General features: G+C 39.3%; 2 protein-coding genes and 1 long non-coding RNA gene across 10 annotated transcripts in view; 1 reads left to right on the top strand and 2 right to left on the bottom strand.

The window, feature by feature from the left end:
* The first annotated feature begins 5,329 nt into the window (after positions 1–5,329).
* On the top strand, positions 5,330–12,195 carry LOC138924129 (uncharacterized). Its single transcript, XR_011438823.1, has 2 exons — positions 5,330–5,770; positions 11,070–12,195. It is a non-coding gene; the product is annotated as an uncharacterized lncRNA (long non-coding RNA).
* A 2,804-nt stretch (positions 12,196–14,999) lies between these two features.
* On the bottom strand, positions 15,000–43,068 carry LOC100061885 (guanylate-binding protein 7). 6 transcript variants are annotated; one of them, XM_070267324.1, is made up of 12 exons: positions 42,999–43,068; positions 39,082–39,423; positions 35,625–35,820; positions 32,448–32,575; positions 30,492–30,601; positions 30,091–30,287; positions 28,477–28,722; positions 27,256–27,536; positions 24,706–24,918; positions 23,495–23,597; positions 23,011–23,159; positions 15,000–15,242 (listed from the first exon to the last, which is right to left on the bottom strand). In XM_070267324.1, exons 3-12 carry the CDS (start codon positions 35,812–35,814, stop codon positions 15,189–15,191), a joined length of 1,671 nt encoding a protein of 556 aa, XP_070123425.1. In that variant the 5' UTR covers positions 35,815–35,820; positions 39,082–39,423; positions 42,999–43,068; the 3' UTR covers positions 15,000–15,188. The 6 variants fall into 6 exon arrangements, with proteins under 6 accessions (XP_070123425.1, XP_023497470.1, XP_023497471.1 ...); XM_023641702.2 differs by lacking the exon at positions 42,999–43,068 and adding an exon at positions 21,905–22,132 and having other exon boundaries at positions 39,082–39,414; XM_023641703.2 differs by lacking the exon at positions 42,999–43,068 and adding an exon at positions 21,905–22,132 and having other exon boundaries at positions 15,000–15,239; positions 39,082–39,385.
* Positions 43,069–64,885: 21,817 nt separating this feature from the next.
* The window catches only part of LOC105761007 (uncharacterized), an 18,541-nt gene continuing 17,555 nt past the window's right edge, over positions 64,886–65,871 (bottom strand). For 2 of the 3 annotated variants that reach the window (XM_070266410.1, XM_014740000.3), the window contains exon 12: positions 64,886–65,182. In XM_070266410.1, coding sequence (XP_070122511.1) covers positions 65,066–65,182 — 117 coding nt within the window. In that variant the 3' untranslated portion in view covers positions 64,886–65,065. 3 annotated transcript variants of the gene reach the window in all.

Here is a 65,871-nt window from a genome sequence, read left to right as displayed (position 1 = left end):
CATCTTCTCAGTCAATTGTTTCACGTGCTCCTGATAACTCTTTTCTTTCTGTTCCCTCATCTGCTCATTCTTCTTTTGCACTTCCTCCAACATTTTCTTTGCAGCTTCTGAAGATTCAGCACCAGGCTCTCCAGATCTACAAAAGAGAATTTAAAAAAACAATAGTGACTATCAGTTGGTGAGAGAGAGGAACAAACCATATTCTGTTTACTCCTGAAAATGTAAATTTAATTATTTTATTCTTTTGAATCAACTGGTAGAGTATTTTGTATGCTTTTCAAATTTCACAAACAAGTTTTAAGGTTTCTCTGAGGGAGAAAGTGATGGAACGCTTTGTTAACCTCTAGGTTCAGAAGTGTTTGAAGCTTCTCTTGCCTCTTCCTTCCCTTACGCAAAAGGAAGATGCTGGAATGACTAGTTCAGAAGAAGGATACTTTGGGGCCAAAATATTAGGTCTTGATCTTTTCTTAGCCTTCCAATCCCTCTCATGTTCTCTGTCTTCCTTTCCCCTCCCTCTTCACTTCTAATTTATGAAAAATGTCAAGGAGAAAACTTCGCTTGTGTTTGCGTGTAGGTATGTGTGTGTGGGTGACGCAGGCCTCTAGTCCCGTGTCTGGCCTAGATAAGTGGTTCTTCCTAGATATTCTCTCATCAGAGCTACATGCAGTGTGACCAACTCATCTAGGTTTTCCCTGAAAACTGAAAATCACACATCCCAGGAAATCGCAACCTCAGGAAAACTGAAGTGGTTGGTCACCCTGCAGGTAACAGTGCTTAGGGACTCAATCCTGGGCCTTCTCTTCTCTTTCTGTAGTTTTAAGTGCCATTTATATGGGTTTTCTTGGCTTTTGTTCATGCTTTGACTTGATTTTTAAGCCTTAGATTTGTGTATTTAACTGTCAACATGCTATCCATTCCTGTATACGTCAGAGGAAAATCAATATTATTTAATTTTGATTAATTTGATCAATTAACAAATAGGAACAACTTTATCTACTCTGAAAAGCTATTCTTCCTTGAGACATTCCTCTTATTCCTCTCAAATAACATCCATTCTAGCAGTTGCTTAAACTCAGAACCTAGAGTCAGTCTTGACACTTCCTTCTAATTTCCTCCACATTTCCATATTCTCTCCATCCTCAAGCGTTATGGATTTGACATTCAAAGTATGTGTCGATTCTGTCCATTTGGACCATCTCCATTGCAATAATCTTAGCCTAACAGAATCCTCATTTATTATTAAAATATTGCTAATATCATCCATCTTAATGCTGCCTCCTTTACATCCCTCCAACACATTATCTACAAAATACTCAGAAGGATAGTTTTAGTATATATGTTAAAAATATATAAATTAGATAACTTTATAAAGTTATCTTTACAAATCAGATAACTTTATCTCTCTGCCTAAAATTCTTCAAGATCCTCCCGTTGAGCTCCTTGAAGTCACCTACCAGTCCTTTCAAGTACTGCCCCCTACATGCTCTCCAATCATGACATTTCTCTTACTCACTTTACTCTTGTTTTAATCACACTGCATTTCTTTTACCTTCTTGAACTTGCAGAGTTCTCTCTCGTCTCAGGCCTTCTCACGTGATATTATCTCTGTCTGCAAAGCTTCTCTGTCTGTTCTTCTGGTTAACTCCTAGTCATTTAAGTTCTCATCCTACGTGTCACTTTCAGAGACAAATATTCTTTTCATTTGAATCTAAATTATCTCCCACCTGCTTACACTCTTTTCTCTCTCATAGCAGCCTGTGATTTTGATATATTGTGCTTATCACTATTAAGCATTATGATTTAAAAAACTAAATATCTTTTGCTCCTGTTGTGCTGGAATGAGGATAGGAGTAAAACATTTTGATCCACCATTATACCCCGTGTTTGGTGCATTGCAGGCATTCCTAATCAATGCAAATATTTCTGAACTGATGAACAAGAGAGTTGTGCTGGGGCTGGTGCCCATGCCTCACAGAGGTGGAATAGTTGCCATTTCATGACTTTCTCGATCTATATTGATCTCCTGGAAGGATGTTTCATAATTAGGGAGCTGAGAAGTTAGTGGAGAAGGTCACTACACTGGAATTGGATTCTGGTTCTTTTTCTTTATTCATCTTGCTTGTGTGAATATTAGGTGATGTAGATAATAGTTTTCGTTCCCACGTAAAGTTCACAACTTGATCCTTGTGGCGTGTTCTTTTTGGAATCATTATATTATGTATCATGAGAAGTAACCCTTATGCCTCCCTCTTTTACTCCCTACAGTGGGTGAAAGGAAATTCCAGGTAAGAAGTGGGGAGTGAGAGGGACTCACGAGGTCCATTGACTATGATGCCGCCTGAGAGAGTCTTGGCCGTGGAATGGCTGAGCATGTAGGAGCAGAAGTCTGCCACTTGTTCTCTGAGTTCAGGGGTCAGGTCTTCCTGCTGTAGCTGCTCCAGTTGGACAAGGTACTTCCTGGGAGCGGGACGGTCAAAGATGAAGCACTTCTTCTTTCGGAAGAACTTTCAGAGGCGTAACTGAGGTTCATTAAAGCTTTCACTTTTTTCTTGTCTTCTCCTTCTTTTTTTATTTTGTGAAGACGATTGGTCCCAACATCCTCTTACTTGAGGAAGATTGTTGCTAAGCTAACATCTGTGGCAATCTCTATCTATTTTGTATGTGGAATGCTACCACAGCATGCCTTGGTGAATGGTGCATAGATCCACGCCTGGGATCCGAACAGGCAAACCCTGTGCCGAGAAGTGGAGCACTCAGACTTAACCAGCAGGCCACCGGGCCAGCCCCGTAGCTTTTACTTTTTTCATCAGTACCTAAAGGAATGAAAACTAGAGGTGGTATAACTTCAGACCAACTACCTCAAGTTTATGACCCTTCAAGTTCGTAATTTGCACAAATCCTGTGTGAAGAAATAAAAATTACCTGATAATGGATCAGAAATTAAAAAATTAAAGGGGTAGAGAAATAAAATTTCTTGCTCCTGAAGAAAGAGAATAAAAGAGGTTAAAATTAGATCCAATTGTTTCAGCCAATGAATTCTTTCATTTCCTGTAACAGAACAGCCAGGATAACACATTATGAAATTATGATTTTCAGCACCTACACAGAAATGGCCATTCTGATATTGTTTCCTCCTTTTATGTCACCCAACCGTCAGTCCCAGGAACCTTGCTTTAGCTTCAGTGACAGCTCCAGCTACTCGTCAGCAGTGATGGGTTCTCCATTGGCTTCTAGCTCCAGGGAGAAATCTCTCAGAGTCCACACAAAGGTTGGAAAGAAGCTCACGAAGTCAGCTGAGTCTTCAAGCTCACTGTTACTGGGTGAGGATTTTGCCCTGATTCGCTCTGTCAGCTCCGTCACGTAGCTGAAATGTTAACATAGGAAAACTGCAGAAAAGGAGTAGCACTGTTTATGCTATATTTTCTCCTAATACTTATCTAAGATAATTTTCCCTCTTAAGTAGCTCATGCATTCATTCATTCATTCCATATTTATTGAACACTTAGTTGAACCAGACGTTGTCCTACAGACTAAGAATATTGCAATAAATGACACAATGCTACCATCATAGAGCTTGCATTCTAATGAGGGAGATAGATGATAAATGAGTAAACAAAAATGTAATAAAATCTGAGCTATTGATCATAATTGTCTGGAAGAAAAATGAACCAAGCTAAAGGTTAGAGTATAACTGTGTGTATCCTTATGTGGCGCTGCCTTCTGTGGTTGTTCAGGTAAATTCTCTCTGAGGTGATCATTGAGCAGAGATCTGAATGAATGTGGGAGGCAGCCATTCACATGTCCATTGGAGGAACATTCCAGGCAAAGGAAATAGCTCCTGCAAACCCTTGGATAGGAAATCACTGAATATGACTAACATATAGCAAGAAGGCCAGTGTGGCTAGGACAGAAGTCCTAGAATGGATGGGGTGCAGACCACGTAAGCTCTGAAAGCCACAGAAAGAGTTTGAATTGTAATCTAAACTTAATGGGAAGCCATTGGACAGCTTTGATCTGAGAGGTGACATGACCAGATGCTTGTTTGTAAAGGATCTTTCTAGCTGGTGTCACATCTGAGAGAGGCAAGAGTGTAAGCAGAGAGAAGGGTTAGGTAGTTAAGAAGATAGCCCAGATGAGAGAAGATGGAAGCTTAGACTAGAAGAAGTGGTGAGAATTGGTCAGCCTGGGCAAATACCCACGACAGAGGAGCTGACAGGACTTGCTGACTAATAGTCTCTAGGACATGAAGAAAGAAATTATTCAGGAAGCATCCTAAGTTTTCCATCCAAAAACCCGTGTGAATGTTTTGGAAATTTATTGTGATGGTGAAGGAGTACTTTTAGACAGGAAAATTAAGAGTTCTGTTATTTTTTTATGTTAAATTTGAGATGTCTCTTACACATCTAAATGGAGACATGTAAGTGGCTAGAAAAACAAGTCTGCACCTGAGAGCAGTGGTCCTGATCGCATATACAAATGTTATGGCAATTCACACATAGGTGCTACTGGAAGCCTTGAGGCTGCATGAGACTGGCTAGGGACTGAAAATAGAGGGAAAATAGAAGATGTCCAATATTAAAGAATTATAATATTTAGAAGGCAGGAAGAGAAAGAAGATGCAGGAAAGTAAACAGGAAAAGTACGGCCAATGAGAAACATATAATATTAGGAAACTGGTATTCTAGACACCAAAAGAACGCAGTGTTTTAGACAAGAGGTGGAGATGAACTTTATAAAAAGCTATGGGGGGGTCAAATAATGTGAGAACTAACCATCTGATTCAGGATCACGTAGGTAATGTTGATAAAAGCTAATTCAGGAGAGTGCTTGAAACTAAGTTTATAGAAATCTTGAAGTTGTTGAGTAATGACCCAAACTAGATCATATAGGAGAGTGGAGGATAAAGATAGGAGGACGTGATGGAACAGAGCGTTGAGAGTGTTAGATGAATGTCTATTGGTTCTTAAAGTCTCTAAGAATATAGTGAACTAAGAGCTAAAATTTTTAACAAATGAAGAGTATGTCTACAGGGAAGTTGGTAGATGACTGCAACAGATACTGTAGGCTCAGTGCATGTGCTTCAAAGAAGCTTCTCTCTCTCTCTCTCTCTTTATTTTTTGCAGGGAAAGATTCACACTGAGTGAATTTTGTTTTCTGTCCTTGCACTTTGTCTCCTGTATGTTTCAAAAAGTCCTGTGACCTCTTTATGGCTGTCCTATAGATTATTTCACTGGTTCTCTTTTAAAATGTCTTTATTTAGAAACAGTTACAGAAAAGTTGTGCAACGGATATGAAGAGTTTCCATATAGCCAGTTCCCCAGCTTCCCCTAATGTTAAGATCTTAAGTAACCATAGAACAATTACTGAAACAGGATTTTAACATTGATACCATACCATTAGCTAATCTGCATGCCTTTTTTGCATTTCACCAGTTTTCCCACTCATGTCCTTTTCTGATCCACGATCCGGTCCAGGGTCTCTCATTGCATTTCATTGATAGATCCTCATTTTTACTTTGTCTTTCAGGATCTGGACATTTTAGAAGAGTCCTGGACTGCCATTTTGTAGAATATCCCTCAATTTTGGTTTTTCTTACGGTTCCTCACGCGTAGAGTGAGGTTATGCATTCCTGCCAAGAACGCCGTAGGAGTGATGTTCTGCCGGTCTCAGCGCATCGGATCGAGGGCTTCAGGAGGCACCTACTCTGATGCTGTGACGTTCACTCTGATCAATGGGTTCCGGTGGTGTCTGCCAGATTTCTCCACGTAAGGTTAGTATTTAGCTCTTTGTAATTAAAAAGTACCATTTGGGGAGATTTTCTGAGACTGTGCAAACATTGTCTCATCATAGTTTCACATCACTTTTAACACTAATTTTGGCATCCACTGATGGTGATTCTTGCTTGTAACAGTGGTTACTGTGGTGTTTGCCTGTGGGTGATTCTGTATTTTGACCATTCCTTCCACATTTATTAATTGAAGTTCTACTGTAAGCAAGTGAGTAAGAGCTGTCCCTTCTCCATTTGTTTATTTACTCTTTTAATTATTCAGTTGTGTCAGTATGGACTCCTAAATATTTATTTGATTCTATGGGGTTGAATACTTTATTATCATTATTTGTTTTGCCGCTTAATTTGTCCCGGATTTGTTTATTAAGAGCTCCTTCAGGCCGGCTCTTGGGTCTTTTGGCATGCTCCCATCATATTCTGAGTGCTTCCTTGCTTTCTGGCACCACAAGGTATTCCAGGTCCATCTTGTGTTTTTCCTGATTCAGCTCTAGAATCAACCATTTCTCCAAGAAGCCATGATTCTCCTCTTTTTATAACAGTACTTAGATGCGAAGATATCACGCTAGGTGTGAGCATTCCTCCTAGGCCTTCTTAGGGGGCAAAATTAGGAAATTTAAGTGTGTATACTAGCACATACGTACACACATCTATATTTATTTCTCTATCTATCCACTGCTGTAGAAACCTTGATTGCCTTTTGGTATTTCCAGTTCTAATCTAACATAACAGGGTTTATTCAAGCTCCCCCTTTCTTTAACTCCTTACTCTGATTATGAGAGCCCTGGCTATCATTATCTATAACAAACTGACTTATTTGCTCAGTTCCAGTATGCTCATAAAGTAGTTCCACATTTCTAATTCATATTCTGTGATAAATAAATTTACTCACTAGAATGCAATGTTAGTGCACAGTTCTTCCTTATGTATTCAACCAGAACACTGCATTCAATGTTGCTTAGTTCTTTCCTTTCTTATCCTCTCCAGTGTGGTTAAATTATTCATTTGTGATACAGTTAGGTTCACTTGTCACTGTTTGTTTCATTTTGGTCTCTGCCACATCTTGGTTGATTTTAAGTGTGTATTTATTTTCCGAGTATATGAAACACTTCATGTCTCTAAGAGTCAGCCCTTTCCAAAAAACTGCTCAGAGAAATGTCGCTTCTCCATTTTACCGCTCCATTCCCATTCCACCTTTCTTTCTATTTTTACTACTCCATTATCACCTATTTTCTATAAGTACCCAGGCTCGCTAGTTTCTGATTTATGCTTCCTAGTTATCCTTTTCACAAATGAGCAGATATATGTATATCTTCTTATTCACATTTTCTAACATGAAAGATCACATGGTCTAGGTATATGGAAATCACTCCATATCAGTTCATAGCGGGCTTTCTCCTGCTTTTTGACAGATGCTTGCTCTGTTATGTGCATTTACCGTAGTTTATTCAACTATTTTCCTATGTGTAGGAGCATTTAGATTGCTTCCAATATTTCTTCAGTTGCAAAGTATGTGGCAATGAATAACCCTGCTAACACTGTGCATATTCATTTTCATATTGTTGCAGCTGTTTCTTCAGAATAGATTCCTAGAAGTGGAATTGCTGGGTCAAAAGATAAGAGCATATACTTTTGTTATATATTGCCAAATTCCTTTCCAGAAGGGTATGCCAGGTTGCATTCCCACCAGCTCATCTTGTATCTCATTTTCCAGAAAATGGAGATTTTTCCCTTGTGTCTTACATCTTCTGACTTCATTACCAAATTTCTTTTGGAAGCTTTTCACCTTCTCCTTTAGACTTTGGAATGAGCTCAGTTATGTAGCAATAGGCAACCTCCATCTGGATAATGTTGTGTCAAACATATCTGCGTACTTTGAAACATACACACCATTCTAGCCCAGCATTGAACCTGGTTTCTCCCGCATCTGTTCCTGGGCAGGGTCTGGGTTAGAGTGAGGAACTCAGGCTCCCCAGGGGTGCTTTCCCCTCTCACTGTGCAGGAAGTTCCCAGCTGCCACTGCCCATCCTGTTTACCCACTTGCTGGTTCCTAATCTTTGCTCTGTATCTTCATTCACTTGTTTCTCACCCAAGACTGATAGCTCAAGTCTGACTCTTACTTTGTTGATTTTTTACTCAATTATGTTACCAGATTTTGACCTCCCTGTGTTTTAAGATTGATTCTTTACTGTCTCCACATATATCAGCTTGCATATTGCTTTTACTTATTTCAGATAATGAAGTTACAGTTCTGAAACATTATCTTATAAATCAAAGCTTCTCTTTTCTTTGGACTCTGCTCTATGTAGAGTTTTTATTCACACAATTTTAGGCATGACCTCTTTAACCAGGACTTGGGTGGGTAATTTTATAAAGTTAAAAGGAGTGAAAAGTCTCCCTTTAGTAATGCCTTAACTTTATGTTTTTTACTTCAATGCCTCAATCCTTGTAACTTGAAGTGATAGCACTTGTGAGCTTTTTGAATTACAAACACATACAGACCACAGGCATGCCATTTTTCATTCTTATCCTATAAGAAAGAATGGTTTGCTTCCACTGTAGTCAATTACTTTGACTCACTCTTGCTGAGGGCTTATATCTAACGGGATGCCAGTCTTGCCTCCTATCTAGCTTCCCATTTCTTCAGGCGAAGATGGAAAAGAAACAAAGCCTTCTTGTTCATCCTATGATCAGGACCCATTTCCTCTTCCAAAAAAGGCCCACCGGGACTCCTGGCAAGCGAATAATTGTTCGATTTTTTATCACGAGGCATAACACGATGAAATGTGAAGCAACCAATGACTGACTCAGAAAAAGTGGCTGCATAAAGATTTTATAAGCTTCCAAATTACAATAACTTTTTGCCTCTTTTCGCAGACCCCAAGTCTCCTGACTTCTATTTATCTGGTACTCTAAAAGTTTGCAATAAAGACAGAAATGGAGTATGAGCTTTATCAAGCAGGTTTTATCAGAGATAAAGGTAACGTAAGAAAATGTCAAGAAAGAAATAAGAGTCTTAAAACGTTCCAGACTCTCAGTTTAGGCTCCCCCTCTACTGCAACCACATTCAATACACAGCTGGTTGGTGGGCACTGAAGGGACGCCCTGCCGCCTGATAACATGAGAATTTCATCTGACCACGTGCCGCAGATCAGGCACAGCTGCAGCCTATCTTGCCATGGTCATTTTAGAGAAAATTAACTGACCCATAGAAATCCCCTCCCAACCTAACTCAATCTTCCTGGAAGCAGAGATCCTTCAGAGGGGAACAGACAGCAGCTTCGTAGACCAAGTTAGAAGTGCTTATCCTCTTCCCTTTGCTTCTGAGTTCAGCTGCGCTGGTTTCTCTTGGTTTCTCTCTCACTGGCAATTTGGGCTTTTCCTTTACCCGTTCAATGTGCTGGAACTTTGCAGATTTTCTTCAAAGACCCAAAGATTAGAAATCAAATCTAACAGGCAACCTCTGCAAAGAAATAGACTAAAAATGAAACTGTAAAGCACTGAGTCCAAGGCAGTCACTCAGCAAAGGAAAAGCTGAGAGCTGTGCTAGTGAGACGGTTTGACACGGTTTCTCAACTAGACTCTTCCAATTCTATTATTAGAAGACATCTTAGAGACTGCTTTCAATAAAAATGAAAGGTTCATTGGATCAGTTAAAGTAATGTCATTTATTTCACGTGTGTGGGACAGTTCAAAAAGCATAAGGATGAGAAAATCTTATATAATATTTTTCTAGGATCAATTGCCTTGGATATTAGATTCATTCACAATGGACTTGGTTACTCAAATTTGGTTAGCGAGAACTCACTTTTCTGAGGGAATGACCATGTCTTACACATTTTTGAATTCTCAGCAGCTAACCCAGGTACAGGCACTTAGTAGCTGGGAAATAATAGTAAATAATAATGATGATAGCTTCCCTTTTTTGCACACTTGATTCAGATTCAGTGGCAACTTCTCTATGTAGATTATTTTATCATACCATAAATAATTTTACCACAATGTTACAGAGAGATTTTAATAACTTGTTAAAATCACAAGCTACTAAGATGTGAACCCTAAAAGTCTTGCTCTAGGACCCATGCAATCAACCACTTCACATAATACCTTTGCATTTGAGTGAACAATAATAATAATAATGTTTCCTATTTACTGACTCCTTTCTAGGCCAAACTCTTTACATATCTAATTTAAGACTGGTAATAATGCTTTACCATAAGGGGTACTTATTATCCCCATTGTCCAAGGAGGAAAAAGAGTCCGAGACAGGCTAAGAAATATGCCACCTAAATCAACAGAGCTACACAAAGCCAGCAAATCACTAAGTGAGATTCAAACGTTAAAATCCTTTTGATCAAAACTGCATATTTCTCCACTCCACACTGTCTGTAAAAGAAGAGAGGGAAAAAGAAAGAAGTCAGAGGAAGGGTATGTGTGTGTGTAAGAGAGAGAGAGACAAAAAGAGAGAGAGAGAAAGGGAGAGATGGTTGTTTATTATGTTAATTTCCTATCTTTTTTTCTAATAAATGCATTTATCACTCTACGTTTTTCTGTAAATGTTGCTTTAATTGCATCCTGTACCTTTCAAAATGTAGTATTTTCATTTTCATTCACTTCAAAAGATTTTCTATTTCTATTATGATTTCTTACTTGAACCATAGGTTATTTAGAAATATATTTCTTAATTTTCACATGCATGGTAGATTTTCTAATTACCTTGATTTCTAACATTATTTCATCTGATCAGAGAACATACTTTGTTTGACTTCCCCCTTTTGAATAAGACTTATTTTACTTATTTTATCGTATAGTCACTTGTTAAAAATATTCTTTGTGCACTTTAAAGGGTTATACACCCTGCAATTGTTGGGTGAAATGCTCTATGGATATTCTCTAGGTCAATTTAGTTGCTTCCAATTTTTTTTTAGTTTTATCATATTTTGTTTTCTTGTTCTAGCAATGACTGAGAAAATTACGGTAAAATCTCCAGCTATGATTGTAGATTTCCCCTCTATTTCTCAGCTTTTGCTTTATATAAATTTGAATTCATATTATTGGAGATATATATATATTTAAATATTTTGAATACTTTGGACAAATTGAAGGATCTATTATTATGAAATGACTATCTTTATCTCTAGAAATCCTTTTGGCCTTAAAGGCTGGTTTGTCTGATATTAATTATAGCAATTCCAGCTTTCATTTGTTTAGTATTGATATAATACAACTTTTTCTATTCTTTCATTTTTCTACAGCATAGACTTTGGTTTTACTTTTTTTTCAGTGAAGAAGATTGACCCTGAGCAAACATCTGTGCCAATCTGCCTCTAGTTTGTATATGGGATGCAGTCACAGCATGGCTTGAGGAGTGGTGTGTAGGTCCACAGCTGGGATCTGAACCTGCGAACCGCCAGCAGCTGAAGCAGAGTGTGCGAACTTAACTGCTATGCCACTGGGCTGGCCCCTGGTTTTACTTTTTTTTATCCAAACAATGTTGGTATTTTCTGGAGCGTTTAGACCAACACTGTACAGTAGAGATATAACAAAAGGCACACGTATAATTTTAAATTTTCAAGTAGCTACATTAAAAGAATAAAAAGAGTCAGGTGAAACAGACAAATAACATATTTTATTTAACTCAGTAAGTTCTAGAATATTATTACTTCAACATATAATGAACGTAAAAACCTACTAATGAGACATTTTATACTCTTTTTTGTTTTACTAAGTCTGCAAAATCTGAGGCATATTCCGCACCTAACAGCACTTAGTAATTTGACTAGTCACATTTCAAGTGTTCAATGGCCAGATATGGCTAGTCGCTGCCGTATTGGATATTGCAGATTTAGAACATTTATAGTGAATTTAATTTTGGGTTTAAATCTATTGTATTCTATGTGATTTGTATTTGTTCTCTCTATTCTGTTTCATCTTTTCCCCTTTGGCCCCTCCTTTTGGACTTACTATTTTTTAATCATTCTACCCACTTCCTTCATCCCTTGTCTGGAAGTTATTCACTCTAGTTCAATTCATTTAGTGGTTACTGTGAGAATTGTATTGTTTATGCTTCGGACTTACAAAATTGATCTTTACATTTATCCTCCTATGAGAGGATGCAGGGTTCTGAGATACTTTGCTTCATTTAACCCTCTCTCAACTTATATGTTCTTGTTATCCTGCTCATTAATTTATAATTCCCTAGACATTTTAAACTGTCAGCTATATTATTATTGTTTTAAATAGTGGATGTTCACTTAGTTTTTTAATTTATATTTCCATACATATTTCTTTCTTTCTTTGCACTTTATTCCATTCTCCATCCTTGAGTTTCCATCTGGGAATATAGATAGAAATAAATACAATGTATTATAAATATGAATAAAAATGATCTTTACCTTAAATGGAAACTACTCTTTAGTTGAAGAGAGAATTATGTATAAACTACTAAGTGAGTAGAGTAAAGTCAGTGGGAATAAGAAGGGTGACTATGGACTGAACAAATAATACTCAAGCTATGGTGGATGCCCATTTTAAATATTATTCCAGACTTATAGTTAAATTCAGCATTATTCCCAAATCTGGGAGCAGGAGGGCCAGCCAGGGATCATTTTAAGTTGTTGCAGTCAGAAATGATGATCTTTGAAATAAATGGTCTTGGGTCAATTGGATATCCATAAGGTAAAGCAATGAAATCACTCGTACCTCATACCATACATAAAAATCAATTCCGGGAGGATAATAGAATGAAATATGAAAGGCAAAACAATACAGCCTCTAGAAAATAATATGGAAGAATATTTTCAAATGCTTGAGGATAGGGAAAGATTTTTTAAGATACAGGCACTAAACATAATTGTAGTGATTGACAAATTTGATGATAAAAAAATTAAGATATTTTGTTTATCAAAAGACATTATGATTAGAGGAAAAAGGCAAGCCACATATGTGGGAAGACATATATAAGGATAAATGATCGATATACAGAATATATGAATAACTTCTTTAAAGACAGGTACTCAATAGAAAAATGGATAAGAGACTTAGGCACTTCAAAAAGAAGATATTCAAATCATCATAAAAATTAGAAAAGGGGTTAAGTTCATAAATTACAAGTTAATATCACTATGATGTTATAGTGCACACCTGCCAAAATGTCTTAAATTAACAATACCAATAATTCCAAATGTTGATCAAGATGTGGAGCAACTGGAACTCTCAGACATAGCTCCTGAGGAAATTAGTACATCTACTAGAGTAGACTTTAATATTGATATTGATGGCACCAGGAGAATTATGCCTCATAGTGTTTATGCCCTTGTGTAGTCCCTTCCACTTAACTATAGGTTTGGCCATGTGACTTGCCAATAATACATCAGCAAATGTGATACAACGTTGAGAAGTCCTCCTACATGGAGACTTGCCCTTTTGGAGTCCAGTCTCTCTATAAGAAGATTAGACTAGACCACTGAAAATGAAAGTCCCATGTAAAGAAAGAGGTCCTAGTCTTCCAGCCATCCCTACCAAGACCCCACATGTGGATGAGTCCATCTTATGTGCTCTATCTCCAGCTATTCACCAGTAGTACACAGCCACATGAGTGAAGCCAGGTGAGTCCAGCAAAACAATCCACCTAACTCATAGGATTCTGAGAAATAAAATAATTGTTGTTTTAAACCAATAGGATTGGAGTGCTTGTTATGCAGGAATAGAAAATGGAGTCAACAACTTTGGAAAACTGTTTGGCATTATGTACTAAAGTTTAACATAAGTACTCTGTGACTTGGTCATTTCACTCCGAAGTACATTACTATCAGAAATATATGCACATGCGTATCAGAGAGATATATAGAATGGTAAATAATACCTCCAAACTGAAAATAACCCAAACGTAAATCAAGAGTAAAACAGATAAGTAAATCGTGGTATGTTTGTATAATGGAATGCCTAATGCAATGAAAATGACCATACTATGCTCATACTCAATAAAGTAGATGAATGTCTCAACTGTAACGTTGAGTGAAAGGACCTGGGCACAATAGAATACATACTGCTTGATTCCATTTATGTGAAGTTCACAAACAAGCAAATCTAATCTCTGATGTTAAAAGCCAGACAGTGATCATCTTAGATCTAGAGGGAGGGGTTATTGATTAGAAGGAGGCACAAGAAAACTTCTGATGTATTGGTAGTGCAAAATGAACAGCATGGTTGTATCCATTTTGTGATATTTCACCTACTGTATACTTTTGAGTTGATCACTCTTCCTGTATTACATATATATATATATATATATATAAATTTTTAAGAAATCTTCTAGGAGAAGTCTTTACATGAATAGACAAGCCAGTTGGGGTGTATAGTTATAAATGTGTTCTCCCCAAAACAAAGAAAACCAAAATGAGCATGCTCTGCACTGGTTAACCTAGGTTCTATCCTGCTGTAACCATTTCTTCTCAGAGAGAGGAGAGAAGTTTGATTATTCTTTCAGATGAGGGCGATTAAGCAAACAACAGCTACCTCAATTTTCAAGTGAGCCTGGGGTGAACTATATGAAGGAAGGCATAAACATTTTCGAATGTAACAGCAAATTTTGCTGTCAAGTCCTCTTATGGGAAAACAGGATACCATTAAGCCAAGGAAGCATGTTATATACTGGCTAAAGACAGTGCAAAAACATCTTATCTGCTTGGATATATAAACAGTGAGAAATTTCATCCTGACTTTCTAGGCACTTTCCGTCTACCTAGATACCTGTCCCTGGTTCCGTTTACTCAATGATAAAATAGTTTCCTTCTTTTCTACATTGTATGGAGAGGATGCTCTTTGTTGGTAAAACTTTTAGTTCACCAACAATATGAAACAATTGAATTTACTGCTTACTCTCAAAACCCCTTTCCACATGAACTAAAGTTATTATCCATAGATAAATTTGGAAATGTTGGTGGAGAATAATATATGGTATGTATAAAACTATTCTATTTCTGAAAAACTTATGTCAGCACTTAGTATGGAAAAGCCTGGATGCCTATATACTCCAAAATTAACATTATTTCTCACTAATTGATGGGATTAGAGATTATTTTTTTATTTTTACACTTTTTTGAGTATTGTAAATTCTTTCAGTGCTATGAATTATTTTTTAATTGTAGAAAAACATATACACAACAAGAAAGTAATTTCCATTTGAAAAAGAAAATCACTTATTCAAAAAACATTTTCTTTTAGGTATTGAGTATTGCAATCCATTAGTCATTTATTTGTTAGAAAAGTGTTTAATAAGCAATGACAATATACAAAGTCTGTCATGCATTAGTGTTCCACTGTGCACAGCTGAGTTATTCTATGAAGGTAGCTCATATAAGAAAAGCAGCTTGGAATGAGGGATTGGACTAGTCTCCTTGCTTTAGAGAGAAACCAGGGCATTTGCCTTAGTTGCAGCATCCAACGTTGTACCCTGCTGGGGAAATAAGGAACAAATTACTGTTTTATCCTTGTGGTAATTTACTTTAAAGTATTTCAGACTAAGCATTGTGCTGTGTGTGTTTCTAAGCTGCCTCTTATTAAACCCATGGGGTCATTAATGAGCACGTGAATTGCCCTGATCTGAAATCATGACCTTAAGAGTTGGTGATTTGGCACAGGAAGTATTCTTTCCTGAATTAATAAGGAGTTTGCTTACTGACATAAGCGTTGGTAGAAACAATGAAGTTATTAGTATTTAAAGTATGTGATTAGTTAGGAGAAGTGAACAGGGTCACTTTTTTTTTCTCCCCAAATGCCCCCAGTCCGTAGTGGTATATTTTAGTCGTGGGTCCTTCTAGTTGTGGCACGTGGGACACCACCTCAGCGTGGCCTGACGAGCAGTGCCATGTCCTCGCCCAGGATCTGAACCGGCTAAACCCTGGTGCTGCCGAAGAGGAGCGCCCAAACTTAACCACTTGGCCATGGGGCCAGCCCCACACCTGACATTTCTTGTCAGCTCTTCTGAGCTTCCTTAAGCTATTTCCTGCATTCTTGGAGAGATATCTCCTCTATTTTCCTTCTCGTACCATTGTCTGCCCCTAACCCCTACTTCATCACTCAAGTGTTTCCTTAAGAAATACATTCTGTGAGGGCTATTTGAGACCAGGCTAACAGGTGAGAAGACAGCGTCGGCGGGGCAGGCTGTAGACTTAAGTCTGAGAAAGTAGGGAAAGAATTTTAGACATGGCCAAGCTGCTGACTTTCTAGTACACAACATGCAAGCATGGTTGTGAACCTGCCTTCTAAAATAATTGTTGAGGGGCCGGCCCGTGGCCTAGTGGTTAAGTGCGTGCACTCTGCTTCGGCGGCCCAGGATTTTGCCAGATAGAGTCCTGGGAGCGGACATGGCACCGCTCGTCAGGCCATGCTGAGGCGGCATCCTGCATGCCGCAACTGGAAGGAGCCGCAACTAAAAACACGCAACTAGGTACTGGGGGGATTTGGGAGAAAAAGGAAAAATAAAGTCTTTAAAAATCACAAAGTGGGCAATTCCTTTCACTCAGCTTTTACTGTTCTTTGTCACCCTCCTGATCCTTTCCTGATCTGTAAACAGGTATAATTTCACCTCAAATTTCTTGCGTTGACTGTTTCATATTCTGTTTGCTGGTTATGTGTACTGGGGAGACTTGAGGGGCACACAGGGCTTTTCCTTGCTCCCTCATCCCCTTTTCCACACCAACCAGGTGGGCAGTGTTCAGAGCATCTCTCTAGGTGATGCCAGTGGGCCTTGTGGACTGGCTTAGCTGTGAGACTTCTCATTCCGGTGTTGGTTGGGGAACCTGGAAGTTAACTAAGAATTGCCTCATAACCCTCAGGAAAGCAGAGCTGTGTCCTTTCGACTTTAGAGGGAAAGAAGAAATGAAGACAGAGCACAGTGTTGCTGTCTGATGGCTCTATGGGTGATGTGCAGATTCCACCACTCTGTCAGCCTGTGGGTATCGTTTTCAGTGAGACATGGATTCAGTGAGATATTTATATCAGTGAGATATTGATGTAAAAAGCATGACTTTATTTCAGCAGAAGTAGCCTGAACTGAGACAAGAACTACAGTGGAAGAAAAGGTTTGCAGTATTCTGGCATTTTTAAAAACTATTTAAATGTCATAATTGCTCTCTGAGCCAAAAGAGCTGACTTCATTCCTAGGTAATTGTCCCGGGAAGAAGTTTGAGGGACACAGAGCACGTGGAGTATTCAGTCCCTCCGCGAGAACAGGGCAGCAGGTTCAGATGAGCGTGCATGTCCTTTCTGCTCATGGAGTCCTTTCTGCACTAGTTCCTAAAACTGTGTCCTTTCTTTTGAGAACTATGGGGAGCAGCTAATATGGTGAGATCATGGCAAATTGGGGCCGCAAAGGATGGCAGCTCCCGTATTTATTCAACCAACATTTTTTGCACACCTGGTGTTTGCGTAGTGGGCTCCAGGCTAGCAGCTAAAGATATGATGATGAAGACTGAGATCGAGAGATGGCAAGGGAGACAGCTGTAATTGGGCCGTTTCAATTTTCACAATTATATAAAAAGTGCCACGGTAGGCGTGCCAATAAGGCACAGTGGCAGCACTGAGAAGGAACACCTCATCTAGTCTCAGGAAGTCAGGAATGGGAGAACCTAAGGAGGAACCGAGGCTAGCAATTACAGAGAATGTGGTAAGGAGCCGAGTTGCTTTAACAACTCAGTACACTGTGTACGCAAACCCCAAATCAAAAGATAACTTGCAGATTCACAAGTAGTTCCTTCTAGCCATAGTTTATTCTGAAGCACACAACAGCTAGAAAGGAATTCCAGAAAAATCGAGTTGATCCTGAAGAAAAATTTTCCTTCTGATTCACTCCCCTTGATAAAGGTGGGGCTGGACCTTAGAGGCCATTCCAGCAAATGTTCCAAGAGACTTTCTATCAAAAGAAGTTAAAACTAGAATATTAAAGCTTTATTGAAAGGTCGTAATTGAAAACAAGATTAGGATGCACATCTTGCACTTTCCAGTTCCCTGTTGTCATAAGCAGACTCTTCCACTGCATTCAGGTGTGCTATGTCACAGAGCACAAACACTTTCATCCTGTTATGAAATGTCCCTTTCCGTGTATGACTTCCTTGGCTTTAATTTTAGTAATTTTATTTCTTTTTTAATATGTAAAAACACATACCATGCAAAATGTACACGGCACAGAATAGAATGTACGATGTAATGTTAGTTACCTCTCATGCCTCACCTCAACCACCCAGGTCCATCCTCAATTTTGACCATACTTACTAGTTTATTCTGTATTTTTCCTGAGATAGATCAGAGACACGTGTAGATTTGCCATGCTGTAAATTTACTGGTAGCAACTATACGCATTGTTCATCTTTCTTTTTCACTTTATGATGAATCCGGAGATTTTCCCATGTTAGTACAAATAAAGCTTTCCCTTTCATTTTAGTGACTGAAGAGTATTCCTTTGTACAAATGGCTCATGATTTTATTACCAGTACCCAGCAGAGAGAGAATTGCTTTGAATTTTTTCCTGCATACCAATGCTACAACATATATCCAATATATATGACATTTGGTACATGGACAATTAAATCTTTAAGATAAATTCCTAAATTTGAACTTGCTGGATTAAAGGTATGTGCATTTAACACCTTGATATATAATTATTCCAATTTGCACTCACTAGAGAATATGAGAGCTTTCTTGTTTCTCCAAATCCTTGCCAACTCAGTATCCCATCAAATACGTTTTGCTTTGCTAATCCTAGAGGTGAAACTGGGGCCCCGTAGCTTTATTTTGCACATCTCTTATCATTAATGAGGCTGAATATATTTAATTTCTTCTAATGTATTTGCCATTCTTTTGGATAGAGTTGTTCTTTTTCTCACTGCTTTAAAGGGATTCTTATGGCTTAAAGAAATCATTTTCTGTGATATATATTAAAATGTAGTCCTTGTCACTGTATTTTTGCTTCACTTAGGTTTTTCTGTGAAGAATGTCTTTTGCTAGGTAGGTGAATTTATCAATCTTTTCTTTTATCTATTTCCATTATGTTATACTTTGAAAGGGGCTGCTTACTCCAATATTATTTTTTTTAAAACTCTCCCGTATTATTCAATTTTACAGTTTAATTTTTAGTGCTTATATCTTTGAACCATGTGAAATTTACTTGGTAACTTTTTCCAGATGGCTACCTTATAGTCCAAATACCGTTTGCTGGATATTTCATATTCCTTCACTAATGAAAATGCTAAAATTGCCATCTACTGCATTTCTGCATGACTTTGCACCAATTTCTAAACTTCCAAGTCTGTTTTGAACTTCAGGTGCCAGTACCACAGTGTTAACTGTTGGGACGTTTTAACATATGCTAAAAGATATTTCCCTCTCATCTGTTTTTTTTTTTTTTTCCCCCAGAATTGCATTGGATACTTTTGCTTGTGGCTTTTCCATATAAACTTTAAAATTAATTTGTCTATTTCCTAAAAGAATTACGTCTGACATATTTTTTGAATCACCTTAAATGTATACATTAACTTAATATTGAAATTTTAATTTCTGTCCATTTTTATCAATTTTTATGTCTTACACAGCATTTCAAAATTTTCTTCATGTAAATTTTATGTAGGGGCTGGCCCCGTGGCCAAGTGGTTGGGTTCGCATGCTCCACTTAGGCGGCCCAGGGTTTTGCTTGTTTAGATCCTGGGCACGAACATGGCACCACTCGTCAAGCTGTGCTGAGGTGGCGTCCCATATAGCACAACAAGAAGCACTTACAATTAGAACACACAGCTATGTACTGGAGGGCTTTGGGGAGAAGAAGAAGAAGAGAAAAAGAAGATTGGCAACAGATGCTGCCTCAGGTGCCAATCTTTAAAAAATTTTACATACTTCATGATAATTTTATTTTATTTTTCTTTCTTTCTTTTATTGAAGTAACATTGGTTTAACACATTATATAAATTTCAGGTGTGCATCATGATATTTCAGTTTCTGTGTAGATTGCATCCTGTTCACCAACCAAAGACTAATCACAATCCATTACCACACACATATGCCACCCACCCTTTCACCCTCCTCCCTCTACCCTTCGCCTCTGGTAAGCACCAATCCAATCTCTGTTTCTGTGTGTTTGTGTGTCATTGCTTTTATCTTCTACTTATGAGTGAGATCATGTGGTATTTGACTTTCTCCCTCTGACTTATTTCACTTAGCATATACCTTCAAGGTTCATTCACATTGTCACAAATGGCTGGATTTTGACTTTTCCTATGGCTGAGTAGTACTCCATTGTGTATATATACCACATCTTCTTTGTCCATTCGTGCCTTGATGGGCACTTAGGTTGCTTCCCAAGTCTTGGCTACGATGCTACAATGAACATAGGGGTGCGTGTATCTTTATGCATTCGTGTTTTCATGTTCTTCGGATAAATACCCAGCAGTGGAATAGCTAGATCATATGGTAGTTCTATTCTTAATTTTTTGAGGAATCTCCATACTGTTTTCCATAGTGACTGCACCAATGTGGACTCAAACCAGCAATGTATAAGAGTTCGCTTCTCTTCACAACCTCTCCAACACTTGTTTCCTGTCTTGTTATAGCCATTCTAACGGGAGTGAGGTGATATCTCATTGTAGGTTTAATTTGCATTTCCCTGATAGTTAATGATATCGGATATCTTCTCATTTGCCTGCTGGCTGTCTGTATATCTTCCTTGGAGAAATGTCTATTCAGATCTTTTGCCCATTTTTAAATTGAGTTGTTAGTTTTCTTGTTGGTGAGATGTCTGCTTCTTTATATATTTTGGATATTAACTCCTTATCAGATATATGTTTCTGAAAATAATTTAAGGACTAGGATTCCAAGACCTTCTTCAGAGACCCAAATGATAACAAAATGAAGATGCACATCCTGTAGTGTCTGTTTCTTGATGTAATAAGTAGACTATTCCTGTTGAACTGACCTATGCATTTTCTACCAGTGTTACGTAGAACTTCCCCATTCTTTGTATTATTAATTGTTTTAATTTTAATAATTGTATTTATTTATGTTTGACTAAGTAATAATTCATGCCAGATATGAAAGGCACAGAAGAATAGACTATGTAAAGTTAATCATCCTCTTGTGTCTTACCTCAACTGTCTAGGTGTGTTCCTACTGTGTCCATGGATACTAGTTTATTTTGTATTTTCCAGAGACAGATGACAATATATATACATTTTCATTATTTTCTAAATTCAGTGGTGCAACTATACACACTTTCTTCATCTTTTTTTTTCACTTATGATCAACTTTGGAGATTTCTTCCTGTTAGTAGAAAGAGAGTTTCCCCTTTCATTTAGTGACTGTAGAGTGTTCCATTGCAAATACGTCTCCAGATTTACCTCACAAGTCTCTGACAGAGGGACTTTAAAAGTTGTTTCCAGTCTTCAGGAATTTCAATAATCCAGCAACAGATATACTACTACATATGTCCTTTTGAACTTCGGTGAATCAATCTAGAAGATAAATTCCTAAATGTGGACTTGCTGGATCAACCGTATTTGCATTTAAACTTTTGATGTATATTTGCACCAACTTGCACTCTCACTAGCAAACATGAGAGATTGCCAGTTTCCTGAAACTGTTGCCAATCTGGTGTCCTATCACAACTGTCCTTTCTGGCCCACCTGACAGGTGACACAGGAACGTCCTAGTTTTGCTTTGCGTATCTTTTATAATCAGTAAAGTTAAATATTTTTATTCTCTTATGATATTTTTGCTCATTCAAAAAATGTGGTCTTTGATCTTTCCTCGCTGATTAATAAGGGCTCATTATAGCTGAAGGAAATGATCTCCGTGACAGTAATAGACATTGCAAATGTTTTATTTATCTCACCATTTGTCTTTTTGCTTTGCTTAAAACTTTTGTATGGATAAATCATTAACTTCTAACTTTTTCATTTCTTTAAATTAATTAATTCAATCAAAATTGTTTTTTGGGATATCAGATCTTGATATTCTTTGGTTGTCACTTTTTATTTTAAAAATTTTCTTGAATGAAACTAGCATGACACATACATTTCAAAAATGGGCCACATCATTATGCTATTAAAATGTAAGAAGCCTTTTATAATATACCTAGGATTTCTCCACATGTTTCATAATCATACTGAGACATTTCATCCCAGAAGCAATTAGCCCAAAGGGTGGGCACACTGCCGTTAGAAGCCCCATGGTAGCCACATCAAGGATATTTGAAAGGTCATCAATTTTAGAGCTTTCAATCTCCCTTTTTAGTTTATTTATCTCTTCATTCATCTGCTCAGATTTTTTTTGAAATACTTCAGTAAGTAATTCTTTTTGGATCTGTGAAAAAAAGAGAGTGCATTTTTGGAAATCCCCATTTATCAGCACTTTATTTTTAACAACTGCCGCGGCTAAGCACGTGCCTCTTTCTTTACTGCCTTCGATGCTCTTTGATGAGTCTGTCCAATATTTCCAAATGATTGGACCTAAATAGTGGGAGTCTCCATGGTTTACACCTTCCTATGATACCTCAGCACGATCTCACTGGGTTGGGGAGGAGTTGGCAGTAGGTCAGGCCTGAGAACTACCTAGTAATGCGTTCCAGTTCTAAGAATGCACTTCAGGAGGGAATGTGGATATAAGTCTAATTATTTCTAGCTCCACTGAAGTAGGATGACCACATGCATGTAACAAATAGTGAGAACTGCTGACTCTCTATAGAACACTGGCTATCAAACTCCCGGTTGGGACAAAGAATGCATTTTACACTAGGTGTGTAGAATGAGTCAGGCAGATCGGGAAGCAACTGCAGCAAGTCTTGGAGCTTTCAGCATCCCATATTTCATATCAGGCACAATCTGATACTCTCAAGACCAGATGCATCTATTTCAGGTCTCTTTGATGATGGTACCTAGTGTGCTAAGGACTATAGGACTAAGGTCCTATTCACCTAGGGGCACAGTGAGACCCTATAGCACCACAAACAGCAGTCAAGGAGCCTGTGGCATGTTATCTGTACCCTCCAAACTCTTAACACTAGAGAAGGAGTTGGGGTCTTATAGATTTAGGGCTTTCGCATGATCTAGGTTTATTTCAGTGATTCATACGCCTTTTGGATTTCCCTCCAGTATCAGGATTTGGTTAAAACTTTTGTTCTTCCCTTCCTAAGATACTAGGGTTTGTCCATCAGGCACTCCTCAGGGCCCATCCAGACTTACCTTCAGCTCCCTCTCCGATTGCTCTTTCAGTTGGGCCATGTTTTCCTGGAAGGTTCTCTCTTTAGCCTCCATTATTTGATGCTGTTCCTTCAGTTTCTGTCTTAGCAGCTCCTTTTCCTTCTCAGCTGCCTGATTCTTGGCACGCTCAGCTGTTGCACAACAGTTTTACAGAGGGAAGCAAATAACAGTTATGCTGAGCTGTACCGTTTTGAGCTCAGAGACTAAAACGACTTTAAAATGGCAGGGATCAATCTCTGAATTCTACCCTGAGCTACACAAGGAAAAGCACATTTCAGAATGTGATGGAAAGGCACTGATTGGCTAAATGAGCAGACCAAACACCCCCGGTTATTTTCAGATATAGCAGACTGTGCATTCCAGAGGAGAGGAAGCTCCTTGTTTCAGGAAGGGTTTGCTCCCACACCTGTCAGAGGGCACAGCAGGAACCTACCCACCCCGCTGTGAGCCACGCCCTCTCCGGTACCTGCTAAGGCCTTCTCCCCATCGGTGAGGGTTTTGTCGGCCTGAAGGATGGATGCCTCTACTGCTGCCTGTGACCGCAGGAAGATCTGGAGGACCTCGTTTCCCTGAGGACAAAACAAGGAGGAAAGACTCATCAGGTAACAAAGATCTAGCCTCTTGCTGGGGAAATTATTGTTCAATGAAACCCCAAATCAGACCCTATGAATTCTACATCTTTCTTAGGATTCCACAGTGGCTTCTTTCCATCAGTGGCCTAGACTCAGTCCAAGCTTTCTAGTAAGTTATGAAAACCCTCTATAGCAGCCTCTTTCCCAGCTCTCCAGCTTCCTGTCCTAATGAGGCCAGGTACCCCCCAACACGGATTATAGACAACCACACTTATGTGCAGTTCTACAAACACATATCCTGCATTGTTTGCAATATCTGGATGTTCTTTTCTTCTGACTGGATGCTTGTCTTTCTTTCTTTACTAGAATATCATTTATTAATAATTCTACTTGTAACTCCTACCTCCTCTTCCAGGGAGCTTTCCTAAACTTCCTTCTGAGTTTTGAATGGCTGCCAAGTACACAGAGCTGCCCACCAGCTCTACCACTTGCCGTGTTTGTAGGCAACTTATTAACTTCCGGTAAATCACATTTCTCAGTTATAATGGCGATGACAGTAGTACCTAATTCATATTACTCTGAGGATTATGTTGATAACCTAAACACAGCACCTAAGAATACACTTAATTTAGGAAGTGTGTTCAATATACGTCACACATCACCATTACCATCACCAACCTTGCCATCACCATCACCAGCATCAGCATCACTGTCCGTGTATACCTGTATGACAACCATCATCCCACCATATCCAATTGACTATTTATATCTCCTTCTCAGGTACGATCATACGCTTCTTGAGAACAACACTGTTTCTTTAATTATGTATCTCCTATATTTTGTACAAAAACAATTACATTGTTGGCTAAATGAAAGGAATGTTCTCTTCTAGATTCCTGATAATATATCTTATATTTGGGAAGAAGTATTTCTGCTTTATTTAAGAGTATCTAACTAATTGTGGATAAAAAAGCTAAAAATGTGGAGATATCACCATGCTCTACTTTCTCTCCACAAATGGTGCTGTGGTCTGAGGTTTTCAAAACAACCACCAAAGAACTTCTGACTCCACTCTGCTGTTCTCTCCCCCTCCCTTATTTCTCACCTTAACTCCTTTCCTGGGCACCAGCTCATAGTCCTGTTTGACCTTGTTCAATGCTTCTAAGTAGAGCTTGTGTCCTCCAGGTACAGAGAAAGTTCCTCCTGAAATACTTTCCATCAGGGGCTCTGAAAGCCGCTGAAGCTCATCCTGGCAATATTTGACAGATGCCTCTTCATTCTGCAGTAAGAAATCCTCCTTATTTTTCTCTATGATGCCCTGCCAGGGAAATGTGGAGAAATCCAATAGAAAGAAGCTGTTAGAAGGGAAGGTCCAACTGTGATCCTTTTGGTAAAATTAGTCTGACAGCGTCAGGGAGGCCTGGGACCTGCAGTAACAGACCAGGAGTCAGGAGACTTGTTTTATTCTCAGCTCAGATCCATTCTCTGTGTGACCTGTGGAAAGTCCCTTAAGTCCCTTGGGCTCAGGCTCAATGTCTGTGAAATGTTGGGGTTTGTAGACATGATCTTCATGATTCCTTTTCATTGTTTTAATTGAGGTATAATTGACTTATAACTTTATATTAGTTTCAGGTGTATAATGTAATGATTTGATATTTGTATACAATGCAAAAGGTCACCACAATAAGTGTAATTAACATCCATCACCTTACATAGTTAGAAAATTTTTTTCTTTTGATGAAAACTTTCAAGAACTACTCTCTAACATCTTTCAATATGAAACATAGTATGGTTCCTTTAACAGTAGTTGGATTAACAGGGATCCATCTATGGACAATAAGCAATGCAAAGTTCAAGATGAGTAGAAGTTGACTTGGCTCTGCAAACTTGGGTTGCTATGGATAAAAATGTATAAATACAAATCACCAACCCAGCCCTGGGTTTTCTGGGGTTAAGATTCAGTGTTCTCACTGCTGTGGCCTAGCTTCATTTCCCAGTCAGGAAAACACACCATGCATTTGTTGGTTATAATACTGTGGTGGCTGTATGTTGCGGTGATGCTTAAAGTCATTCCTCCAGTATTTCAAATATAGCAGAGTCAGGGGCTGGCCCCGTGGCCGAGTGGTTAAGTTCTTGCACTCTGCTGCAGGCGGCCCAGGGTTTCGTTGGTTCCAATCCTGGGCGTGGACATGGCACTGCTCATCAAGCCACGCTGAGGCAGCGTCCCACATGCCACAACTAGAAGGACCCACAACCAAGAATATACAACTATGTACCAGGGGGCTTTGGGGAGAAAAAGGAAAAAATAAAATCTTTAAAAAAAAAATAATATATAGCAGAGTCAGCCATGGCGGACAGGATTCAGTGGAGCTTCCAGACTAGACAGACTAGAAAGAAGCACTTAGCCAACACTTTCAATAAATGGACCATGACAGCCCTACGAATAGCAGTGGAGTATTGGGTGATACAGTGCTGGAACGTGAGAGGACAGCACAAAAAAGTGGGCAGAGTTCTGCTCTGCTGTACACAGGGTTGCTAGGAGTTGGAATCCAGTGGACAGCACTAACAACAAAGCGAATCACCTGCCCTGTGATGAGTTAAGTGGTCTCTGAACAGAGTTTTAAATCCTTCATGAATTGTTTCAATGAGGATTTGAGTGTGCCAAAATACAAAACCAGAATTTTTTTCTGCTGCACTTGTAAATTACAATCCAGTTGGCTCTCTTCCATATGAACTGAGAGATTTTTGAAACTTGCAGGATGGGCAAAGACGGACTCAAAGAGTAACATTTGGTGAAAGTGCCTACACTAAGCAGAATTGTGATGTCCTCAAAGAGTTCTCTGCCCTGGTGTCCACACTCTGCATAGTCCCTGGGTTTGTGAATACTAGGAATATTAATCTTGTGATTAGATTATGTTATAGGGCACAGGTTGACTTTAAGTAATGGAGATTACCCAGGTAAACATTACCTAATCTCCTGAGCCCTTTAAAAGCAATTTTCTCCAATTGGTGGCAGAGAAGATAGTCAGAGAGATTAGAAACAAGAGAAGGATACAATACAGCATTGCTGGCTTGAAGATGTAGCGCAAGTTCCCCAGAGTCTCCATATGATAATATAAGCCCATATGAACCTTGTTTTCAGCTTGTGGAATGCTGAGCAGAGCACCCATATACCTTGTGCTGGGATCTGACCTGAAGAACTCTGACCTAAAGTGCATGTTGTTTTAAGCTGCTTGCACTAAGACAGACTAGGAAGAAGGACCTGGCCACTCACTTTCAAAACAAAGAAAATTGGCCATGAAAACCCTAGGAATAGCAGTGGAGCACTGCCTGATAACAGTGCTAGGAGATGAGAAGATGGCACAAGAAGGCTGAGCAATGTTCAGCTCTACTGTGCACAGGATCGCTAAGAGTTGGAATAGACTGGATGGAACTAACCAACAAACAAAAATCACATGGTGCTGTGTTTTGCCATATTAGAAAGTAAGAAGCCAATCTTTAGAAAAGGATGGACTGTAGCCTGTAGAGTCTTGTCACTCACAAGAATTGAAGCTCCTTTTTCGGTGAGCACATAAGCCATAGAGTCAAAAAGGGGGAGTCTGGGATCATTCTAGAACGACAGGAAACAGGAAGGATATAGACTAAGGCATGTTACCAGGAGCTTGGTCTGGAACTCCCGCTTGTCATCCTTGAAGGAGTGCTCCATGAAGATTGCAATGGCGACCCTCTCACAGGCCTCATGCACATGCAGCAGCTCCTGGAGTGTGTCTGTGGGGAAGCTCACTCGCTGGGCCATCTGCTCCCTGTAGTGGTCAGCTGCCTTCTGCACGGCTGCTGCGTTCTCACGCTCAGCCAGAGTTGTCACTGAATTTTCCAAACAAGGAACACCTCCACTGTTGATGGTATCTACGTAGGTCACCACCAGATTCTCTAGTCCTGAATGACACGTGATATTAGGGAATAGAGAGAAAGTTCTCACCATTGTGTTACAAGACTTAGAGATCAGCATTCTTAAAACAACAAAAACTTTTTTGAATATGAACTTTTCTTTACTTCTCTTTCTTCTCCTCCTCCTCATCTTCATCCTTGTCCTCATCCTGATTTCTTCCTGCTTCCTCTTTTATGAATCCTCCTCCTTGTAATAAAATCACTGTATATCCTATCTACTCTATCTTTTATGGTTCTCAAATTTGTCACAACACAATATTTAGTTAAGGATCTCAACTAATATGGTCAAAGGTTTCTTAGAACATTTTTGCATTACAATCAAAGTAAAAAGACCTATTATACACGGAAGTAAACTACATAATTTGTGGGCAATATTTCCAATGAAAATGTGGGGGCCCATAAAAAAATTCATCAAAGATTCAAGTCAGTGACATAAACATTAAACCAAGCGTGGGCCCCTCCCAGTACCAGGCACTGGGAGACTGTCGAGGTCAGAGGACCATGAAGCCAGCCCTGTACATAAGATTAAACTTAAATTTGTTTCTCAAACTCTGAATGAGCTTGCTGGGATTCACGCCCTACTATTAATTTTCTAACTGGTGTAAATGCACAAAATATTTTGTATTTTCTCCTTGAGAAACACTCACTTATCCCATCTAATTACTTCTAATCACCATGCAGATTTCTATCCTTAACAGCAGCTTGTGCTTGTACCATTAGTGCATTCATTTCATGGGATATATTGGATCTCAATAAACCTCCATACAGGGAGACAAACGAAGAAACATGCATTTCTACATATGGTGTGAACGTCTACTTTTCCACAATACATACAGAAGGAAACAAAATTACTGACACACCCAGAGAGCAATCACAGCTTCATCACACAGTAAACCCCAGAGAGGCACCTGTAACAAAAGGGACTCACGATTCCCGGTGACAGTGATTCCCTCTCTTAGGGTCTTGGTTTTTGCCTTGGCAAAGATGTATGAACAGAAATTTTTGGATTGCTCCCGGAAATCCAATTCTAGTTGGTATTCGGATGCTTCCTCAATATGTTGCAATAATTTTTTGTCATTTATAGGCCGGTCAAAGACAAAGCACTTTCGTTCTGGAAAGAACTTCCTGATACACTCTCTAGGCATGTTGGAATTTTGGATTCGGGGATCCTCACCTGCAGAAGTGGAAAAAGATCATTGAAGGGACAGCCTTCAGGCAAGGAGACTGGGGCCTTTCGTTTCCAGTGATCTTTGCATCACTGGAACTCCTGTGCCTGTAAATCTCCTTTTTTTAATCATGCAAGTCAACCTTATGCTCATCTACTCCAGGCATGGAAAATCCTTTTATTGTACAAGGCCAAGAGTGAAGGAAGTACTTCTGGGGGCAAGGGGAGGGATCCATGCCACGTGAGGAAACTTATGACTGTTTTCCTTAGCCCTTACTTGGTGTGCAGTGGATCAACTACATATTAGATGTTTGTTGAATAGTAGATTAATCCAACAAATTGTCAGAAATACTTTTTTGATATTATGGTCCTCATCTCAGAAATGAAATGTGGCCTCTAAAGTAAAGTAATGGTAGAAATAAGGGTATTTATGATATTGCTGGGAAAAATCTTATGGGGGACAAATGATACTCAGGAAGGAAAGAAAAGCTTTATAAAATCAGATTAAAAAAAAGAGACACTATAAACATGTTTGTGATTCCTATAGCACACATGACTGAATAGTAAGGTTCACCTGAATATAACTTGAAGACCTCAACAGTTCTCCATATCAGAGAGTCCAACATATTATATTAGACTTCACAACATCATATAGAGTGATTCTGGGCACATATCCGCTGTTCAACAAATATTTGTTGAAAAAATGAAGCAGTGAGTAAATAAATAAAAATGGATGTTGCTCCTAGCTCACCACTCATTATCCTCTCCACTAAATGTAATCCTTGTAATGAATTTATTATATGATGTGACGACATACTGCGTAAGGCTGTAGAATGAAGAGGGTGATGTCGTGAGAAAGAACACATGAATGCTTTGACAATCTAACTGGAACGACATGTCAATGCTTTTTATCTGAACTATTTGGTATGTAAATATCCTGTGTATGAAGGGTATAATTATATAGGCTAGTAAAATATAGCGTGTGAAATATATTTCAAACATTAGTTCATTTGATTCTCTGTGATTCAGTGCCTACCAATCGCCAGTTTGATGCTAGTTTTCTTGAAACAGGAGAAGAGGAGGAGCACTTAGACTTAATAAATAATGCGAGTATGTGAGCTGTTTTTTCATGGTATCCATTTTTCTAAAATCATTTCGTTCAGTATTGTATCCTAAATTTTCTCCATGATCTTAAACTCAGTTTGCAGGAGACTTTCAAGTAATAATGATGACTGAAACCATACCCTCCTGTCAATCACTCTTAGCACGGGCCTCAGTCCAATCCCAAATGAAGATTGACATCAAGTGCTGAATGACAGGGGTAAGTTGATCCCATCCCCTACTGAAACTTCTACCGCTCAAGCTATGTGCTGATACCTGGAATCAACTTCAAGGCATTCTCCAGGTACTGATCAGAAGTGATGGGGCGTCCATCTAACTGCAGCTCCAATGTGAAATCCCGTACAGTCCAAACAAAGTCTGGAAAGAAACTCACAAACTCAGCTGAGTCATCCACTTCACCAAAGCTGGGAGAGGATCTCGTCCTGATTAGCTTTGTTAGTTCAGTCACATAGCTGGGATCTTAGCTAAGGAATGCGAAGTGCTGTACACCACAGTTTCCAGATCTCACCCAGAGACAAGCTTTATAAACATTCCCCTTTGCCCTGTGTCCCCTTCTCCTCCACCATGAGAACTGAGTCACAGGAAAGAAGAAACTGTCTCAGTTGTCATTCTCATAAATTCAACACGACATGGTGGTTTGGTTCCTGGAAGGATACTGCAGCTGCTCGAGGGCCTGGCGGTTGATGGTGCCCATGCTGTTGTAGACAAATACACTGCTCAGAAGTATGGCCAGTGTGAAGATCCACAAGTCATTTTTAGAGTCACCCTAGAAAGTACATTACAGCAAGGGAATTAGGAGTCTACTCTTCATTCACTCTTTCAGTTGGTCCTTCACTATGCCAGCTGTACTATAACTGAACAGTAGGACAAATAGCATAAATTTCGAAGCCACTGCTAAATTCTAACCTCATTTTTGGTATTGACATTGACCTCTCTCAGGGCCTTAGTTTCTTTAGCTACTAAGAGAAGTGAACAGTACTGTAAATGTATGCCAAATGTTTAATATAGTGTCTAGAATATGGTGTTGTACAATGATAAGTGTGCAATGATTCCTTTGCAAATTTTTCTCCATCATGGGCTACATTAGGGACATAAACACTATTCATTTAACTCGTCATGGTGCATCTACAAAATGCCAGACCTGCGTTTGGTGGATATAAAGTTGCATACGTTGGTCCCCACCCTCGAGACATGACTTCTGGAGGGGCAGATGCAGTCGGCAACATGTAAATGCCTCCAAGATGATAAACTTTGACAGGAATGGAACCAAGTATTATAATGTAAAAGACAAAGGGAGAATGACAATAAACCAGAAAAAGTACTCTGTGAATTAAGGGCAAGAAGTGATTCTGTTTGACAGCAATACGATGGCATTAGGCCCAAAATAGATAGGCTTTTAAGAATTGAGAGAATATGGAATTCTGGAGATAAGGGGACCATGGAAGTGGAAGGACAACAGAAGCCAATCAGAATTGTCAGACAGCGTAGTCATATAAAGGTATTGTACGGTGATTTTATCTGACTAGGGTAGTGGTTATGTGTTTTGGAGTAGGAGAAGAGGCAGAAGACGAGAGTCAGGGCAACTCACGAGTGCCTTGGTAATAGAATTAGATATGACCTAGATACACTACAAGTTCTAAGGGCAGCAAGTATTTCCTCTGCTATCAGTTTACAACTTGATGTGTTTTGGTTCTTTGACAAATGCAATTAGATAAAAAGAAGAAGGTTTATGCAAACTGCAATCTATTAGGCAGCAGCAGACCATCTTGGGTTTACATTGAGTACTTTAACCTGAATTTTTAAATTCAGAATTTGTGAATTCATGCCCCAACTCTTTTTGGCACTAATGGAAGTCAAATATCCACCGCCACTACTTTCAATTTAGACTCCGACTAGTAGAAATAAGGAGACAAGATTGACTGCAACTAACACTATGAAGACAAAATACCTAAACTTACACCATTTACAATGCTTTTGGTGGGTGTAGCTCAAGTTTTGCTAGAAGTCAGTAAAGAATTCACCTTTGAAGCTCAGGGAGTTGAAGTAAAACCTTAATGAATGTTTTTGGTATAGCTGAAGTTTTCCTGGAGATTATGTAATTAGATGGTTTCCCTGAAACTCTATTTTTATGGTTTCTACTTTCAAGTCCATCAGCCTCAGACATCTTAACTTGTAGAGATCATTGACTGCATGTGTTATTGCATCCTCCAGGATTTTCCCCTAACCTCAAAGACTGGGTTAGATTTTCACTTTTTGTATCCACTGTTCCCTGTACTGATAACAGTGCATATTTCTTATTTTCCCAACTAGGCTCTGAGTCTTTACCTCATTCACTGTGCTATCTGTAGGACTTAACACAAAGCCCTGGAATTCAGCCGCCCAAGAATTATTTGTTAACTAATATCTTTCACCCCAGTGTTAAAAATGAGAATATGTATCACTAATAACCAAAGTATTGAACTTACCAAGGAAGCAAATTCAAGGAGCAGAATTTAGCCTCATTATTCAGAAATGGATTTGCAGTTTGTAGGCATGTGTCATAAAAGTTGAACTGAGGTGGCAAATTAAAATGTAAGTGGAGTATCAAGAGCAAAGAAGACTCTCTGCCTTACCTTTTCCACATCGCCCAGGCCCTCAGTGTCTAGTAGGACCAGGGTGTGTTTCGCCTTGGAAGGGTGGGGTATACACCACATCCAGATACCCTTGGTTTCAGACCTCACTGTAGAGCCCAGAGGGAAACCTGCAAGAGAAGAGGAGAAAGCAACATCCAGTCATAGCAGACAGTTCAGGCTACTCATGGGTTGCATTGATTCAACTTGTGGAATGTGAGTGCCTGTCTGGAAGGAGTGTGGCTTCCATTTCAGGAAGGACAGCTGACCCAACCTTTATGCACAGTAAGAACTTTCTCAAGAAACGCTTCGTGTCCCTTATTTACCTCATACCATCAACAGCTCAAACTATGTCATATTACAGAATTAATGTAAACTCTGTTAACCTTTGTATTTTTATCTGACAGTGAAGAGCTCCCTTGTCCTCCAGTAACTGATGGAGTTCAAACAGTGGGAGGCACCAACTCTGGTGTCCACTAACTGACTGCCTCTTCAGGCTGCAGGATTTATAACAGCCACCTGGTGCTTCCTCATTCCTCAGGTTCCCTTTCCTCTGCTTATGCCCTTGTAAATAGTCCACCATTAAAACTCCTCAATTACCCCTTGAGTGGCTCATCTGTGTCCTGTCAGGAGCTGGCCTCATATATCACCTTTTGTTGGATTTTTTCCTTCCCTTCATCCCTGTATTTTCCTCTATTGTTTTCTCCTCTTCAAGCAAAAGATAAGTTCTTTGTTCGTTTCCTCAGAAGGGGGATATAACAGAAGGGAGAGCAGAGAAGACCTGTGAGTCTTGCCTGCTCCTCTTTCCCAAGGGAGAGGATGTTAGGTATATGCCCAGGAACCTGTGGGTGACATATCTTGTCCATCAGTCCAAGATTATGACCTTGTGCCATTTGTCAATGCTTCTTTCAACTGAGAACAGAAATGTAGCTGATGAATTACCAAGGGGAGCAGGGTTTATCATGATTGAGGCCATTCAATTCCCACACCCTGTGAGTTCTCCACAGAGAGGGTATAAAGCCTGAGATGGTCTGTACTCTTCTCTATTGTAATGGTGTTTGAGTGCTTGCTGATTAATACAAAGTAATCTGAACTCCCAGTCCCTCCAGGAGAAAAGACAAAGTGTAATTGGCTGTCATCACTCTCAGTCACGAGAGGCAAAAAACACGCAAAGCAAGTCATCCCCGGGAGAGAGTAATGACCTGGCCCTGCTCGTGGACCTTGTCGAGGTGCAAGTCTCTTTTTTCTGTTCTTCTTGTGATACGAGTGGGGTGGTAAAGTCACAATTCAGGTGTTTTAAAACATTTTGAGGTTAGGAACTTTCTCAGCATTGGGAAATCACCTCATTTAACCTGATGTTATCTTCAGTAGAATAAAAAAAGATATTTTTGAAACTCCTTGACTGATGTCTCTGTCTTAGTGTTCCCAAATCTTTAATCCTTAGATAAAAAGTTCTGTTAATTAATTTAGGTCAGGCAAGGAAATGTGTCCTCCCCTCACTGTTGATCAAGAATTCCTCTAAGAGAAAGACAAAGGGAAAATGTTTTGTTAGGAGCCAACGGGAGATTGGGAAGCAAAAGGAGAGAGAGAGAAAGGAAGGAACGGAGGAGGGGAAACAGATCGAAAGAAAGAGACAGAGACAATGAGATATTCCTGGGATCCTTAGAGTTCAGTGGACTGAGGTCAACCCTTAATGGTGCTGAGCCTCTGAGCCACAGAGGAAAACATTAGAGAATAAATGGTGTGTGGTCTTCATTGACAGAAAGGCTTAACAGGACCTAGGCAGATTGTCCTCAAAATCGATAAGAACCAAGAAAGGCAACCTGGTAAAGAAACCAAACCAAAACCAAACCAAAAACAAAACCAAACAAGAGGTCATGAGAAAGGAAATGCAAATAGCAAATAAACATGGGAAAAAGTGCTCCAGCTATTTGGAATGAGCCAAATAACACGCAACTATACAGTCACCAGATCAGAAAAAGTTAAAAAGACTTTTACCAAAGCTTTTTGAGGAGTGCAGAATTCTCAATTACTGCTAATAAGCATATAAATTGCACAAAGAGTTTGAAAAGCTGTTTGATATTATCTAGAAAGGCTGAAGATGTGCATAATCTGTGACGGAGCATTTCCACTTCTGGCTACATCACACAAGGGAAGTTTGCGTACATGTGCACCAGAATATAAACACAAGAGTATCCATGACAGCCTCATTCATAAAGGATAAAAACTAGAAATACCAACTCATCAAAACAAATGGATAATTAGATTGTGGTGTCCTCTGACAATAGCACACTATAATATAGTTAAATGAACTACACAGGCATATCATAAACCAGATGATTCTCATAAAATCTTGTTGAACAAAAGAAGCAAGATCCCAAAGAGTCCACAGACTGTCATTCCCTTTACATAAAGTTTAATCTATTCTTTAGAAATGCAAACACAGGTTGTAAAGCCCTTTACAAAGGAAGAGTGAAAGTATGCACCATGAAAATCGAAACATTGGTGAGCTCTAGTGAGGGTGAGAGGGTGTGAGTTGGGTTTCTTGGTGTTGATGATGTTTTATTTCTTGCTCTGCACAGTGATTACACAGACGATCACTTTATATTTATTAACTTTATTGTACATGTATGTTTTATGCATTTCTCTGTATGTATCAGAGGTCACAAATTAGAAAAGACTAAATAGAGAAAGTGAAGGGGGCATAATTTATCAAAGTTTTGCTGTGAATTGAAGCAAAAAAATGGATGGTAGCCCCGTTGAGATAGGGGCCATACAGGGTTCTTGTGTCTGTTCTTCCTTCCATCCCTTTTTAAAAATGGGCCATACTGAGCAATTTGTGTGCTACTTGAAATGACCCTGTAGTTTAGGGCAAAAGTGATGTAGGAGAAAGGAGGGGAATAATTGCTGGAGCTGAACTCCTGAGCAGATGAGAGTGGATGGGATCAATACCAGTGGGGTGGATCTTTTGGTAGGGTTGGGGAACTTTTTATTACTGGACTAAAGAGTGAGACTTTGCAGACAGATGGGGTTGAAGTTATAAATTTGGTGGGGAGAATTAGAAGTTTTCCTCAGTGGGAGGGGTCAGGCTCTTCCTTAAGATGACTCTAAAGGAGGTGTGATCAGCTCGTGTTATCACTGCTCCCAAGCACGTCACCCCTTCCCGAGGACAACACTCACCACGGCTCTGTCCTGCCAGGCGGTTCATTAGGTAGGATTTTCCTGTCCGATAGGGCCCTGCAATGGCCACCACCACCACAGGCTGAGATATGTTGCCAAGAATTTTCAGTGCTTCTGGATTGACCATCAGGAGATTTTTCTGGTTTTCCACAAGGCAAATGGGGGCCGTCATGGTGCATACAGATGCCATGGTAAGCTGTAACCCAGAGGAACAATTCAGTAGAATGCAAGATCTCAAAGTCATCTCTAACGATTACACAAGTCACATGCTCATCAGCTTTCTGCGTGGGGAACTTATACGTTAATTTTCTACATTCTGCATGTGTCTAAAATAAAAGTGTTTAGCCTAGTCTGTCAAGGCCTGGTACAGATACTTAGTGTACATTATCTTATTGGTTTTTAAATGAATCCTAAAACAACCTTGCCTACATGTGATGCATGAAAAGACAGAATGAGAAAAACAAAGCACTGATGATGGAGCCTTGAGAGCAGTAACATTGTGGGGGTAAGTAGAGGCAGAATGGGACATGAAGGAGATGAGTGTGCAGAGAAGATCTCAGGAGTTCCAGAAGGATTTGCTATTTCATTAATTGCACAAACATTTATTGAATACCAGCCAAGTGCTGGGCTCTGTTCCAGGTGTCACTGAGGAAAAATCATTGTAATTTAAGCGATAGACATTGAGTTGGGCAATTAGATTTGCAATTCGGGATACAAAGATTTAGGCAGAAACCCAAAATGCGCCCTGGAGAAGCAAAAGAAGGCAAGGGTTTATAAAGACAGAAAGAGATAAATCACACAGGTTGTTCTGCAAGACGTGTGATTGGTGCTGGTGACAACAGTTATTCCCTGGCTACCTTGATTGGTTGTGTAAGGCCATCTCTAAGGCAAAAAGTTCTTATCTCTGAGAGTAAGCGTTTTTTTTTTTTTAAATGGAAGTTCACGGAAACAACAGTGAAGCACAGTTCAAAAACTGACACTCCATCTGGGCAGACTCCTGGTGTACTTGCATAAGCCTCACTTCCTTAATGGCCTCGCAGCTCCATTTTAGAAGCTGGACATGTGTTACTCCATTTTGTTATGATTCCCCACAGAGGTGCTCAGTATCAAGCAGTGAACAAGATGGATACAAATTCCCGCCTCCTGGAGCTCCATCCTGGTGGGAGGAGACAGATAATAAAGAAAGCAAAGTAGCAAAATACATGTATGTATCTTAGATGATGGTAAACCCTCAGAAGAAAATAAGCAGGGAATAGGGATAGGGAGCCTTGGGGGATGAATTTGTATAGAGGCTAGTCGGGGAAGGCATCTCCTAGAAAGAGAAGAAGAAAGTGATCAGTGACCTTGCTGAGGACCGGTTTAGTGAATGGTGGGCGCAGGAGCAGGCGGCGGGGAGGAGTGACTGAGAGAGAGAGAAGAAGAGATAAGGGATGTAGCTGTGTCAAAGCACAACGGGACAATCCTTACAGAACCGAGACAGAGTTATGGGGGCGGGAATTAATTTATTTACCTGGAATAAAAGGATATTTCTTGTTTATAGGCTGCCAGGGAAGAGAAACAGTAGCCAGGGTGTTGTAGGGTCTGCCTGGATCGGCCAGAGTGCCACATCTGGGTGAGCTTCTACTTTCAATGTTTTTGTCACAAGGGCTGGGTGTTTCAAGAAATCTAGAGCAGGACAGCAGTCAAAGAGCTTCGTCCTTTTATTTTCTCAAAGCCAACGCTAGGCAACAGTCACATGTTTCCCTACTTTGCAAGTTATGTGACCACTGGAAAAATCATTAATTTCTCTGTGCCTCAGTTTCTTCTTCCGTAAAATAGCAACACTAAAACTCACAATCTATTGGTCATTAGGGTGTTTAACAGGATTAAATATCTCATAACATTTATAATGCTCTTTAATCCTGGTGGTACATAGTAAATCCAAATAAAAACTGAGTGTCTAAGAAGACAAGGAGGGTAGTTTCTAAATGAAGGTGAAGGATTGGCATTGGACTGAAACAGTAACAGTTCTCTCCCAGGTTGCAAGCAAGTGGGGGACACATCCGATGAGGAGGATGAGCAGGTGGGAGAGGGCCAGCAGTCAGAGCTGAGCAGGAAGACACTGATGGAGGATGAGTCGGGCCGGAGGAACCTGCAGCTGCCCTGGGAGGTCAGAGCACACATTCTAGATTCATGCTGCCAGGGTCCAAACCTGAGAGTTCAAGTTACTTATTTTCTGTGAGATCTTGAAAAAGGAACTACCTCTGTTAGTTTCCATTGTCTCATCAGTGTTATAGGTAAGACAATAATTCCTGCCTGATTCATGACTGTACAGGCTGGTAACAGGCTCTCAATAATTAAAAAAATTTTTCCAGGATTAATGTACTTTTTGAACAATAAACAAGTTAGGCAACATGTTAAAATATGTCAATATGTTCAGTGAGCTGTAAATTGCCAAGAAATAATAAGTTATCTAAGATCTTTTTGTCAGAAAATAACATCAATTTGTTTAACAGACTTCCGCTGTATAATTTCTCTTCTTTTTCTATAGCTGACTGGGAACAGAGTTGCGGGAGAAAAAACATAAGCTTTTTATGGCGTATCATAAGCAGGAGGAATTGTAGAGTTTATTTGTTAGATTGAATATTTAAAAAGCTATGGGTAGGAGAAGTTAACCAAAGTATACTGAGGAACCCAAACAAGAAGGTTTTAACTTCAAAGTTAAACAGGTAAATGAAATAGCTCTATTGGATGGCAGAAAACCATCAACCGTTTGCAAAGGTTTCTGTTCACCAGAGTCATCTGGAGTGATGGTTAAAAATTTCTCAAACCCTGTATTTTCAGCAAGTACCAGAAGTTATTCTGATGCAGTTCTTGTATGCACCACACATTAAAACTGGTGCATGATAAAGAAACATGATTAGACTTTACAGTTATTATTTATAGTTGATTAGTGAGAGATGGAATTATTCCATATAATACAGTGTTGTATTTGGAATATTAAATGTTGTAAATACAAAAATAATCAAGAGTCAATCATTTAAGATTTAAATTTTCTGTTAATCACCTTTTTTTTGGTTTCTCTAATGCCTGGCCGGGAGCTGTCAGGAAATGTCTGAGGAAGGGTGAGGGAGGTGGAGGAAGCGACCCCACCCAGCGCCTTTATGAGGGGGTAGGACTGTTCCATCAGTCAAGGAAGGACTTCAGCCCCCTTTCCGCAGATGAGGCAGGGTGCACGCCTCCTTCTCCCACGCAGGGCTCTTTGCTGCAGGCCTGGGTGAATCCTAGAGGGGAGACCTTCGCCTCGCTGCCTCCTCTGGTGCAAAGGGAGTAGCTGAGGCAAAGCGCCCCCCAGGCCACACAGCATCCGGCACCGCGGCCTCCCCCTTGCCGGGGTGGAGTGTGCGCTTGGGAATTTGCGGTTGTTGGTCTGTTAACGCAAATGTGCCTGGAAGACCAAGTTTAGGAGCGAACTTACGTGGCGCGGTGCTGCAGTCCGGGAAGAAGTCCTCAGGGGCCCTCGCTCGCTCCTCCTGCGTCTGGCTCCTGTGGGTACGAACTCTTCTCTTGAGAAGCTGGAAATCGAGCCGGATGTTGCACCGAACCAGTCATAGGGTGGGGTCGAGGAGAACGAAATCGAAAGGATCTACTTTTGGGCGAAGTTAACCGTTGGGTTTTCACTGTTTTTCCCCCGAGGCAGGACACCTGATGAGGCGGGAGGAAAGTTCGCGCTTCCTCCACGCCTGGCTTTGGAAACGCGGGCGCCTCCGTCCTTCGCAGTTGGCTTAGGTTTCCTGACCCCACAATAAATGCAGGGCAGCTGAAGTGAAAGTGGGCAAAGAAATGTGTGTGAGAGAGTTCTGCGCCCTGTCTCTCAGGGGTACTGTTGTGAGGCTAGGGGTTTGATATTAATTTTTTTCTTTTGAAAAATTTTGTACTTCATTTTTTATCTCTTTCCCTTTTTAGAGGACATGTTGTTTTTACCTCAGTGATTTTTTTTCATCAGCAATAAACTTACCCTTGTGTGTGTGTGTGTGTGAGTGTGTGTGTATAGAATCCCTGATTTTATAGCCCAGATGTATTCACTGTTATTTCGTTGCATGTGCTTCCAGAATTTTTCTTTGCTTGTACTAGGGTGGATCCTGATTTGGTGGTGGTGATGGTGTGGTGGCTACTGAATATAATCTGAGGGTCCACGTCAAATAAAGTAATAGAAAGATGCAAATTCAAAGGTGAATATTCAGAATCAGCAAAAACATAACCAATAACTTTTAAAAGCTGACAAGTGCTACCAACATTTTCTCTCATCAGTTTTTTTCTTCTAAGATACCTCTATCATATTTGAATTTCAGTATGAGCAAAAATTCTGTCACATGTTTGAATTCTATATCAGGGAAATTTTAACTCACTTTTAAAAATTGCATTCCATTATATTAAGCTAAGAGAACAAAATTGAGTCAATTAATTAAGAGTGTCAGTTCCATTTTGGCCAATACATTTCTGTGAAACGAGCTCTTTGACAACAGCAGTGATAAACAGAAAAAACAGATGTTAGGCTCAATTTTTACAGCACTATCAAAACAAATTTCTAATATCTAACTTATAAAAAAGAAAACTGTTGGGGCCAGTGGTGTGGTGGTTAGGTTCCTGAGCTCCGCTTCGGGGGCTGGGATTTAGGGGTTTGGTTCCCTGATGCAGATCCAGCACTGTTCTTCAAGCCGTGCTGTGCCAGCATCCTACATAGAAAACAGAGGAAGACTGGCACAGGTGTTAGCTCAGGGCCAATCTTCCTCAAAAGAAGAAGAAGGGGGAGGAGGAGGAGGCTGTTACGTAAAATAAGACATCAAAAAATAAAATTTCATTTCGAAAAATTTTAATCCTCTTTTTTCCTTTGATATGTGATGTGAATCTACCAATCATATTTTCATCAGAAAATTGTCTTTCAGTGAATTTATATCCTGTCCTTCCCAATTTTAAGTATCAAAATGTACTCTGCATGAAATTATTGTGAAATGAGCTCATTAGTTTAAAAAATGTCTTTATTTGTCTTTAAAATTTTTTCCAGTGATACTTGGGAGTGTATTTTACTGGTATTGGAATGCAAATATGGGAATCATTAATGTTGGATATTTAAAGATATCTGAGTTGTCACTCTTGGTGAATCTGTATCATAGAGGAGAAAATAATAAAACGTAAAGAGAGAAGTGATGCTTGTCAAATAATGGTGCAAAGAAAGTACTTATTAAACATCAAAGTGCTTGATATAGCTAGTAATGGAACTAATTATATTTGGAATATTTCTACATGTCTTCACAGAGGATGTGCCATTACTGCTGGAATGACTCATATTTTAGCAAGAAGAGATTGGAATAAATGTATTTTAGAGCAAAGGAAGGGAATAAGTAAATACCCAATGATAGAAAGTAACTACTAGGAATCAGCCAGTGTCCACTGTGGCCAGCATAACAAGCTGATTGAGGATGAGTTTGAAAGATCAGTTGGGACCTGGGTCCTGGACTTCTTGTACAAGTAGATTCTTGAAGGTGATGAGGTGTGTACAGAGCTGTGCTTGAGTTCCATTGATGGCAGGAGGGGAGAGAGGATAAAATGGGAAAGACAGGAGATCCCCAGATAGAGATCTGGAGACAGGATCTTCTAGGAGATATGCTCAACTTGGAAGGCATGTTGCAGTCCCAGCCCTCTAGGCCTGAAGGGAAGCATTGCTCTCAGAATCATTTAGTGATTGAGATTCCTTCCATCCTATTGTTCTGTATCTTTGTATGTGTGTGTGTGTGTGTGTGTGTGTGTGTGAGGAAGGTTGGCCCTGAGCTAACATCTGTTGCCAATCTTCCTCTTTTTGCTTGAGGAAGACTGGCCCTGAGCTAACATCCCTGGCAATCTTCCTCTATTTTTTTGTATGTGGGTTGCTGCCACAGCATGGCTTGATGAGTGGTGTAAGTCCACACTGGGGATCTGAACCAATGAACCCTGGGCTGCTGAAGCAGAATGTGCCAAACTTAACCACGATGTCACCCGGCTGGACCCCAGTTCTGTATCTTTTAAGGCATTAGGATTACCTGCAAGGTAAAAGTTTGACTGCTGCCACAACTATGATTCAGAGAGTAGTCAAGGAAAGGAAGGAGAGGTGGAGTATAATCTCAAAGTTCCGTGGCCAAGGGTCACAAATGGCAAGTGCTTTGGCATATATTCCACATGCAAAAGTAATCACATTGCCATATGTAGAGCAAGAGCAGCTAGGTAAATATAATCTTTAGCTACATTGCTATTAACTTATCTTGTGAAATAGAATGATACAATATTTACAGCTGAAAGGTACATTATAATTTTAAAAGTACGTGCAACCATATCAGGAACAGAGTTTGGTAAAATCCTGATATTAAATTTTGCAAATTGAAGACTTGAACCCATGTTGGAAAATTATCATTGCCTCATAATTCCTGAGCCAAAGAGATTGATTTAAGGGAAGGGTGGGCATAAAACCTAAGACGAAATAAAGGTTGTCCTTTCTCAGTTAACTGGATCCAGGAAATCACCTGGATCCAGGAATTTTTTCTTTCTCTTGCTCTTGCTCTCACTCTCAGTCTGGCTTTCGTGTTCTTCTCTCTTTCGTTTTCATTAATTTTTTGTTGTTGTCAATGAGAGTATTAAGATGCGAGTCTCGAGATGAAGAATGTAAGGCTACTTAGATATGTTTGGCTCTGAAACATGATATATATTATTATTTATAATGGGGGAAAGTAATTTGGAGTCTAACTTCCAGTTTCTGTGGTTTGTAATTGCTTCAGGAAAAATACTTTTTAAAATTATATTCTATAAGTCTAATTCACAAAAGTATAATATTGGAAAAGGAAGAAAGATTAAAATGAGTTCCTAAAGTGATGGCAGCCAATGAGGCTTGATTTAACTGAAATGAAGTTTTCTCCTTTTCTATTAATTCAGCTCCAGAAAAAATGCTTTAGCATCTTGTCTTAGAAGTTGTGCTTATTTGTCACCTAGCATGCTCAGCTTTGTATCTGGTGAAAATTCTGAGAAGAAGACTCTCATTTTAACATCCTGCTACTCAGAGTTTAGCGAAAGACCACAGCTGTGGATGGACCAGTATTCTAAGAAGCTCAAACCTGAAGCACTTGATCAGTTCAGAAGTCTGTTGAGTGCAATTCTTCAGCTGAGAAAAATGAGGGTACAAAGGAATAATGACACTCTGGGGATAAGATTCACAGGCTTGGGGAATTCTAGGATCAGAGAGAGTAGGCACTGTGACAAAATGGGAAAAACAGGGCAAAACTAAAAGCACCTTGGATATTGGTGGGCATAGAAATAAACAAGATAAAAGAACAGGCATTCAGAACTACAGAAAATGTTGAGACAACTTACCTTGCTTGCTGATTTGGCTGTAATAAATGTGTCATCTTGCTCACAAGCTGGAGTGGAGGTGTGTCACCTGAGAAAAGCACACTCTCATTTAGTCCTGTGTAACTTGGAACATAAGGCTTAAAGGGAAAGCTGAAATCACAGTTTTCTGCATCTGATTCGGTGTGGTGAACACACACACACACACACATATCTCATTTACACATTTCTAACACTTGTCAGGGGAGGTCCATTTTAAGTTGAGGAATGTTTACTTTGTTACTTTGATGTCAGGTCTCACTGTTGAACCGATAGTGTTCAAGTAAAACCTTTTCCAGATCTCATTTATAAAGCGGAAAAAGTTATTCCTGGTTTAATGTTTCCTTCTACCATTTTTGGAGTATCAGAGAGTTCATGTAATCAAAGTTCACAGACTTTAATATTGTTGGGTTTGAAGGAGGTGTCCATTAGAGCTATACTGAAGGAGACAGCAGGATCTAACACAAACGGGCAGATCTAAGTGTGTGTGTTCATCCATTGTAATGGAGGTCTCATTCAGTGCTGGTGGGTCCTCTAATTTTCTTGGATCTACAGATACTTCACCAGGAGTATGTACCTTCTCACTCGCCTCCACTAACCTTTAAGAATATTGGAGTCTAATAATCATGTTACAATTTTATGAGTATAGAAGAAATCTTAGACTACATAATACTAGCCCGCCTAGTTCCTGCATGACAAGTGATTTAGACATCTATGAATTATGCTGCTACCTCTTGGTCTTGGTTCTTACTTGAATGTAAGGGGAATGGAAATTGCAGCCATGACCTGACAGGGACCCACTCTGATTAGTCCAAACTTTCTCTTTTTCAAAGTACTCCCAAGTCTTCAATACACTCAGCTGACTTCTATTTCCTATTTCGTGTCCTTTGCATTTGCCTAGTATTTTACAACGATAAGAAAACAAGGGGAAGTCCTTGCTAGTGCAGCTAAATTTGCAGCAAACATATAAATCTCCTTTTAAACCTATAGCTCTTCAGTTATCTCCTTGTTTGTGCTGTCTACTAGGACAACAGCACAACATCAACATATACCTCCCAAGATGAAGGTTTTCTCAATTCTTGGGGATGGGTTTGGCCATTTACACAATACAGAGTGAGCTTAAAACTCATGTGACCATGATTTCCATTGGTTCTCAGTTCTTCAGTTTCGACATATTGATATCAAACTTGAAGTGAGTTCACTCGCCCGTTGCGCAGCAAGCCAATCTCTGACACCAGGTGTAGTGGAAGAAAGTAGGAATTTTATTATTGTACAGTACTGAGCAAGGAGAGAGGGCAGCTAATGCTGAAATCCCAAACTCCCTGAAAAGCTAAAAGGACGGGTTTTTATTTGGGGTTTTAGTAGGGGAGGGGGAGCATATGGCCTTGCTAGTCAGAGCTTTCCCACCAGTCTGTGTTTGGCCTTGAGGCAACTTGCAGAAAAGAGGGAACCCGGGACCTTGCTGGTCAGCAGCTTTCCCACCAGCCTGTATCTCTTTGTGGGGAGAAGATAATGAAGCTAGATACTTGTCCTTAGTAGTGTCTGTCTCCATGGAGGATAGTGGATTCTGGAGCCAGGAAGCCAGGGAGTAAGCAGGGAAAGAATGTTTTGGTTTTAAGCCCATATATGCTGGGTTTAATGTAGGGAAACTGATATCAGGGTCCATATCAATCTCATACAATTTAAAATATTCTTACCCAATAGAACAATGGGACATACTCTTACAGATGCAAATGAGAAGCCAGTTTAACCATAACCCTTTGAGAGGATGGAACATCATTGTTCAAGATGGAGTAAATAGCTTAAACCTACAGGCATTATAGGGTGCTGTGTACCCACAGGCATAATACATGGGTTTGGAGACCAAGGCCCGAAAGACTGGTGTTCCCACTCGATATTCACTCAAGCAACTTCTTTGGGGGAATTTATGCTCCCCGAACTTGAGAATCTAGGCTTGTGGTTCTGGAGATCCTAGTTCCCAGAGAGGAGTGTTTCCATGTGAGGGCATTCTCAGTGTGCCACTAAACCTAAAGTTATAGCTGCCACCTGTTCCCTCTGGGCATCTTGGGCTAATAGAGCATCAGGCACAGGAAGTTTTCAACATACTAGTAGTTTATCATGATAATTGACTTTGATCATATAAAGAACCCATACATCTCAACAACAAAAAACCCAACAACCCAAGTAAAAAATGGGCAAAATAACTGAACAGAGATTTCTCCAAAGAAGATATATGGATGGCCAACAGGCATATGAAAAGAAGCTCAACATCATTAGCTATCAGGGAAATGCAAATCAAAACTACAATGAGGCATCACCTCACTCTGGTCAGAATGGCTATAATTAACAAGACAGGAAGGAACAAGTGTTGGAGAGGATGTGGAGAGAAGGGAACCCTCGTACACTGCTGGTGGGAGCGCAAACGGGTGCAGCCACTATGGAAAGCAGTATGGAGTTTCCTCAGAAAATTAAGAATAGATCTACCATATGATCCAGACACTCCACTGCTGGGTATTTATCCAAAGAACTTGAAAACACAAATGCATAAAGATACATACACCCCTATGTTCATCGCAGCATTATTCCCAATAGCCAAGACTTGGAAGCAACCTATGTGCCCATTAAGAGACGAATGGATAAAGAAGATGTGGTATATATATGTAATGGAATACTACTCAGCCATAAGAAATGATAAAATCCAGTCATTTGTGACAGCATGGATGGACCTTGAGGGTATTATGCTGAGTGAAATTAGTCAGAGGGAGAAAGTCAAATACCATATGATCTCACTCATAAGTAGAAGATAAAAACAATGACAAGCAAACACATAGCAATGGAGATTGGATTGGTGGTTAGCATAGGGAAAGCGGGGGAGGGCAAAAGGGGTGATCTGACACACACGTGAGGTGATGGACTATAATTAGTTTTTGGGTGGTGAACATGATGTAATCTACACAGAAGTCAAAATATATTACAATGTACATCTGAAAGCTATATAATGTTATAATCCAATGTTACTGCAATAAAAAAATTAATTAGTGAGATTTTTGTTTTAAGAAATCTCATAGCCTAGATGTTTCAACTGTTATTTCTACAAGCATTCAATAACAATAATTTCAGTGTTAGCCAAACTCTTTATAGAGTGCAAAAAATAAGGTGATTAATTAATTACCTGAGACTTGGAAATATTTGATACCAAAATATGACTAAAACAGTAAACAACAAATAAAAGCTTACATCAGTTATGAATTTAGATGCAAGCAGTTTTTGCTTTGACATTTAAAGAGTTTGGAAGGCATTATTCCCATCTTTACAACAAGAAAACAGCTGAACAGCCTGAAATCAACTCTTCACAGATACATCAGAGAACTGAGGTCATAGGGTAAACTGCTCTCCCTCAATCTAAAAGACTAGATAGATAGATAGAGAAAATCACAGTTTACCAGGAGTAGAATCCACACCTGGAGCTGGTAGTGGTAGGAACATTCTAACTGTAATCAATAAATTGCTGGAGGCTCAATGTGGACTAACTTGAGAGTTAAAAACATGGGGAATGGCAGTCCCAGCTGAACCTCGATATTTTCTTGATTTTTAATTCTAGGAGACCACTCTGTTCTCACTGAAAAGACTGGAGAAAAATTTCCTAATGCTTCTCACAGGGGGAGGGAAAATGTAACCATTTAAAAATATGTGCAATGCTCTCTGTTCTCCTTAACAAAGCCTACCTTCAAGGGAAACTATTTTAGCAGACCCAAACTACCTTGGGTTTTACAAAAGTCTAACCAACCTGGGGGAAGGGAGTTATCCAGCTCCAGTCTCCCCACATTCCCCACCAATCTTCAATGTTGGGGAAAGGAAATGCTCAGCTCTGGTTCACTCAAAGACTGAGACTTAATCATAGGACTATAGGACATGTCCCCTCCCCACACCTTACCACTACATCAATAGGACTCCTGTATATTAACGGGGGATTACAGCTAAAATAACTGTAAGACTCAGACTCTGTTTAAGGTGTCTTAGTCCATTCAGGCTGCTATAACAAAATATCACAGATTAGGTAGCCTATAAACAACAGAAATTTATTTCTCACAGTTCTGGAGGCTGGAAGCCTGAGGTCAGGGTGTTAGCATGCTTGGGTTCTGGTGAAAATTCTCTTCTGGGTTGCAGACTACTGACTTCTTGCTTCCTCACATGGTGAAGGTGCAAGGGAGCTCTCTTGGACTTAATTTATGAGGACACTGAACTCTTCTTGAGGGTTCCACACTCATGGACTAACCACTTCCTATATGCCTAACCTCCAAATACCATCACATTGGACATTAGATTTTCAATATATAAATATTGTGGGGGCACAAACATTCAGATGATAGCAGAAAGGTTCTATAGGGAAACCAAAAGACAACAGGGAGACAAAAACAAGACCAGTAGAGGTAATGTTAGCCCCTGACACCACAGCTACAGTATGCAGTAAACACAGGCTGACTCCTAGCCAGAAAACATAAAACCTCACACTAAAGGCCTACTTACCTCAGTTCCTTTAACCTAATAAGTCATGTCAGCTTTCAACAAAAAATTAAAAGGCATATCAAAAGACAAATCCATAGTCTGAAGAGACAAATCAAGCATTAGAAGCAGACTCAGATATGGCAGAAATTTTGAAATAGTCAGATGGGAAATTTAGAACAACTATGGTTAATGTGCTAAGAGCTCTAATGTTAAAAAGGGACAACGTGAAAGAATAAATGGGTAATGTAAGGAGATGGAAACTCTAAGAATCAGAAGGGAATACTAGAAACAAAAAATGCCATAACAGAATGAAAAATGCCTTTGATGGGTTCATCAATCAGACAAACACGGCTGGGAAGGACTCAGTGAGCTTGAAGTGTCAACAGAAACTTCTGAAATTGACAAGCACGTCATATTCAAATTGCAGAAAATCAAAGACAAAGAGAAAATCTTGAAAGAAGCCAGAGGGAGAAAATACTTCACCTATAGAAGCACAGGAGTAAGAATTACATCAGATTTTTCTTTTAAAAGCATGCAAGCAAGAAGAGAATGGAGTGAAATATTTAAAGTGTTGAAAGAAAGAAAAATTTGTCAACTTAGAATTCTGTACCCAGTGAAATTATCTTTTAAAATAAAAGAGAAACAAATACTTCTAAGAAAAAATTGAGGGAATTTGTTACCAGTAGTCCTGCCTTGCAAGAAATGCTAAAAGAAGCTCTTATTTTATTTTATTTTTTCTGCTTTCCCTCCCCAAATCCCCCAAGTACCTACTTGTATATTTTAGTTGTGGGTCCCTCTAGTTGTGGCATGTGGGACACCACCTCAATGTGGCCTAAAAAGCAGTGCCATGTCTGCGTCCAGGATCTGAACCAGTGAAACCCTGGGCCACCAAAGGAGAGCATTCGAACTTAACCACTCAGCCATGGGGCTGGCCCCAAAAGATGTTCTTCAGAGAAGGAAAATGATGCATCAGAAATTTGGATCTACATAAAGAAAGGAAGAGCTTTGGAGAAAGAATAAGTGAAAACAAAATAAAAATGTCCATTTTTTTATTCTAAATTGATCTGACATATAACAGTTTATTCAAAATAAAAATAGCATTGATGTATTTGAAGAATATAGCTTATGTACAAGTAAAATGAATTACAGCAATGGTATAGGAGACCAGAGGGAAGAAATAGGAATATTTTGGTATTATAAGGTGCTTGCACTAATTGTGAAGTAATATAGTGTTATTTGACAGAAGACAAGGATGGATTGTAAATGTACATTGCAATCTCTAGAGCAAACACTTAAAAAAAGTTAAAAAAAAAATAAGTATAATTGCTTTACTAAGAAAAGAGAGAAAATGGAATTATAGGAAATTCATAATTAAAGGTACAAATGGCAGGAGAAGAGTGGAAAACAAAATAGGAACAAACTACACAGGCCCTAAGGAACAGTAACCAATATGGTCAATCTGAATCCAATTATATCTGTAATCACTTGACATGTCAATGGTCTAAATGCACCAATTAAAAGAGATTGTCAGAGCAGATTAAAAATATGAAATTCAATTCTATGTTGTGTACAAGAAACCTATTTTGAATATAAAAACACATATAGATCAAAAGCAAAGGTATGGAGAATGATATACCAGACCAACACTAAACAAAAGAAAGCTGGAGAAGCTCTATTAATTTCAGACACAATAGACTTCAGAACAAGGAAAATGATCATGGACAAAGAGGGAAATTACATAGGGATAAAAGGGTCAATTCTCCAAGAAAATATAACAATCCTTCATATGTATATGCCTAACTACAGAGTGTCAAAATATGTGAGTCACAAGCTGACAGAACTGCAGAGAGAAGTAGATGAATCTGCTATTATAGTTGGAGATTTCAAAACCTCCCTGTCAGAAATGGACAGATACAGCAGGGAGAAAATCAGTAAGGACATAGTAGAAATCAAGAACATCATCAGCCAACTGTATGTAATTGATATCTATGGACTACTCCATCCAGCATCACCAGAATATACATTCTTCTGAAGCTTACCTGAAACACACACTAAGATAGACCACATTCTGGGTCACAAACCACCATACTTTACCAAATTAAAAATAGAAATTGTACAATATCTCTTATCAGATCACAATGGAATAAACTAGAAATCTATAATAAAAATGTAGCTGGAAAACTCTCAAATACTTGGAGATTAAACAACACACTTCTAAATAACAGACAGATTAAAGAAATCTCAAGAGAAATTAAAAAATATTTTGAAGTAATGAAAATGAAAACCCACTTACCAAAATTTGTGGAATGTAGTTAAAGCAGCTCTTAAAGAGATCTTTATAGCATTGAATGTATATATTAGAAAATAAGAAAGATCTAAAATCAATAATCTAAGCTTCTATATTAGGAAGCTAGAAAGAGAAGAGCAAATTAAATTCAAAGTAAGCAGAAGAAAAGAAATAATTAAAATTAGAGTAGAAATTCATAAAATGGCAAACAAGAAATCAATAGAAAAATCAATAAAACTAAAAGCTGGTTCTTTGAAAAGATTGATAAAATCAGTAAACCTCTGGCCAGGCTAGCAAGAAAAAAAAGAGATGATGCAAATTACAAATATCAGAAATTAAAGAAAGAACAACGTACAGATACCATGGACATGAAAAAGATAATCAAGAGATAATATGAACAACGCTATGCCCACAAGTTTGGTAACCTAGATGAAATGGAACAATTCCTTGAAAGACACTGGGAATACTGGGAACTTCCTCAACTTGATAAAGAATATCTACAAAAAAACTACAGCTAACATCATTCTTACTTTTGAGAAATGACCAAAAAAGAAAAAACAAACAAGCAAAATCTCTTGGAACTAATTAGTGATTATATCAAGGTTGCAGGATGCAAGGCTAACATACAGAAGTCAATTGCTTTCCTAAATACCTGCAGTGAAATGTGGAATTTGAAGTTAAAATCACAATATCATTTACATTACCACTCCTCAAAATGAAATATTTAGGTATAAATCTAACAAAATATGTACAAGGTCTGTACGAGGAAAACTATAAAACTATGATGAGTAAAATCACAGAAAATCTAAATAAGTGGAGCAATATTTCTGTTCATGCATGGTATGACCCAATATTGTCAAGATGTTAGTTCTTTCCATATTGATCTATAGAGTCAATGCAATCCCAATCAGAATGCTAGCCAGTTATTTTGTGGATATTGACAAATCGATTCCAAAGTTTATATGGAGAGGCAAAAGACGCAGAATAGTCCACACAATATTGAAAGACAACAAAGTCAGAGGACTCACACTACTGGACTCCAATACTTACTGTAAAGCTAAAGCAATACAAACAGTGTTATAGTGGAGAAAGAATGGGCAAATAGGCCAATGGAATGGAGGAAATCTCAGGATTAAACCCATATAAACATAGTCAACTGATCTTTGACAAAGGGCAAAGGCAATACAATGGAGCAAAGAGAGTTTATTCAAGAAATTGTGCTGTAACAGTGGGATATCCATATACAAAAAAATATGAGTCTAGACAAAGATCTTACACCCTTCACAAAAATTGTCTCAAAATGTACCATTGTCCTAAATGTAAAACACAAAACTATAAAACTCATATGAGATAATACAGAGAAACTCTAGGTGACCTTGTGTATGGTGATGGCTTTTTAGATGTAATACCAAAGGTGCGATCCATGAAAGAAAGAACTGATAAGTTGAACTACATTAAAACTAAAAGCTTGGGATCTCATCGAGATGGCGCTGTGAGCAGACGTTGAACTCACCTCCTCCCACGAACACAACCAGGGTACAACAATTTTGGGAAGAATCACCCTGGATTGAAAACTGAAATCTGGATAAAAAGAACCCCCATGACAAGGGACAGTCCTGAGGAAAGCAGAAGAGGCAGTAACTCCGGCAGGAGAGGAAAAAAGCCACCTTTGGGAGCAGCGGAGCTTCTCAGCTGGCCAGGCGGGAGCCACCCTAAGGTACGCGGCCCTCCCTGGAGGAGTGAGGTCCGGAGCGGGGGCAATACTGCTATAACCATCCTTCAGACTCAGCCCAAGTGAGAGGGAGGTCTTACTGTCTGGCTTTGCTGGCTATTAACTGCAGCAAGGACACCCCAGAAAAGCTATTGGCCGAAAGCAGAAAAGATCCGGGTCTTAAAGGGCCCACGCACAAACTCATTCATTGCAGCAACCTAAAATCACCAGAGAGAAGGCTGACTGTCCTATGGTGAAACAAGACTCACCTGGTGGGCTCTGGGGAGACCTGGTGAGAGGAGGATCCTCTCTGGAGACTGAGACATTGGTGGGGGCCGTTGTTCTGAGCTGGTCCAGGGGTGCTGATAGGACACCGGACACCGGTGCGGGCCATTGAGGTGCATCCCTTGGGCTGTTAGCCCAGGGGTCTGCCACACCCACTTGAGCACAGATTTAATCCAGTTCAGCCAGGGCAGGCAACCCGCCCTAGAAACTGGCCCCACCTAACAGCAAGCCCTCAGGCTACTTTTTGGCCTGCATTGACTGAGTGCCTTGATCCTCTATAGGCAGGCAAGGGTGTCTGCCTCTGTGGGGCAGGGCTTGTGGGAGGACCAGGTGAACTGTGGGGGGCATTGGGGCAGGGGTGGGGGCCTCTACAGTGTGGCGTTGGGGTACGCTCCATGGGGTTGAGAAGTGTGCACGGACCAGAACTGTGTTGACAGTGTATGTGGTCCAGTTGGGGGTGAGGCTTATCAGCGGCAGAAGACTTGTGCTTCACAAATAGCCATAAAAAGGATCAGCCCCACCTTCCAAAGCCTGAAACAACTGAGTGCCTCCATGCCAAGGGCTAGCCCCACTCAGCTGCACTCCTAAGAGAACTGACATCAGCCTTGTTGGCCTCAGGCCTATCACAACTGTACGCCCATGAGCCTAGCAACCAGCTACACTGGGTACCAACCCAATTAAGAGGACAATTGCAATAAGAGTGTGCTAATAGATTTTGTAGCCAACAGTGCTGAGGCCCCTGCAAACTGGATTTACAAATAGCTGGCCAGGGAAGGGAAGATCAGACTCCCTGGGTACCGGCAGTGTGAGCAACCCTGCCACAGCAGAAGAACACAAGTAGCCCACAAAGGGGTCACTCCTGGTTCTTATGGTCTGGTGATGAGAGGGAAGCACACTGCTGGGCCCCATAAGGCATCTCATACATAAGGCCACTTCTCCAAGATCAGGAGACATAGCCGACTCACCTAGTACAAAGAAAATATCACAGAGAAAGAGCCATAATGAGGAGGCAAAGGAATACTTTCCAAGCAAGGAACACTACAAAACACCAGAAAAAGAACTAAGTGAAACAGAAACTAGCGACCTCCTTGACAAAGAATTCAAACAAAATATGATGAGGATGCTCACAGATATGCAGAGAAGAATGGATGAACACAGTGAGCACATCAGCAAAGAATTGGAAGATATAAAAAAGAACCAATCAGAAATGAAGAATACAATACTCAAAATTCACTAGAAATTCACTAGAGCGACTCAATAGCAGAGTAGGGAAGCAGAAGAATGGATCAGCGAGCTAGATGAATGATTAGAGGAAATCACCCAAGCAGAACAGAAGAGAAAAAAGAGTTAGACAGAATGAGAACAGTGTTAGGGAACTCTGGGACAATATCAAGCATGCTAACATTTGGATTATAGGGGTCCCAGAAGGTGAAAAGAGAGACAAAGGGGCAGAAAATTTATTTCTCGAAATAATAGAGGAAAATTTTCCTCACCTGAGGAAGGAAATAGACATCCAAGTTCAGGAAGCACAGAGAGCTCCAAACAAGAGAAGCCCAAAGAGGCCCACACCAAGACATATTATAATCAAAATGCCTAAAATTAAAGACAAAGAGAGATTCCTAAAAGCAGCAAGAGAAAAGCCACAAGTGACATATAAAGGGAAGCCCATCAGGCTGTCAGCAGACTTCTCAGCCGAGACCCTACAGGCGAGAAGAGAATGGCACGACATATTTGAAGTGCTAAAAGGAAAAAACCTACAACCAAGAATACTCTATCGATCAAGGCTGTCATTCAGAATGGAAGGAGAGATAAAGAGCTTCCCAGACAAGCAAAAATTAAAGGAGTTTATCACCAAGAAACCAGTTCTACAAGGAATGCTGAAGGGACTTATTTAAGTGGGAAAGCAATGACCACAAATAGAGATAAAAGAAAAAAATCATCAAAAAAACCCAAAACAATAACAAGAAAAAACAGGCAATAAAATCACTTGTAAGGTAAAAGTATAGTAAAGGCAGCAGATCAACTACCTGTGAAGATAATATGGAGGTTAAAAGACAAATGTACTAAAATCATCTATTTCAATGATAAGAGGGTAATGGATAGACACACACTAAACAAAAGACTGTATATGATGTGAAAAACATATAATGTGGGAGGAGGGGAGTGAAAAAGTAGAGCTTTTAGAAAGAGGTCAAGCTAAAGAGTCTATCTACTCAATATAGACTGTTATATGCATAGTATGTTACACAGGATCCTCATGGTAACCACAAACCAGAAACCTATAACAAGCAGGAAAAAAGTAAGACAAAAGAAATCAAACATATTACTAAAGATAGCCATCAAACCACAAGTGAAGAGAGCAAGAGAAAAAGAAAGGAACTAAGAAGAACTACTAAAACACCCAAAGAAAAGAAAAAGTGACAAAATGGCAATAAATACATATTTATCAATAGCTACTTTAAAGGTCAATGGACTAAATGCTCCAATCAAAGGCCATAGGGTGGCCAACTGGATAAAAAAACAAGATCCATGTATATGCTGCATACAGACACACTTCAGACCTACAGACACTCACAAACTGAAAGTGAAAGGATGGAAAAAGATATTCCATGCAAATGGCAAAGAAAAGAAAGCAGGGGTAGCAATACTTATATCAGACAAAATAGACTTTAAATCAAAAACTGTAGTAAGAGACAAAGACGGGCACTACATAATGATAAAGGGAACAATCCAACAAGAAAATATAACACTTGTAAATATCTATGCACCCAACATAGGAACACCTAAATATATAAAGCAATTATTAACAGACATAAGAGGAGAAATAGACAGTAACACAATAACAGTAGGGGACTTTAACACTCCACTTACACCAATGGATAGATCATCCAAACAGAACATCAATAAGGAAACACTCGCCTTAAAGGACACATTAGACCAGATGGACTTAATAGATATATACAGAACATTCCATCCAAAAACCGCAGAATACATATTCTTTTCAAATGCCCATGGAACATTCTCCAGGATTGATCACATATTAGGCCCCAAAACAAGTCTCAATAAATTTAAGAAGATCAAAATAATACCGTGCATCTTTTCTGACCACAAAGGTATGAAACTGGAAATCAACTACAGAAAGAAAACCAGAAAAGCCACAAAAATGTGGAGATTGAACAAAATGCTACTGAACAATGATTGGGTCAATGAAGAAATCAAAGAAGACATAAAAAAATTCCTGGAGGCAAATGAAAATGAAAACACGACATGCCAAAATCTGTGGGATACAGCAAAAGCGGTTCTACGAAGGAAGTTTATAGCAATTCAGGCTACCTCAACAAAGAAGAAAAATCCCAAATAGACAATCTAAAAGTGCACCTAAAGGTACTGGAAAAAGAACAACAAACAAAGCCCAAAACCAGCAGAAGGAAGGAAATAAAAATCAGAGCAGAAATAAACGAAATAGAGACTAAAAAAAAGTAGAAAAAATTAATAAAACCAAGAGCTGGTTCTTCGAAAAGATAAACAAAATTGACAAACCCTTGGCTAGACTCACCAAGAAAAAAAGAGAAGGCTCAAATAAATAAAATCATAAATGAAAGAGGAGAGATTACAATGGACACCTCAGAAATACAAAAGATAATAAGAGAATACTATGAAAAGCTGTATGCCAACAAATTGGATAATCTAGAAGAAATGGATAAATTCTTAGAAACATACAACCTTCCAAAACTGGACCAAGAAGATATAGAAAATTTGAATAGACTGATCACCAGTAAGGAGATCAAAACAGCAATTAAAAACCTCCCAAAAAATAGAAGTACAGGACCAGATGGCTTCCCTGGTGAATTCTACCAAACACTCAAAGAAGACTTAATATCTATCCTTCTCAAACTCTTCCAAGAAATTGAAGAGGAGGGGAGGCTTCCTAACTCCTTCTACGAAGCAAACATTATCCTGATACCAAAACCAGACAAGGACAACGCAAAAAAAGAAAATTACAGGCCAATATCACTGATGAACATTGATGCAAAAATCCTCAACAAAATTCTAGCAAATCGAATACAACAGTACATTAAAAAGATCTTACATCATGATCAAGTGGGTTTCATTCCGGGGATGCAGGGATGGTTCAACATCTGCAAATCTATCAACGTGATACACCACATTAACAAAATGAAGAATAAAAATCACATGATCATCTCAATAGATGCAGAGAAAGCATTAGACAAGATACAGCATCCATTTGTGATAAAAACTCTAAATAAAATGGGTATAGAAGGAAAATACCTCAACATAATAAAGGCCATATATGACAAACCCACAGCAAATATCATTCTCAATGGAGAAAAACTGAAAGCTATCCCTCTAAGAATAGGAACCAGACAAGGATGCCCACTGTCACCACTCTTATTTAACATAGTATTGGAAGTCCTAGCCAGAGCAATCAGGCAAGAAAAAGAAATAAAAGGGATCCACATTGGAAAAGAAGAAATGAAACTGTCACTCTTTGCAGACAACATGATTTTATATCTAGAAAACCCTAAAGAGTCCACTAAAAAACTTTTAGAAATAATAAAGGAATACAGTCAAGTTGCGGGATACAAAATCAATGTACAAAAATCGGTTGCGTTTCTATACACTAACAACGAAGTAGCAGAAAGAGAAATCACGAATACAATCCCATTTACAATTGCAACAAAAAGAATAAAATACCTAGGAATAAACTTAACCAAAGAGGTGAAAGATCTGTACACCGAAAACTATAAAACATTGTTGAAAGAAATTGAAGAAGACACAAAGAAATGGAAAGATATTCTGTGCTCTTGGATTGGAAGAATTAACATTGTTAAAATGTCCATACTTCCTAAAGCAATCTATAGATTCAACGCAATCCCTATTAAAGTTCCAACAACATTTTTTACAGAAATAGAACAAAGAATCCTAAACATTTATATGGAACAACAAAAGACCCCGAATAGCTAAAGGATTGCTGAGAAAAAAGAACAAAGCTGGAGGTATCACACTCCCCAATTTCAAATTATACTACAAAGCCATAGTAACCAAACCAGCATGGTACTGGCACAAAAACAGACACACAGATCAATAGAACAAAATTGAGAGCCCAGAAGTAAACCCACACATTTATGGACAGCTAATATTCGACAAGGGAGCCAGGAGCGTTCGATGGAGAAAGGAGAGTCTCTTCAATAAATGGTGTTGGGAAAACTGGACAGCCACATGCAAAAGAATGAAAGTAGACCATTCCCTTACACCATGCACAAAAATCAACTCGAAATGGACTAAAGACTCGAATGTAAGACATTCTAGAAGAAAACATAGGCAGTACGCTCTATGACATTGGTCTGAGCAGCATATTGTCAAGTCTCATGTCTGACCAGGCAAGGGAAACAAAAGAAAAAATGAACAAATGGGACTACATCAAACTAAAAAGCTTCTGCACAGCAAAGGAAACCACCCACAAAACGAAAAGACAACCTAACAATTGGGAGAAGATATTTGCAAACCACATATCAGATAAGGGGTTAATATCCAAAATATACAAAGAACTCATACAGCTCAACAACAGAAAAACCAACAATCTGATTAGAAAATGGGCAAAAGACCTGAACAGAGATTTCTCCAAAGAAGATATCTGGATGGCCAACAGGCATATGAAAAGATGCTCAACATCATTAGCTATCAGGGAAATGCAAACCAAAACTACAATGAGGTATCACCTCACTCCAGTCAGAATGGCTATAATTAACAAGACAGGAAACAACAAATGTTGGAGAGGGTGTGGAGAGAAGGGAACACTTGTTCACTGCTGGTGGCAGTGCAAACTGGTGCAGCCACTATGGAAAGCAGTTTGGAGTATCCTCAGAAAATTAAGGATAGATCTACCATATGATCCAGCTATTTCACTGCTGGGTATTTATCCAAAGAACTTGAAAACACAAAGGCATAAAGGTACTTGCACCCCTATGTTCATTGTGGCATTAGACACAATAGCCAAGACGTGGAAGCAACCTAGGTGCCCATAAAGGGACGAATGGATAAAGAAGATGTGGTATTTATACACGATGTACTACTACTCAGCCATAAGAAATGACGAAATCTGGCCATTTGTGACAACGTGGATGGACCTTGAGGGTATTATGCTGAATGAAATAAGTCAGAGGGAGAAAGTCAAATACCATATGATCTCACTCATAAGTAGAAGATAAAAACGACAAAAAACCACACATAGCATTGGAGATTGGACTGGTGGTTACCATGGGGAAGGGGGGAGGGGGGAGGGCAAAAGGGGTGATTAGGGTCACATGTGAGGGGATGCACTATAATTAGTGTTCGGTGCTGAACATCATGTAATGTATACAGAATTCGAAATATGATGTACATCCGAAAAAAATAAAAATTAAAACAAAACAAACGAAAACAAACAAAAAGACTAAAAGCTTCTCCTCTGCAGGAGACAGTGTCAAGAGAATTCAAATATAAGCCACATATTTGGAGAAAATATTTGTAAAAACCAAATCTGATAAAGGACTGTTAGCCAAAATATGAAAAGAACTTTTAAAACTCAGCATTAAGAAAACAAACCAGCACATTAAAAATAGGGAATAGATCTAACAGACACCTCATCAATGAAGATATACAAATAGCAAATAAGCATAGGAAAAGATGCTCCACTTTGTGTAGCACTAGGAAAACGTAAATGAAAACAACAGTGAGATTCTACTCTGCAGCTATTAGAATGGTCAAAATACAGGACACTGAAAAGAGCAAATGCTGGCCAGACTGTGAAGTAACAGAAACTCTCATTCATTGCTGGTGGGAATGCAAAATGGTGCAGCCACTTTGGAAGACAGGTTGGCAGTATTTTACAAAATTAATCATGCCCTTCCCATAAAACCCAGCATTTATGCTCTGGTATTGCCTCAAAGGAGTTGAAAACTTCTCTCCACACAGAAATCTGCACACAGATGTTTATAGCAGCTTTATTCTTAATTGCTATAACTTGGAAGCAACCAAGATGTACCTCAGTATGTGAACGGATAAATGAAATTGTGACACATCTAGATGCTGGAATATTTTTCAGGGCTATAAAGAAATGCCCTCTCAAGTCGTGAGGAACCTTAATGCATATTACGCAGCAAAAGAAGCCAATCTGGACAGGCTGGATTATGTATGATTCCAGCCATATGACATTCTGGAAAGATATGACTATGGATTCAGTGAAAAGATCGGTGGTTGCCAGATTAGGGGAGGGGGGCCGACTAGGTAAAGCACAGGGGAATTTTCGGGGAGTGAAACTATTCTTATGATACCGTGATAGTGGATATATGCCGATACAGATTTGTCAATGGAATATATAATAGGTGTAAATCTAAATCTTAATGTACAATAGGAAGAATTAATCCTCATGTAAACTTTGGACTTTGGGTGATAGTGGTGTGTCAATATAAATTCATCGACTGTAACAAATGTACCACTCTCGTGGGAAATGTTGACAGCGGATGAGGCTGTGCATAATTCTGGCAGGGGATATATAGAAACTATCTGTACTTTATACACAATATTGCTGTGAACCTACAGCTGCTCTAAAAAATAATATTCATTTAAAGGAAGGAGAGATGCAATGTCATAAAGGGACATGACAACTAAATGCAAGGCATGACCATTGATTAGATCCTGGACATGGAAAAACAATAGTTTCAAGGAAAAATATTGGGACATTCAATGAAATTTAAATGTGGTCAGCAGATTAGCTGATATCATATTGAAGTTAAATTTTCTAATTTAGAACACTGTACTGTGGTTATGTAAGAGAATGCTCTTGTTCTTAGGAAGTGTACACGTTGAAGTGTTTAGGGGTAAATGTGCAAGATTCCTCCAACAGACTCAAATCTTTTAAAGAGTTAAAAATAAGCATTTATATAACTCAGAGCTGTCCAGTGGAACTTTCCCTGATGATAGAAATATTCTATATCTTCTTTGACAATATTGACAACCAAGGGCTACATGTGACTACCAAGCACATGGAATATAATATGCTAATTAGACTGAGGAACTGAATTACTAATTTTGCTCAATTTAATTTTATGTGGTTAGTGGCTACCATATTGGACAACACAGATATAAATTTATACAAAGAGGAAGAAAAAGAATGCAAATGTGGTGAAGAATTGGTGAACTATGTAAAGGGTATTTCAGAATTTTTTGAATTGTTCTTGTAATTTTATGATTTTTGTTTGAATTATATATACGTATACCTATACTTAATTACAAAAGAAATGTTAGATAGTATTCCTGTGTTGATGAGACTTCTGCTTTCAGAAAGATGAAGTAGAAGTACTTTCTCCTATTTCTCCCACTAAGTGCAACTAAAAACTCTGGAAGTTGTAAGGAAATCAAATATTAGAAAATTATGTGTAAATCAAAACATATCTTAAGTTGGGGAGAATAGTGAAGACTGGCAAAGGACTTTGGGAGACAAGGAATGACACGTTGGTAATTTCCCTGAGTTTCTTTCTGACTCATCTACCTTAGACTTGGTGAAGAAATAGCTGACAACTCGGAAACGCCAACAGGTGGGAAACAAAATAGCATAGTTGCCTCTTATCCACGGGGAATACATTCCCAGACCGCAGTGGATTCCTGAACCTGTGGATGGTACCAAACCCTATATATACTACGTTTTTTCCTATCCATGTATACAATACCGAGGATAAAGTTTAATTTGTGTATTAGACATAGTAGGAGATTAACAATAATAAAAGGATAGAACAATTATTACAATACACTTATCGTGCCCTGTGGCTGTGACTTTTGCAGTTTGAGGTGTGACAGCAAAGCTAGCACAAATTTGTTTTTCCTTCTTCACAATTTCACAAATAGATTTATTCTGACTGTGGATCTTAGCAACCTCCGCATACAATTTTTTTTTTCTCATTATGTCAAGAGTTTTCACCTTTTCACTTAGGAAGCACTTTATGGCTCCTCTTTGGCATATCCAAATTGCCAACATCACTAGTCGCTTTGAGGCCATTGTTTAGTAAAATAAGTGTTCTTGAACACAATCACTGCCACAGTCAATCTGATATCCAAGATGGCTGCTAAGTGACTAATGGGTGGGTCACATATACAGCATGGAGATGTGGGACAAAGAGATGATTCATATCCTGGGCCAGACAGTGCCAGATTTCATCACACACTTAGAACGGCATACAATTTAAAGCTTGTAAATTGTTTATTTCCGGAATTTTCATTTAATATTTTTAGACCTTGGTTATCCACAGGTAACTGAAATCATGGAAAGCAAATCCATGGAAAGGGGGAACTACTGTACCCCAGTGAATATATGCTTTCTCTAGCCAAAGGATCAATAAAGAGGTAGCCTAGCTGACAGAAAGAAAAGTTTAAACAAAAACCCCTTTACTTCAACCAAACACTGCAGAAAAATTGTTGGCCTCCCTCCATTTGTCGTGAAAGACCCAGAAGGCCTGGATTTCCCTCTTCACCGTGCTGTAAGGAGGCACTCCAATGCCCCGTCTATTGGGGTGTTTTTAGAGAAAGTCTAATAGGGAGGTGGAATTTCCCTCCTTACTGCCTGGTAAGGTGTCCCTCCTCTGATCATTGACGTGGTATCAGAAAAGGCGACACTTTTCACCACCACCCAATAGTCAGGAGGCCATCTCCCACTGGTGTCGGGGCAGGCATGTGGGTCAAAGCAACTAGGCACTCCCACCCTTCCCAGCCAAGCTGGTGTCAAGGGAGGCCTAATGGGGCCCACCCCCACCCAGCAGTAACAAGACACCCTTCCATCCATGGGGTCAGGAGAGGCTGAGGGGGAATTCTACACTTGCCTCATGGTAATGACGGGGCACCTTCCTCTTCCTTTGCCAACAAATGGAATTGGATCTTTTAAGTAATCACTGGACAATTTAAAGCCCAGTCTAAAATTAAGATTATTACCCAAGCTATCAGGAAGAAAGGCTCAGATCCTAGAATGACCAATCAGTGTGTAAATAGGGTTTGGGGCTATATTCAACTCTGAAGTGAGACAAATTGGGCAAGGACTCAAGAATTCTTTCCTCCTGCTTTCTCTAACTAGCTCAGTCTCTCTGATTAATTTTTTGTAAACGATAAGGTATAAATTTTATCTTCACCTTCTTCATGTATATAAAATTCTTGTGTCTATTTCAGGAAAATATTGGACATTTAATTTCCTATTAATATAAATGACACTAAAAGTAGAAAGAACCTATAGTTTTAGTACCATCTATTGTGAATTTCCTAAGAAATTTAACGGTTTTTCATAGGTCTTAGACCAAATTTCAACTCAGGGTTCTATAAGAGGGAATGCAGAGACGGATCAGAACGGATTAGCTGTGGAGATCCAATGCAGAGTTGTTGGTGTGTGTTGATATCCCCTCCCTTTCTTCTCGCACCTTCCTTATGGGGCAATGAGGGCTGTTGTTTCTCACTCCCTCCACAGGTTAAGTAGAGTCAAGGACTTCAAAGATCCTATTGGAAAGCTGGCATGTGCTCCTTGGAGTTTAGGGACATTAGTATTGGTGCTCAACTCAAGCCTGAAGACTTCTGGTAGTCAGAGGCTGGCTGGAGTGGTTGTGGCAATAGAGTGAAGGGAGAGGATTAGAGGTGGGAGCAGCCTACTCTTTCAATGTTTGGTTAAGCAGAGGAGGTTTTCTCCCAAGTGGATTCACTGAGTGGGGCAGGAGGTGTCTCTGGACTTGGACCATCTTGAAAGAAACCCAGCCCAAGATGTCTAAATGGCAGGTGCATTGACCTCAACACAGAGAGTAAATCTGTGGGAAAAAAGTGAACCAAAAGAGGAAAGTGCCAGTGGAAGTTCTCAGCAGGGGGATCAGCGAAGAACTCAAATCATCTCATAGGAAAAAGATTGAAGTCACACACAGAGGACACCAAAGACAGGTTCCTAATGTATCATGTAAGAGGGTTTCCTTTCCCCTAATTTGCTGGACTCCAAAGTCACAACTTGAAGGTATCATAAACAAGAATTAGTGAGCTCAGGTCAGGTAGAGCTGGGAAATGAGGAGGGAAAAAAACATACTTCTGTACTGTGTGCTTGTAAGGCTGATCTGATCCTCTGGGGTGCGAGGAGGAGTTGTAAGCAAGAGTAAAATCTCTGAATCAAATGTGAGGGGGAAGATTTTAAAATTTAGATCAAGTTGAACTTTTTATTCTATTTTGAAAAAAATGCTATTCATTAATCTGAGAGTGACTAAAGAACTAATGCAGGAAGACTGATCCAAGAAAGTAGGTTAAGGGGGCATTTTTAAGAAAGAGTGAAGTTGCTTTCTGCTTATATGGAACTAGATATAAAATATTAACTGTTTAAAAAGTAATAACAATGTCTTATTTAAGGAGTAAAAATAAAATAGAGCTTAAATACAAACAAAATGATATGTTAGATGGTGTGTATTGCTGGGGTGGCATTTTTTCTATAGTCTTGTTTAGGCTTTGTTAAGTATGACTGTTAAAAGAAAAGAGTAACCTAGAGAATGTTAATGAAGTGTATGACTTACAATAGTAGAAAAGTTAAAAAGAATACCGAGATATGGTGCAGAGAAAACATGAAAATGTTGTACGTGATCTACATGAAAATACTATTAAAAGCATTTTTAAAGAATTCCTAACATAAGGTGTATTTCCAGAGATCTACCCAGAAGAATTGGTTGACTTAAATAATGCAGATGGAAATTTCTCACCTTATGACTCTCTACTTTCCAAAGTAGAAGATAGACAACTCTCATTCCCACACTCTGCAATGAGGAGGCATGTGATTTAGATTCTGTCAAGCAGATGCTCCTCTGTGAGACTGAGACAATGTGAGCAACCCAAAGATGGAGCTTTTCAGGGAGGAGTTTGTTTACTGCAAATGTGAAGGTGGAGGCGTCCATTTACCCAGAGCTGACATGGGCGGAGCTTCTGCCATTTGATCTGCAGATCACTGTGCCAGGTATTAATGGATGTGGTGTTTTCTCTTGAGTTGCCTTCACTATGTGGTTGGTATTATTCCTGATGAAATAGTAGTAGACTTTGGCTCTCTTGCTGTCCTGGAGAATCTGTCTGCTACTAAACAGTCTTAAAAATCAATTTCCTTTTTATCTAAGTTACTGAGAAGATTCTGTTGGTTGCAATAAAGAACTTTAAATGATATATATCCTGACACAATTGTGGTAGGTTAATATTTTTGTACTAATGAATAATTCTTGATTTTTCCTCTGTTTCTTGTCCTTCCAAGATAGACATTTACCCTGAGTGGCTCCCGGGACATGATGTCATAGCAGAGGGGAAGAAAGAAACATGGAGTCAAGTTTTCTTTTGAAGGATTGTAGTTACAGTTCTCAGAGGAATGAAAAGGAATGTATTTGAGCTTGAGTTAAAATTCCCTTTCTGTGACTGCAGAAGTTATTTTCTGAACTAAGGGAGGGGGAAAACTATGGAAAGGAGAGTAGAAGAGAGAGGTAGGGTAGCCTGGAAATGGGACAGTAATTACCCAGAGGGATGTTATAGACAGAGAAGGTAGAGCACCCACTCATAAATCCATTTTGCACAGAGGCAAGGACTTCCCCTACCGGCGTCCAGAAGTCCCATCAGTGCCCACAGACCACACAGTCTCTGCTCAATAGAGAACTGTTCACCATCTGAAGCTAATTGTCCCAGACCTCCCTTATTGTAAGCCATCATGTAACCCAATGGCCACTTGGCAGGAATGATACTCAACTGTGTCCCACGGCTTTGTTTAGTCTCTTCAGATTTATCCTGCGTTCACAACACTCCAACCCTATACTAGGACCACATTAAATACTTGAGTAATAGCCTAGGGCTGAGAATATTGAGAAGGGTGGTGTATGTGTGGGGAAAAAAGTGTACGCTGAGCAGGACCTGCCTGATATGATCCCATTGTAATATACATCCCAATTATACAATTTAAAGTCTCTCTAGAGTCAATATGTATGATTTCAAATATAGGATCCAGTGAGGGAAGATTCCGGTCATTAGTACCATAATTAAGCATAAACTTAATCATTTAAGGTAAAACAGTATCTTCATCCTTTATTTCATCTTTGCAAATTTTATAGCTCAACAAAAATGGAAGCATCATGATTTCAAGTTTAGTTTTTGGCAATTGTTTGTTGTTCTAAAGCTGCTCATTCAGCTTATTGCTTGTGGAGGAGAGATGGTTAGGAAATTACATTCCTCGGATTTTTAGAGTATGTTACATACTCCAGCTGGTGCTCTGTTTCTCATTCGGATAGCCTGCATCTCCTGCTGAAGTTTCCTGCTCTCGTTCTGGAATCCTTCCTTGAGAAGTCGTTCCTGTTCCTAAAAGAGAAAGTGGAGACTGAACTAGCACAACTTAAAACATTTTCCACATTTGCCAAATTATTTCCTCTGTCAGTACCCACATTAATTCTTCATGAGTTTTTGGAACTTATTTTTGAAATCCTTTCCTCCCTTAACTTCCATTACATCAATCTCTCCTCAGTCTTCTATGCCTGCCAATAATTTTTCTTGACTTTAGCTGTAGAGATGTTCCTTTCTTATACTTTCTAAATTATTAGTGATCCAGAATTACATTCTTAGCCCCCTTTCACCTGCATACAGCACAGTCTTTCTGAAAAAACTATCATTTTTTTCCCTTCAACTCTGATCTATGTAGTGTGGACTCAAATATATTTCTAAGAAGGTAAGGAAGATGGGTGATCTCCAATGGGAAAGTTACTACATGATTCAGAATCACAGCACACGTTTGATCAGAGAATTTAGTAGAAGTCTCCAAAATTTGGTGGCAGAGATAACAGAAATAAGTAGAAGAGAACAAGGTCTGACTTGGTCCATACTTTATTTCTGAGTGTACACTCAGACTCAACATAGACTCAGGGTAGGGCTTGGAGAACAGGAAGGTCATAGTGGCCTGGGTATTCAATTATGTGGTTAACTGTGTAGATGGTTATGGAGTCTTACTCATTAGGGTGCCTCCAGAGATAGTCATACCAGGTACTGCAGAAAGA

This window comes from Equus caballus, chromosome 5 (assembly GCF_041296265.1).
Source record: "Equus caballus isolate H_3958 breed thoroughbred chromosome 5, TB-T2T, whole genome shotgun sequence".
Classification (NCBI taxonomy): Eukaryota; Metazoa; Chordata; class Mammalia; order Perissodactyla; family Equidae; genus Equus; species Equus caballus.
This window is presented reverse-complemented; position numbering and strand designations above follow the sequence as displayed.

Bases quoted from the DNA above. Each gene is read 5' to 3' on its own strand.
- LOC100061885 (XM_023641702.2), bottom strand. From the start codon at position 35,814: ATGGCATCTGTATGCACCATGACGGCCCCCATTTGCCTTGTGGAAAAC. The intron at 32,576-35,624 runs GTGAGTGTTGTC...CTTCTCTTGCAG, and splicing joins CCTGGCAGGACAGAGCCGTG to GTTTCCCTCTGGGCTCTACA. The intron at 23,160-23,494 runs GTACCGGAGAGG...GTTGTGCAACAG, and splicing joins TGGGGAGAAGGCCTTAGCAG to CTGAGCGTGCCAAGAATCAG.